Source organism: Oncorhynchus keta, chromosome 8, assembly GCF_023373465.1.
Source record: "Oncorhynchus keta strain PuntledgeMale-10-30-2019 chromosome 8, Oket_V2, whole genome shotgun sequence".
Lineage (NCBI taxonomy): Eukaryota > Metazoa > Chordata > Actinopteri > Salmoniformes > Salmonidae > Oncorhynchus > Oncorhynchus keta.
Window position 1 is genome coordinate 19,648,283 of NC_068428.1, and position 72,089 is coordinate 19,720,371.

The following is a 72,089-nucleotide window of genomic DNA, read 5'->3' on the forward strand; positions in this document are numbered from 1 at the left end:
GAAAGTCACCCAGTAAAATACTACATGAGTAAAAGTAAAAAAATATTTGGTTTTAAATATACTTAAGTATCAAAAGTAGAGGGCCTCCCGAGTGACACAGTGGTCTAAGGCACTGCATTGCAGTGTTAGAGGTGTCACTAAAGACCCAGGCTGTGTCACAACCGGGTGTGATCAGGTGTCCCATAGGGCGGTGCACAATTGGCCCAGCGTCGTCCGGGTTAGGAGAGTGTTTGGCTGGGGGGCTTTTCTCGGCTCTTCGCGCTCTAGTGACTCCTTGTGGCAGCCCGGGTGCTTGCAGGCTGACCTCGGTCATCAGTTGAACAGCGTTTCTTCCAACACATTGATGTGGTTGGCATCTGGGTTGAGCAGGCGGGTGTTAAGAAGCGCGGCTTGGCGGGTCATGTTTTGGAGGACGCATGACTCGTCCTTCACCTCCCGAGCTGGTTGGGGAGTTGGAGCGATGAGACAAGATCGAAAAGGGGCTAAAAATATATATCAAAAGTAAATGTAATTGCTGAAATACACTTAAGTATCAAAAGTAAAAATCTTTTCAAATGACTTTTATGTAGTTAACCAGATGGTGCCATTTTCTTGTTTTTTAAATTGACAGAAAGTCAAGGGCACTCTACAACACTCAGACATCATTTACAAACAAAGCATGTATGTTTAGTGAATCCACCAGATCAGAGGCAGTAGGGATGGCCAGGGATGTTCTTTTGATAAGCAAGTGAACTGGACCCTTTTCCTGTCCTGCTATGCATTCAAAATGTAACATGTTCTTTTGGCTGTCAGGGAAAATGTATGGAGTAAATTATTTTATTTAGGAATGTAGTGAAGTGAGAAAAAAGAAGAAACCCTTGCACTGCTCTTGATAGTATCAATATGCTCTTTAATAATCTTTACGTATCGGCCTCAAGGCCTTCATCAGAACTTTTGTTCTGTTCAGTTTGTTTTAGGAATGTAGTGAAGTAAAAGTAGTCAAATATATAAATCGTAAAGTACAGATACCAAAAAAGCCACTTAAGTAGTACTTTAAAGTATTTTTTACTTAAGTACTTTACAACACTGGTTTCATGATAATCATCCTTCATTAATCACCATGTTTCAACATTTTCTTGCAATGTCTGATTCCTTGAATGTGGTTTTGCAATCATTCTAAGCCTATAAAGCAACATCCTAAATTAAAATCACAGTTGTACAGTCAGTCAGAGCAATGTGTTGAAATTGAAGATTAATCAGAGCTTCGTATTGTGAGGATAACACCAGCTGGTTTGTAAAGTTGAAAGCAACCCTGCAAAAATATGTGAATGTGAAATTGATCTTATATAGACATTATTTGGTTGATAGAGGTATATCCCACTGGTTCTGAAGGGTTTCTTCTCATTTAGTTTCAGCTAGATGAAATAACAAGCACTATATGCCCTGGGCTTGAATTAGATTAAACATCTGCTCTGGTCTAGAATGCATGAGTACAATAGAAAGTTGGGAAATTATGTGTTGGTGACCTGTGCCATCTAATGCTAAGATCTTTCAACAGGTGTTTGTTTCATGAGTAACCAACAGCCTGTAACAAAGCTACCAGAGACATTTCTTTACAGATTTGGGGATTTTTAAATGTGGATTGTTATTGTTTAAACTCAAAATACTAATATGCTTTTATTTGTATTAAATACAACATGTATATGCTTTACAATTGACTACAAATCCAGAAAGTATGGTGTCGTAGTATTTTCCATGCATACATTATGCTGCTGTCATGAACAATTAATCTAATTAAACATGAGTTAATCTTTGTTGTAGTATAAATTATATCTCCCACAGATTAAAACAACTTCCTCCATTTTGTCCGGCGCTGGTAGACGTCTGACACCATAAACAAAGAAAACCGTAGGACACGCCGGTTACTACCAATCCGCACTCTGTTAAAATCCTCTGGCGACCAATTAGAAAATTAAATAATTTAAAAAGAATAGCGTTGTAGCCAATCAGTGTGCTTCGCGCCATCCTATTGAGTGGTGGGCTTGGCGGATAGAGGGAGGGAGAACTGGCTCGACATTTAGCTGCAGTTTTTGAACGTACGTTAGCGTGCGATTCACTTTCGTTCCAGGTTTTAAAGGGATATCTATGTTATTTTCCTCATTTGAGTTGTACGTGTTATCTGAGGGTAAGGGCGTTAATTAATTATATAATTGATTGTGCATGAATGTGGCCACTTTAAATGTCTTTCCTGAGATCTTGGCGGCTGAACGTTATGGTATTGACTGTGTTTTGGGCTGCGTGGGATCAGAATAGTAACACCTGCGCTGCAGCTGAGCAATTTCGCTAATAACCTAACTGCTTATAATGAATAGGCTAGCTAACTACCTATCTATTGTCTGCACATGTTAAAGCGTCGGTGCAATGATTACAATTGCAAAAATGTAAACATGCCCTGAAACGTTAGCTAGCTAACGTTATCTAACATACCCGACTTACCACTAAGCAGCCTGCTAGTTTACGTTGCGTAGCTAGCCAGCATTAGTGGGGATTTGAATGCATGGCATTTTCCCTCCACCCGCTGTCACTTGAAGCTATTACAATGAACTTTAACGGAGTAGAGACGGCTAACATTAACACGAATCTAGATCTAACGAACGTTAGCCAGCTAGCCGTCTTGCGAGCGGTTATTTATTTGAGCATTGCCTCATATTTTGGTATACTGTTAGTTGCAGTCCCGGTAGTTAGCTACAACCTGTAGCTACGGTTTGGGACTGCTCTTCCAACCCAACCGTGTTGCTAGGTAACGCTAGTTTTTTGTTACTCAAATCACTCTGGTGTGCTGGTTAATGTTATATATTCAACTGTCTGCATGTTTTCATTTAATTGTTATAATTTATGCTACATCTCCGGAATATGTTCACAACTGACTTGCGTGCACCATCATTTAGGGGGCTTTCACAAATCCCCTATGACCCCGTGTCCTGTAGTGTTTGGCACCCCGACGTCGGGCTATAAATCATGTGTGAAACGCAAAGAGATCCTGGAGCTGCGCGGGTCCAGGATCCACAACCACCGAGCACGGGGTTATTGTGACTCGGCAGCGCGAGTCGCGTGGAGCTTTTCTGCGGGTTGGACACAAGCGCGCTCGCTAACTTCAGGTAGAAGGCGACTTGCTAATCACGCTCTAAAACGGTGGTTTTCAGGTCTTGTGAAAGCTAAACGTATTCCGTCAAATTCTCCCAAACGCTCCAGGAAACCGAACCAGGGTACCGAATGTCATATGTGAAAACGCCCCTAACTGTTAGCTGACATTAAGATGGATGGCAACAAAAACAACTAATTGGACGGTTGAACCACAGACAAGTTTCTGGTTAAACTTCTCTAATGAACACCTGGCGGTGGTTTGGTGAACTTTCAATAAAACCAATTACAAACACCCATTGTAAACGATTAGCTAGGACTGTTTTAAGTTCTTCATAAAGTGATTGAAACGGCTTTAATTTAAAATGTATTTTAAAGGGCTGTGTCTGAGGTATGGCACAAAACAAAAGACGAGGGGCTGACTTTCGAATCTCCCACCACATCAAACCTGGCATCTTTCCTGAGTAGGGTGTCCTAGGATAGGATAAAGTAATCCTTCTCACCCCCTTAAAAGATTTAGATGCACTATTGTAAAATGGCTGTTCCACTGGATGTCATAAGGTGAATGCACCAATTTGTAAGTCGCTCTGGATAAGAGCGTCTGCTAAATTACTTAAATGTAATGTAAATGTAAATGTCCGCATCGTTTAGCTAGCTAGACCTTTAACCATATGGAGGAATTCAACAGGGACGCCAGGACAGCAGGGTGTGTCGGGTTTTGCATTCATTAAATTGTATATATTTCAGCAGCTGTGATGTAACGTACCATTTGGACTTTTATTTGATGAAAAACGACACATACCAGTGAATAGTTGCTTGTGGTCATTACAAGGACTGAGTTGTCTAAGTATATCAGGCACTTCAAGTCTACAGTTTTCCCCCTCTATTTAATATTTATAATCACAGGGACTATGTTTTCAAAGTGTGTATGTGTTTTAAATAGTCCGTGGCAAGAACAGTTGTATAACCAGAGCAGGCTTTCACTTTTGATTTGACATGGGTCGACATGGGAGCACAACCTCTGTTAAACTTCTAAAATGCAGTTTCTGATGTTACCTGAACATTACTGGAATTCTGTGTACAAAGGCTATTGAGAGAGTGATAAAGGGGACTGGAATGGCAATGCTACAGAGTTAACCCTAGTGGGGACGGGAACGTCAGCAATTCTGTGAGCTCTGCATCCCCTTCCATACCGCTGACCTCACTGCTCCATTGTGTCTAGTCTTGTGCTCTTCTGTCCCCCATTTGCATGTTCTTAATGCACACTGTGAATGTCTCATCTAGCCTAATCTGCCTAAATCTAGTGTGATTGGGGAAATGTCTGGAAGGAAAGTTGTCCCCGTCGTAGACCGTTTTGATATGCACACCCAATTCATCTGAAAAAGTGGATCATTGTAATTAGGGATGTTAACGTTTAGCTATTACATACATTTGACCGCGGTTGCTTATCAGTCTATGGGTTAATTTGCATAATTTGGTGGAATTAAATTGGCTCGTTTATTTTCCTTAGTCGTCATGTATCTTATTTATCACATGAGCACAGCATACAGATCCTAGTTTGAGGAGTGGAATAGCCTATCACCTGTCAGACAACACGAGAGCAGCTCCTCAGAAAGCTGTTACTGGAGTGAAACTTACTTTTATAAGCCCAGTCATGAAAACGGAAGTTTGAGCGAGACTGCCGTTTCAAAACCCTCTTGTAATTTCAAAGGGAGAGAGAAACATCCCTGATTTGAACCCATCCTGGCAGCGCTACATTATACATGTGGCAGTGGCTTAGACCACCCCCTGATACTCCCCTGGTTTTTAACATGCTCTCTCTCCGTCAGGTAAATGAGGATGCCGGGTACTAGGTTTCAGAGTGGGGACATGGTGATGGGCCGCTGGCCTGGTAGCAGCCTGTTCTACGAAGTCAAGGTGCTGAGCTACGATGCCAAGATTCAGCTCTACACAGTCGTCTACAAGGATGGCACTGAGCTGGAGCTCAGAGAGGCTGACATGAAGGTAGGAGCACTCTCTATCTCCATGGCAACCATGTCACTGATGACATGACAAAGATGGATGGAATTTCTCTATCTTGACAAGATTCAGGAATTTTGATCTGATTTTACTCAAATATTATCTTCTTATGATATGTTGATGGCGCCATTGGTGCTGACCTTTCTAAATTCAGCTATGTAATAACAAGTTTGTAATTTTGCTAAATGCGACATCTTATGTTCCAGAATCCAACTGGCTTTAAACCAAGCCGTCGTTCTCGCTCCCGCTCTCCGTCGCGGCGGCGCAGTCGTTCCCGTTCTCCAGCCAGGACCACACGGCGCTCCTCGTCTCGCACCACCAGTGGCACCTTCGCCACAGAGACGCCTGCTGCACGCAAGGAGCCCAAAATGAAAGAAGTGCTGGAGATCAGACTCAGCCCTGTGGTGAGGAACACATGTCTCACACACACTGCAGGGATTTAGAATGGCTTTTTGTTTTTGAGTGTTGCTCTGCTGCATGTGTGTTGTATTCAGAATGCACTGTAAAACGCATGACCTCAGAGATGGCATTATTTGATAGTAGATCAAGCATTGGCTAATAAAATGTAATAAATAATAAATATTTTAAAACTTTGTGTATGTGTGACCAGTGGGTCCATCTTTACATAGTGACACGTGTGCCTCTTTTTCCGTATTGTTTGTCATCGCGTTCCTTTTTCCTCATGTTGACGTTTTGCTTCCCTCACTCAATTTACCACAGGCTAGGCCAGTTGAGAACAATGGCCACAAGCATGAAAACAAAGAGAATGATACTGCTGACAAAGTCAATGAGGTGAGACTTTAGATAAAGTACTTTTTTATTTTATTTTTTTAACGTTTGCATCTATCCATGATGTCAATGCTCCTAGAACAAAATTAAATGTTTTTTGGGCTGTAAGCAAGTTTGGCATTAGACTTGTACCTAGGGACGCACGATATATCGAACATATCGTAATCGGACAATATTAGGTAAAAAAGCCAACATGGGTATCGGCCGATGTCTAGTTTGACACCGATGTGCAAAACCGATGTCAAAGCTGACGTTCATACCTATATAACGTAGGTACATGGCATTATGACGACGTGTAAAATTGTGCTATACGTGCAACACAGCATTCATATACTAGCCCATAATGTCTACTGTTTGGATCGAGCAACAAGTCAAGCAGTCATTTGAAAGAGTAACAAAATTTCAGCGAGACAACTCGAAGGAGAAATCCATTAAAGCCAAGATAATGGAATTTATTGCCCTTGACAATCAACCGTTCTCTGTCGTGGGTGATGTTGGCTTTCGCCAACTGGTTGAGCACCGGTTAACACTACCAAGAACGCTATTTTTCCAACGTTGCCCTACCGGAGTTACACAGTAATAGCGGCACTGCTATTAGCTTCATGACATACATACGAAGGCGTGCCGTTTTGGGGTCTTTGCGTGTCAAAAAAGATTTAGTAGCACTCAAAGCTGTACAAAAAAAGTCTGCAAACATCGGTCATGTGTTTACAGTACTGCATTGGTAATAAAGCATAATTAGTTCAAACTTAACTTCTGGGGTAGCTAGCTTTAGCTTGGTACCTAGCTTGCACCAATACAACCAGCCTGAAAACAATGACCAGTAGAAACTGCAGTCATTTTCATTATTCTTAGCAATTATTTAGGAATCCTTGTATTGTTGTTCGCCTATTGAAATTGAACTTTAGTTCATGAAAATAAATAGCAAGCCAGCTACTTAACCCTGTTGCCCAAAGCTAATGTTATAAGCAGCCAGCTAGCTTCATCTGGCTAGTGAGGCTTGATCTGACCGGGTTGTGTTGTGAAGCTAGCCACAATAAGGATTAGGCACAATGGTAGAATTTGCTGTTTGCCTTCAAAATAAAAGTATGTCATTGACAGTGATGCAAATAGTATAATTATGCTATACTTTTATTTTGAAGGCTAACCCAAAGTCCACAAAGTCCACTATTGTGGCTAATCCTTATTGTGGCTAGCTTCACATAGATGGGTCCGCCCATTAATCAAATAAGAACAGTCTTATAAATTAGCGTTATTTTAGATGACAGCTAGCTAACTATATAGCTAGTTAACTAGCTACTGAAACAGATTGTCGTTTTGCTGTTTTTGGGGAAGAACATTGCTTGCATCCATGAGTTAGCTAGCTTTTTTAAAATGACCGGCACTGTAGATGCTCGAGACAACTTCACCAGCATCATAGCATACGTATTGATGAATCATTGTGACATATGAGTGAGAGTGTAACCGATGTGTGATAACTATGTAAAAAAAAATGTATGAATGTGTTAAATGATTATGTGACGTGCAGTCATATTCAGGTCCTGATTGGTCAACAAGCTTATTTGACACGCAAAGACCCAAATGCCGTTTCATAAAAATCCTGGTTGAGAATGAAACGACTGAACAAATTATCAACTGAACAGCACAGCGAGTAAGTGAAATAAATAGGTTTTGATTAGGTTTTACTGGTAATGGGGACACAAAAATATATATATATTTTTTTTAAAGAAGGACAAAAGTTAAGACTGTAGATTCTCTCACTCTCAATGCTAACAAAATAACTTTTTGTGTGTGTGTAACCTTTATTTAACTAGGCTACTCAGTTTAGAACAAATTCTTATTTATTTAGCTTGTTTGTGAATGGGCTTTTATATGTAGGAATGTCATGATTCATGTTGTACCTCCTGTGTGTTGGGAGGACTCTGCATGGGAGACTCAACCTGTACCAAGCCCCAGCTGACTGAGCCACACACACACCACTTAGGGTCCTGCTAATGTTCCATAAGTCAGTCACATGCTGTTTGAACATGTGCTACCTCTTTTCTCTGCTCTATTCAGAGGCTCTGAGAACTTCTCATTGCAGTTTGCTCATAGTTTGTTAAATTAATACTTAGAATGCCCATATAACGCTGCCAACCTTGTAGTAAAAACAAACAATGGTTTATGGTGGTATTTTCTGCTATAACAAGTGTTCACTTTTCCTTTTTAAGAGATGCAAATCTACAGATAATTTGTGTGGCAAATAGAATGGATGTGCATTATGTTCCCTATGAGCTTAAGTCACTGAGGGTTAGCCATGTCTGTGTAAGTGAGTACCACCACTCAGCCTGACTGTCTAACCATGTCTACCTCCAGAAACCTGCAGAGGCGGAGCAAGAGAAGGTATTAGAGAGCCGCTACAACCTCAGACGCAGAAAGGATGACGGTGACGCCAAGCCAGCCGAGCAGACAGAGGAGGAAGCTGAGCCGAAGCCTGCAGCAGCCACAGCCCCCATCACTACTGAGCTGGAGTTTGGAGGGAGGCTAGGTGAGAGGAGGAACAGAAATGTGGCTGCTGTGCCTCTCCCAGCTTGTCATGTGCTGGATAGAGAATGTGAGGGGGGGGGGGTGCTAGTCTGCAAACTGTTATGCCAATCAAATTGCACTAGGATGCACATTGTTTGACAAGAATGCATTTCGGGAGGGACAGTAACTGGTTAAATAAAGAAGACAGACAGACTACCTTATGGCTCCAGTCAGTGTCTTTCCCCCCTGTGTTTGCAGGAGTGTCCTGCATGATGCTGTTCCTGCCTGTGGCTGTGTTGGGACTGATGGTGGTTTGCAGTCAGGAGGATGCTAGCCTGATGAGCCCCCCCTCTCTGCCTGCCCTGGACTCCCTGTTGGATCCACATGTGTTTGGCATGGTGGTCCTCTGGTTCCTCTTCCAGGCCCTGCTCTACGTGCTGCCTGTCGGAAAGGTAACGTGATCACCAATAACCTCACTGCTCTTCTGGCACACGTGTAGGATCAGCTTACTCTGTTCTAGTCATTGTGGAGAAAACACAGAACTGAACTATAGATGATTGTCTAGTGGGCCAACCATATTCTCAGAATTCTACTCCCACCATGATTGAAGACTACACACACACCAACCCCCCTAGAGTACAGGCCATACACATGACACCCATCCGTGACCTGGACAGAGCACATGACTGGCGCTCACGCCTTGTTTCTGCTCATTAGCCAGGGCAGAAATGAGAGGAATCAGCAGTAGTAGGCTACTGTCCACGCTGGAACACTACAGGGAAGAATGGGAGGTTTTGTTCAGTTTCCTCTCCTGCTCATCTGCCTTCTGAATACAGTTGAAACACATGTGCCTTTTTGAGAATGTAGGAAATGTTCATCACATGGCTCCCATGAAGTCCTGTTCTCTAGGTCTGGGGAGTGTTTACATTAGTGAAAGGGGATAAAGTAAGCTTTTAACATGTACAAAAAGTCCCCTGTCCTAGCTACATTATTCCTCTCAATGTATTTCCTGTAAGGTTGAATGATGGTCCAACCTGTGTTTATGTCCCCAGGTTGTAGAAGGAATCCCCCTGAAGAATGGAGAGTGGCTGAAGTACAGAATGAACAGTGAGACATTCTCCTGTGTTTCATGTCTTCTTGTTTGTTATTTTGAAGGAATTAACTGGTCAGTTACTCCCAGCACATTGAGATCTCTAGTAAAGCACTATGCCAATGTATTTCATTAACATATAAGTCATGTAAGGAAAGACACTTTGGTTGAAGAACTTCCTGTGTATTAACCCTGCATGTCTCCTCCGCCACCACCAGCCCTCCATGCCTTTGTGCTGACGTTAGCTGCCCTGGGGGCTGCAGTCCATCAGGGGGTGGACCTCGGCTACATCCACAGCCACTTCCTCCAGCTGGCTGTGTCTTCCCTGCTCTTCTCTGTCCTGCTCAGTGTCTATCTGTACGTCCGCTCTCGCTGGGCACCCCAGGACCAGCTGGCCCCTGGAGGAAACTCTGGTGAGTGGGTGTGTTTGTGTAGTTATCACTGGTAGAGAGAAGCTTCTACAATCTAGGCCTGATTTATTCCATGATATCGGTATATTATGGCATGGGTCAGCATAAGGTTAAGGGCAAAGATTACTGTACTGCCTATTGGCATGATGCCTCCCAAATGGGTAATGTAATATGATTAATCTGTTCTTCTCACCTCAGGGAGTGTGATTTATGACTTCTTCATGGGAAGTGAACTCAACCCCCGGATCAAGGGCTTTGATCTCAAATACTTCTGTGAGCTCCGCCCAGGATTGATGGGTTGGGTAAGTTTAGTGTACCTAAACATGTTCCCATTTAAAGTACTTTTCAGCTGTTTATTAGCCATTTAGTGTAGATTAAGCTGTTTTTATTTCCTCACACACAACTGCAAAAAAAAACAAGCTCAGTGTTCAGTTTCCCATTATGTGTTAAATGTGAACAACACAGAATAAATCCTACAATCATACTATAGTACATTTCAGCGCTAGTTTGTCTGTTTGAGGAGCACTATACATACACAAGTATGTGGATACCCCTTTAAATGAGGGGATTCTGCTATTTCAGCCACACCCGTTGCTGACAGGTACAGTACCAGTCAAAAGTTTGGACACCTACTCATTCAAGGGTTTTCCTATTTTTTTAAAAACCATTTACTACATTATATTATAACAATAATAATAATAGTGAAGACATTAAAACTATGAAACAACACAAACTATGTAGTAACCAAAAAAGTGTTAAACAAATCAAAATATATATTTGAGATTCTTCAAAGTAGCCACCCTTTGCCTTGATGACAGCTTTGCACACTCTTGGTGTTCTCTCAACCAGCTTCATGAAGTAGTCACCTGGAATGTAGAAAATAGTAAAAACAAAGAAACCCTTGAATGAGTTGGTGTGTCCAAACCTTTGACAGGTACTGTCTATAAAATTGAGCACAGCCATGCAATCTACATAGACAGACAAACATTGGCAGTAGAATCGCCTTACTGAAGATCTCAGTGACTTAACATGGCAGCGTCATAGGATGCCACCTTTCCAACAAGTCAGTCCGTCAAATGTCTGCCCTGCTAGCGATGCCCTGGTTAACTGTAAGTGCTGTTATTGATAAGTGGAAACGTCTAGGAGCAACAACGGCCACACAAGCTCACACACTACAGAAGCACACTGTAGTGTGTTAAACTGCCAGGCCTAATGGCCCAATATCAGTGCCTGACCTCACTAATGCTCTTGTTGCTGAATGGAAGCAAGTCCCCGCAGCAATGTTCCAACATCTAGTGGACAGCCTTCCCAGAAGAGCTGTTATAGCAGCAAAGGGGGACCAACTCCATATTAATGCCAATGATTTTGAAAAGTGATGTTCGATGAGCAGGTGTCCACATACCTTTGGTCATGTAGTGTATGGATTGTTTTGCTGTCTGTTTAATCAGGTTTGTGACATCTGTGTTCTGTCCAGCTGGTGATCAACGCTGCCATGGCTCTGGCTGAGATGAAACTCCATAACCTGGACTACCCTTCACCAGCCATGATCCTGGTCAACTGCTTCCACCTGTTCTATGTGCTTGATGCCTACTGGCATGAGGTACAGAAACGAATGTTTTATTTGGTCTCTATTTATTTGGTTGTAGGATGTAATCTAATGGTTGACTGTTACTCCCCAGGAGGCTGTCCTGGGCTATATGGATACAACCCATGCTGGATTTGGCTTTATGCTGGTGTTTGGAGACTTGATGTGGGTTCCCTTCACCTTCAGTCTCCAGTCCTACTACCTGGTTTACCACCCGAGCCACCTCTCTCTGCCCTGGATCGTAGGCATCGTTACTCTCAATGGTTAGTCAGTACCGGGATTTTTTTAATTTGGGCATTTGGCATACGTTTATATAAATCCTACATGTAATCTGTAATATACTTTGTTGTATGAGTAACAGTATGACGTTGTCTTCACGTGTTAGTCATTGGATTTAGCATCTTCCGTAAAGCAAACTCTCAGAAAAATGCCTTCAGAAGAAATCCTTCAGACCCTACATTATCCCGTAAGTCCTCAATCCCAGTACGTCTTATTCCTGTATAAACATTAGCAGGCCACCTGCCTTGATGAAGTTATTCTCTGTCATGTTGTTGGACTCGCTGTAACGCTGTGCTTTCCAGATCTGAAGACCATCCCTACTGCCACGGGGAAGAGTCTCCTGGTGTCTGGTCTGTGGGGGCTCGTCCGTCACCCCAACTACCTGGGTGACCTCATCATGGCTCTGGCATGGTCACTACCCTGTGGTGAGTGACGGCTACTTAGTTAGTCATAGCTGGTTAGTTACCAGGTGCTGGTTAATTTGTTTGATTTGTTTTTCTGAGCTGTGCTGACCATGCACCAGAAACAGACCAGTAAATCTACACGTCTTGATATGTGTGTAGTGATATGAGGAGACGCTGAAGTGTGTGTTGTCTGTGGTCATCCTGTAGGGTTCACCCACATCCTGCCATACTTCTATGTGATCTACCTAACCACCCTGCTGGTCCACCGGGAGGCCCGGGATGAGGCCCAGTGCAGGAGGAAGTACGGCTCGGCATGGGACGACTACTGCCGAGAGGTCCGCTACCGCATCATCCCCAGAGTCTACTGAAACCTTCTCCAACCAACTCCACGGCCTCCAATTCTGCAATCTCACAACTCAGCGCATGGCGACATGAGTTTGTAGAAACAACCAGTTGTTTGGAAATTAGAATTTAAAGACATTGGGAAACTTGAATTTCAAAAAGGGGGAAGCTTGATTCTTGGAAGTTCTGCAGGAGCAGCTTTCTTTGAAGTGTGATGGTTTTATGAAGGTACACTAATTAGCTGACTGAATTTGATTAATGCCCTTTAAGAGCGAAAAGGTTTCAAAATTGAAGAAAAAAGAACCCTCAGTCTGTGGAAGGGATGTATATATTTTTGTACATAATTATTTTTTATTTTTTTTAAACTTTAAGATGCCTGTTAACATTGCATATTTGATCTGTTTTTAAGTTTTCACTCCCATATCCAATTACAATATTTGCTTGGCATTAATTTTGAAGTATTTTGTAATGATACCTTTGGTATACATTGCTTTTTGTGTATATTGTCAATGATGGGATTTAAATGCTCTTTTATCTGTACAGTTAAAATGGGATTAACGATCTCCCTCAGGACTACAACATTCACAAAATAGCATTTAGACATATTTTTATATAGAGATGTAGCCTAGTGTTAACTGAGTGTAAAATAAAAAGTATTTGGTTGTTTTAAATGCACTATGAAAGATTGTATTTTATACCAAAAGTCTATGATTTGACTTTGCTTACTCCGGTTCACTGTCAAATTCCTCCCCAGTCTTCTGGATCGTAGTATTGTTTAGCTCCTGTTATAGTCAGTCCCCTTTCCAGAGGGAAGACAAATCCACAGTATCTTAAAACCATTACCATCTGCAAGGGCACTTAGACAGTATCCATGTTAAACACCTTAAGTTATTCAAGACCTTACTTTTCAAAGGCATCACAACCATATTTTTCATTTAGTGTTAAATTTTGAGTTTGTCACGGTGAAAACAGTCATACTTTCTGTACGTGCAATGAATGCTGTGTCGTGTGGGAACCACCTGGCAACTGTTTAATCCTGTGCAAGTATTTTCTGACCCAGCTGTAGATGAGCAGTATAGCAGCAATAGAATAACTAGAATAGGTGGCATTTTATGCAACTGAATGCAATGTAAATATTCAATTTTTTTGTGTTAAGTACAAAATGTACAAGTGATGTTAGATCTTGTTTTACAATAGATATTTAAAGTTGCATTTGATTTAAACTGTTAATTGCCTAAATTACCACTAGCCATTTTTGTTTACAGCTAGATCTGCTGTTCTCTAGACAATATTACCATGTAATCTTAGAACATAACTTGTGATTTGTCTTAACTATTTGTCATTGAGACCCATTCTGTACTCAACCTTTGTTTTGACTGATGGGACTGGCAACAATTTCCTGTTTGGGTCAGCTGGCTGTTTGTTGAAGCTAAAACAGTTGGATGTAACTAGGACAGTGGAAGAAGACCCAATGTTCATGTTTTGTTCAATGTCCGTCTCCAACGGAAAACGTGACAATGGCTGGAAATCTCGCCTTGTACAAACGTTTTGGCAAAAAAATAAAGTTTTACACTTACAGTATCCATGTTATTCAGACATGTCTAACGATTCAACACATAATGCACTGAGACTAGACTCCTAGAAAGAGAAGACAAGTGAAACAATGGAAGGTCAAACAATTCAACACTTCTGCGATGTAGCCAGAGGTCAGAGGATGGGGCTGCTGCAGATCTGAACAGGACCTGAGATCAGCCCCCTGCTGCAGACACAGAATCAATTTGAGATGCTCTAATTCATGTGACCCTCCGAACTGACTGCAGTGTGAAGGGTAGATCCCCAAAATAATAATGTGTCTGTTTTGCTCTCAGCACATGTCACCAGGGAGATGTAAAAGTCTTCTCTGCAGGTGTTTGGTAGCCTGGTCTAACGTCTCTTACTCTTGCCAACTCCATTGCTCATTGTCAAGCCAAACTTCACAAGGAGTTTGCATGATAGTAATCAGGATGGCACTCGGGCTAGGTTGTTTGGTTATACTGTACCTTATTTCTATTCTCGCGAGCAGATAATGTATTGCTGCAGCACTTCTACATAATACCTTTCAGTTTTTCCAATTTCCAAGTTTGAATATTGTATAACAATAGTCCAGTTACAGGTTTTGGAGCATCGTTATGAATCTGAGATATTAAAAGGTTTTCATTGAGACTATACATTGTATAATCCTGCCTGTGAGCATAGTCCTCCTCACCTTGCTCCCCAGCAGGGCTGAATCATCCCTTTGGTGAAGGGTACAAGCAGGCAACATTTGAACTCTTGCAGTAAAGCAACGGAATAGGAAGCAGTGGTGGTCTCAGAGGACTAAAGTTTAGCAGATCAGCTCCCCTACCCAGTAGTCTACCCTGCAGTCAGCCTCTGTCTCTACTCTAGGCTCTCTTCCACCCCTCACAGTTCTGCCACAGACACCATCCCAACATCTAGCTGAGGTCAAGAAACAAACAAGGTCACTGACATGGGGTAGCAAAGAGTTCAGGAAGTAACTGGAGAGATAAACATTTTGTACTTAGTTCATTTGCCGAAAACACCGGATTTACTTTTTGCTAGGGTTAATACTGTCTGCAATCTTTACTTTTTAGTTAGTGGTATATTTCCACACCAGATCCTAGGATTGTAGAGCGATCATTATGTTATGTTAATGAGCCTATAAATAATTTGGACAATTCTATTTGAATAATTGCATGAACGTAGAGAATGGGATGGTAATGGAATCACATAAACAACACTGGTAAACACCTGTAAAATACTATCCCCTTTTTAAACTTTAAACCTACCTTGCATTATGGTAAAGGATTTGTGCAGTCTTGCCATAAGGCCAATGCATGAGGAAGATGTGTGTATTGTCCTTCTGTAGCTCAGTTAGTAGAGCATGGCGCTTGTAACGCCAGGGTAGTGGGTTCGATCCCCGGGACCACCCATACGTAGAATGTATGCACACATGACTGTAAGTCGCTTTGGATAAAAGCGTCTGCTAAATGGCATATATTATTATTATTATTATTATCCTTCGAGTCCAAGTCGACCTGACCTGTACTCTTAGACGTAATTCTATTGCCAAAGCTAATTCCTATGGAATCCCATTCCCACCATCAATTTTATGTCAATACTATCTCAAAATGTTGAGATATGTAAGTCAAAAGATCATATAGGTTATGTTTCTTAATGTGTGGTGATTTCCATATATCCATGTTGCAGAGATCAATCAGCACAGCAGGGCCGCTGGAAAATGTGTGGCAAGCTGACATTTGCCTCAGCACTTTTTTCTTCTTTCATACCAAATACTGACACAAAAGCATGGAAAAGAGGGACAATACTGTTATTTTTATTGGTATTTACACATTACAGTGTAAACAATGGTTGAAATAATATATTGCAGTTCGTTTTATACTTAATTAGGCACGAGGGGGTGTGGTATATGTCCAATATACCATGGCTAAGGGCTGTGCTTATGCACACGCATTGCGGAGTGCTGGACACAGCCCTTAGCCGTGGTATATTGGCCATATGTCACAATCCCCCGAGGTTCCTTATTGCTATAATAAACTGGTTACCAATGTAACAAGAGCAGTAAAAATAAATGTTTTGTCATACCCGTGGTATACCACGGCTGTCAGCCAATCAGCATCCAGTTTATAAATTAAAATATAACATGGAAACATGTTTTTTAGAAGTAGGATTGTATAATGCCCATACACAAATATTAAATAATACTTTAATTTATCTACTTTTGTGAGTGTTTCATATTAACCTGACTTATAATTGTTCTATTCATTTAGAAGACTACCTGTGTTTTTGATTTACTTTGTTTTTAATGTATGTTTTGTTGAAATACAAAACTAGTACAGGCAGTTTACCGTGGAGTACGTTGAAATTGCAGTGTCTCTACGTAAGTAAACATTTGTCCGAAGAAGTATATTTTATCTTCTCTAATTTACTTAGTGTAAAACATCTTTAATCCACACAAAATGAGGAGAAGAGGGCATTTTCCACCGAAGTAAAATCAACCTTCTTGCCAACAAACTCAAAAAGGCTATAAAGTCAGATTTATAATTTCTCAGTATCAAAGTATCAGGTATTACCCCAAATAATGTTATGGCAGTAGGAACAAAAAGCGCCTGTGATACTTTAGATATGGTATAAAAAATGGCAGACCAATAGTTATGTAGAGGAGGGCAGGACCAAAACATATGTTTCAAATGAAGCAGGAACTTGCTGACTGACACCTGTCACTAACAGGGTCAACGTCAGGATAGATCTTAGAGAGTCTGAGTTTAGTCCAATGAGTGCGGTGGAGGATTTTGCATTGGATTAAACCATGTTTGGCACAAATGGAAGAGGAGTGGACACGGTGCAGAATATCTTCCCATGTGTCATCAGTAAACTCATCACCTAGACCTTAACATTGTAATAGCTGTGAATGAAGGATTGTGAAGAGAGTACGTTTGATCATAGCTATAAGAGATAATACCTTTTACAGTTGGGGATGGTGTCAAAAAGACATCAGTGGAAGGGCCCAAGGGAAGAGTGAGGAATTGAAAGGTCATGTCACGGACAAAGCTGCGCACTTGTAAATGTCTAAAGAAATTACTATTCAAAAGGTGGAATTTATCTGAGAGTTGTTGGGATAAGACTCCATCTACTAAGGAAGAGCTTTTCAAAGTGATGTCTAAACTGGTTCCAGGTCTTGAGAGTGTTTTTTAAGGGGATAAAGAATATGTACATAAGGATATATGAATGAGTGATGGTACAGAGCAGCATACAGTAGATGGTATCGAGTACAGTATATACATATGAGTTGAGTATGTAGACAAAGTAAACAAAGTGGCATAGTTAAAGTGGCTAGTGATACATGTATTACATAAGGATGCAGTCGATGATGTAGAGTACAGTATATACGTATGCATATGAGATGAATAATGTAGGGTAAGTAACATTATATAAGGTAGTATTGTTTAAAGTGGCTAGTGATATATTTACATCATTTCCCATCAATTCCCATTATTAAAGTGGCTGGAGTTGGGTCAGTGTCAATGACAGTGTGTTGGCAGCAGCCACTCAATGTTAGTGGTGGCTGTTTAACAGTCTGATGGCCTTGAGATAGAAGCTGTTTTTCAGTCTCTCGGTCCCAGCTTTGATGCACCTGTACTGACCTCGCCTTCTGGATGATAGCGGGGTGAACAGGCAGTGGTTCGGGTGGTTGAAGTCCTTGATGATCTTTATGGCCTTCCTGTAACATCAGGTGGTGTAGGTGTCCTGGAGGGCAGGTAGTTTGCCCCCGGTGATGCGTTGTGCAGACCTCACTACCCTCTGGAGAGCCTTACGGTTGAGGGCGGAGCAGTTGCCGTACCAGGCGGTGATACAGCCCGCCAGGATGCTCTCGATTGTGCATCTGTAGAAGTTTGTGAGTGCTTTTGGTGACAAGCCGAATTTCTTCAGCCTCCTGAGGTTGAAGAGGCGCTGCTGCGCCTTCTTCACGACGCTGTCAGTGTGAGTGGACCAATTCAGTTTGTCTGTGATGTGTATGCCGAGGAACTTAAAACTTGCTACCCTCTCCACTACTGTTCCATCGATGTGGATAGGGGGTGTTCCCTCTGCTGTTTCCTGAAGTCCACAATCATCTCCTTAGTTTTGTTGACGTTGAGTGTGAGGTTATTTTCCTGACACCACACTCCGAGGGCCCTCACCTCCTCCCTGTAGGCCGTCTCGTCGTTGTTGGTAATCAAGCCTACCACTGTTGTGTCGTCCGCAAACTTGATGATTGAGTTGGAGGCGTGCGTGGCCACGCAGTCGTGGGTGAACAGGGAGTACAGGAGAGGGCTCAGAACGCACCCTTGTGGGGCCCCCGTGTTGAGGATCAGCGGGGAGGAGATGTTGTTGCCTACCCTCACCACCTGGGGGCGGCCCGTCAGGAAGTCCAGTACCCAGTTGCACAGGGCGGGGTCGAGACCCAGGGTCTCGAGCTTGATGACGAGCTTGGAGGGTACTATGGTGTTGAATGCCGAGCTGTAGTCGATGAACAGCATTCTCACATAGGTATTCCTCTTGTCCAGGTGGGTTAGGGCAGTGTGCAGTGTGGTTGAGATTGCATCGTCTGTGGACCTATTTGGGCGGTAAGCGAATTGGAGTGGGTCTAGGGTGTCAGGTAGGGTGGAGGTGATATGGTCCTTGACTAGTCTCTCAAAGCACTTCATGATGACGGAAGTGAGGTCTACGGGGCGGTAGTCGTTTAGCTCAGTTACCTTAGCTTTCTTGGGAACAGGAACAATGGTAGCCCTCTTGAAGCATGTGGGAACAGCAGACTGGTATAGGGATTGATTGAATATGTCCGTAAACACACCGGCCAGCTGGTCTGCGCATGCTCTGAGGGCGCAGCTGGGGATGCCGTCTGGGCCTGCAGCCTTGCGAGGGTTAACACGTTTAAATGTCTTACTCACCTCGGCTGCAGTGAAGGAGAGACCGCATGTTTTCTTTGCAGGCCGTGTCAGTGGCACTGTATTGTCCTCAAAGCGGGCAAAAAAGTTATTTAGTCTGCCTGGGAGCAAGATGATTTGTTGTGTTACAGCCTGGATTTAAAATGTATTAAATTGAGATTTTTGGCACTGGCCTACACACAATACCCCATCGTATCAAAGTGGAAATATGTTTTTAGAATTTCTTGCAAATTCATAAAAAATGTAAAGGTGAAATGTCTTGAGTCAACAAGTATTCAACCCCTTTGTTATGGCAAGCTTAAATACATTCAGAAGTAAATATTTGCTTAACAAGTTACATATGTTGCATTCACATGATTTTTTAATGACTAACTCATCTCTGTACCCCACACATGCAATTATCTGTAAGGTTCCCCAGTCAAGCAGTGAATTTCAAACACAGATTCAACCACAAAGACCAGGGAGGTTTTCCAATTCCTTCCAAAGAAGGGCACCTATTGGTAAATGGATTAAAAAAACAGACATTGAACATCACTTTGAGCATGGTGAAGTTATTCAAATACACGTTGGATGGTGTATCAACACACCCAGTCACTACAAAAATACAGGCATCATTTCTAACTCATTTGCCGGACAGGAAGTAAACCCCTCAGGGATTTTACAATGAGGCCAATGGTTAGGCCTACTTGAAAATCTATGGCAAGACATACAAATGGTTGTCTAGCATTGATCAACAACCAATTTGAGATAGCTTGGAGGATTTTGGAAATAATATTGGGCAAAGGTTGCACAATTTAGCTCTGGAAAGCTCTTAAAGACTTAAAGACCCAGAAAGACTCACAGCGGTGGAGCTTCTACAAAGTATTGACTCAGTGGTGTGAATATTTATGGCCATTATATATTTCTGTATTTCAGTTTCAATACATTTGCAAAAATTCCTAAAAATTTTGTTTTCCCTTTGTCATTATTGGGCATTGTATGTAGATGGGTGAGAAAAATATATATTTCAGCAATTTTGAATTCAGGCTCTGACACAAGAAAATGTGAAATAAATGAAGGGGTAAGAATACTTTCTGAAGGCTCTGTATGTGAGGTATCTGCACAGATCCAGTACTGAGTTAAATGGAAGTTGGCAGCCCAATAATAGAACTGGAAATTAGGAGGCATTATCTCAGACTTTCAAATGAAGTCTGAGATAATCCCATCGAGTTTGAAGAAAAAAATATTTTGGAATAAAAATTTGTATACATTGAAAAAGGTAGGAGAATTTAGGAATGATATTCATTTTAATGGAGTTAATTTGACCAGCTAATGATAGCGGGAGTTGTGACCATCGTTCAAAATCTTGCTCCACCCTAGTAGGAGAGGTGTAAAATGAGCCTTTAAAAGGTTATCAAGTTTGTCTGTAACATGCACCCCCAAGTATGTACATTTGTTGAGAACTACTCTGAAAGGCTGCAGCATTTAAACGGGAAAGATAGCTCTTATTCAGATGTAACTTTTAACCAGAGACTAGATCAAATGCATTAAAGATAGCACAATGGGTAAAGATACATTAGGGTTTGAGAAATAGAGAAGCAAGTCATCAGCAAGTGAGACCCTTTGTTTGATGCCACCTTTGATCACTCCTTTTATATGTGGGTTGGATCGAAATGCAGCGAGGGGCTCTATAGCGATGGCAAAAAGGAAGGGAGGTATTGGACATCCCTGTATCGTGCATCTGAAGATGGAAATAGTCTGAGTGGGTGTTATTTGGTTTGACAGATGCAAGTGGAGAAGTGTAAAGTAACTTGATCCAAGCAATAGATTTTTTTTGCCAAAGCCAAATTTCTCTAAAGTATAAAAAAGTTAGCCCATCTCCACTATCAAAAGCCTTCTCAGCATCTAAAGAGATTATAATCTCTGGGAGCTTTGAGATAGAAGGATTATACATAACATTTGTCTGATATTTGAGAAAGAATGTCTATTTTTTTATAAAAACCTGTCTGGTCAAAGGAAATAACAGATGGTAAAACCGACTCCAAACGAATAGCCAATAGTTTAGCTAAAAGCTTAACATACACATTGAGCAGTGAGATTGGGCAATAGGACCCGCAGGAGAGAGGATCTTTATTATTTTTTAATATCAATGAGATGGAGGCCAAAGTACTGTTGTTTTGACTAATTTGCCAACTCGTGCACAATTAGTCTGTGTTTCTGTCTGATCAAGTGTAACCTACTGATTGACAAGCACAGCTGCAGGTAGCCTAGAGAAGTGCTCTGATCCTATCTGGGCCAGGGGAAATGAATCCTCATGTATTTAAAGCCTAAAATATGCCCAGTTATTTGTGCTAAGAGAAAATCAGAATGTGATCAAATTTGGTTTATATTCAAACTTCGGGTGGCTAGGCTACCTAGGCATTTTAATAAAATATTAATGACAGGAATGAATCAGTCAACACAATAGTGATGACATACTGTATGAGTCACTTTTTAATTCCAGATGCAGTCTGCTTTGAGTGTGTATAAGATTTTGAGAAGGGTTCAGATGATATACTTTGACTCCACCACTTTCCTGACAGTTTCTAGGCATACAGTAGGTCACAGATGTGTTGCATGCCGTCAGCAGCAGCGTTGCTGTAAAATCACTTGGGAAGACAAGCCAGGGGGAGAAAAGTCACATTACAACCCATGTCAAATCAAATGAAAGTTTGTCATGTGCCGAATACAACAGGTAGACCTTACAGTGAAATGCTTACTTACAGGCTTTAACCAATAGTGCAAAAAAAGGTGTTAGGTGAACAATAGGTAAGTAAAATAAATTAAACAACTATGTGTTGTGGTAATTGAGCTGCCTCCACTATTCCAGCACCATTTCCATGGTACTGATTTTGTGTGTGTACTGTATGCGCACGCATAAATGCAAGTAGAAAAAACACGTTGACTCTACTTGTAGAGAAACGCCAACGCCATCCTCATCTCTTTCATGTTGCTGAAACGGTCTATGACTCTGTCATACAGTACACACTTAGTTTCTACTGTCCCAGACTATCTGGCTAAAATGCTTGCTCACTAGCCTAACTTCCTTTCATGGGCAAAGATGGGCCAGGCCAGCTAGTCTACTACATCTAGTTACATATTTAACTTCCATCCTCTCAAGCCAGGATCACAACAAAATGTATGAATTTATGGTTGGATCAGAATCGCCTTTATAATCATTGGCCAGTACGGAGAATTAAGTAAAACTACAAGTCCAAATCCCTATCTCCATCCATGGCTAATTTAGGAAAGGGATGATTTTAGCTAGCTAGCTAGTCACCGGAGGACAACTGTCAGGGTTTTCCTGTGGTGAAGTAGAGGACCAAAACGCAGCGTGGTTATATTGACTCATGTTTAATAAAAACAGATAAACATGAACACTACAAAACAATAAACGTGGAAAACCAAAAACAGCCCTATCTAGTGCAAAACACAGAGACAGGAACAATCACCCACAAAACCCAACACAAAACAGGCTACCTAAATATGGTTCCCAATCAGAGACAATGACTAACACCTGCCTCTGATTGAGAACCACATCAGGCCAAACATAGAAATAGACAAACCAGACACACAACATAGAATGCCCACCCAGCTCACGTCCTGACCAACACTAAAACAAGGAAAACACATACGAACGATGGACAGAACGTGACAACAACAAGATGCAACAATGTTTTATTCTTCTGTAAATGATGCTCTGATTTTGATGTGATTGGTGTGAATCCAAATCCAAAGTTGCTTCCCTTGTGATTTTTTTTTGGTGCGCCGGGACCATTTACAGTTGAGCTCACTCAGTTTGGCTCAACACTGATTTCACTATTATTTTATTTAACAAACGTATCAAGGGAGGCCAAATGCTCACTGGCTTCCCTTGCATTCAATGCTACGGGCGGAAACAGTGTGATACTCTTTTTGTCCAGACAGCATCAGACAGATGGGATATATGTGGCTATATGTTGAGAAAGAGGGGAGCTGTTTCACTCGCTTGGATGCTTTCTCAAAGTACAGAGAGCTGAAATATACATTATTTATTTATTTTTTATTTTTTAATATCGGTCAATTTTTTTGTGAAGTCTGGCTTACCTTGGCATCCATCAGTACACACCACCGGCCACCAGTGAAACACCAGTAGTGAGGGAATGGGAGGCCCATAATAAACTGTCAATTTGTTCCTAAGGCGACACGTTTCCTGTGCATATATGGTCCCCAGACAAATCTAAAGTGTGCCGCATAGCAACAGAGATTTACTCACTTTTTTTAAATGACATATATTCAGTAAAAGGTCAGCCTCATTATGTTGCCCAATAGTATTTTATAACATCAAAGTAAAGCAGCACTGCTTTGCATTCAGCAGTGTTTACTCAGAATCACAACATGGAGGTCAAGGTTTGTGGAATACAGCAGGGAGAATCTTCCACTAGAACACAGAAAGGCTGTTATTTTGACAAGGCTAATTGCTTCTAAGAACACTTTGAAGTGAGAAGTAATGAATCATAGAACGCTCAGTGATTTTTTTCTCCTTCACGGTTTGATCTTCCCTTACATAAAATACATTTTCCCCCCTTTCCTGGCTGCTGCCAATTTACAGCAGAGCCAGCGCCTTCACGGGTGATTATAAAGAGTAAAACATGATATTATGAAAAGGACTGGAGTTGCTGTAATGTTTGTGGAATATATTTGAAAACTCTCTTGGGGAAAAACTATTGGTTGAAAAATATCACCTTTATAATAAAGTATTTGCAGGCTAAGAATAAAATACAATTCCTAATGTGATGAGTAGCCTAAGCATAGGATAAGATTCGGTAACAGTAGTCACTGCATCCTAAAGTAAATTGAAATAAATGTGCCTAAATGATATAATTACTCCTGTCTATACAGAAATAATCAGAGCATTCAAAATACTTCACCAGAGACCATGGCTTAGCCACAGAGAATCATTCGCTTATTGTAAAGCTGTGGATTGTTTCAAATCACAAGTGTGTAGACCTATAAGCCTATAGTTGGAAAGCTCACAATCTGGGCAGTGTTTGGCAATAAGCCTCGGTGATTATTCAGATGCATCTCTCAGTGAAAAGCAATGCATCTAAAATATGTGTGAACATAATGTATCTTCAGTATAATTGAACATGTTGAAACAAGAAGAATGGGAGAGGGGTGAAGATATGGACATATCTCTCTCCAGAATGTGCTAAGCAGCCTGTTTCCCACCAATTCAGGTGAAATTAAAATAAATAAATAAAATACATTCTTGCACATTCACTGTTTATTGTGTTAATTGTTTGACCTTTTATTTGTTTGTATATATTTTTAGCAATTCCTTATTACGTGTCACCAGTAGTAAATGTTTATCCCCTTCATTTGGTTACATTCATTTCTGTTAATGCATGGGTTAATTAGGCCTACATTGAAGTTTACTGTGAAGCCGGAGTGGAGCAGCAAAAGGGGGACCAACTCCATATTAATTAATATTAATATTAATATTAATATTAATGTTTGGAGCAGGTGTCCACATACTTTTGGTAATGTAAGTGTACATGTTTGACATGGGCAGGAGCAGGCCTTCGAGTCGAGGGCGAGAGAAAGCCATGTTCCTTATTTGATATTGTTCCCATTCCCTTGTCGCCAAGTTTAGAATTGTAAACTAATATAAAATATAAGTGAAGTAATTGCGAGCACTGCTCCACATCACTTGATATCAACCACAAGTGGGAGAAAGGGGAAAGAGAGGGGAGAGGGACAGAGAGGGGGAGAGACCCAACTTAACCAAACGAAACTCTCTGTTGTACAACAGAGCGTGTACGACTCCAAACCCCCACAGCTGAATAGATAAGAACTGAATAGATAAGAGCACACTGCTTACAAAACAGAGCTGAGAGCTCTCCATGTAAAATGGGCTCCATATATAAATATCTCATGTTTTTCTCTCTCTCCTACCCCTACACCAATCCCATTATCATTTATATGAAAAAAATGCTCAAGAAAAAGTGTTTTACAGTTTGTTATTGCAACAACACAAATTCTTACAGTTTTACCATCTCACCAGAAGAGTGTACTGCAGGACCTTAAGCACTCGTACTTCCAACGGCTATGACCTATGGTGTGATATGTGGCGCTATCATCCCCCCAAAAAGCAAATAGAATATTAATGATAGATTAAAGTGTTGAAATAATTAATATTTCAGGCTTTAGTGGCGAATGTCTCTTTGTAGTCTGTTTGTTTCAAGTCACCCAAATCCGCTTTCAATTAATCTAGACCATCTCCCTGTTGAAGTAATTGACAATTGAGTGTTCCATTACTCCTGACCTAGTATAATGTTTGGAAGTGGCCTGTTTTAAGCAATTCTTATAAACGCATAGATTGTGTTAGAATAGGCTCAGATGATGACGAGAGAAAAGAAAGAAAGCAAGAGATAGAGAGCGACCACAAGCTGCGAGTCTTTTAAATTCACTCCAAACGCCAAACAGACTTCTGCTACTGAGCAGGGTCAGAAATACTTAAACAACCAGCTATGTATCTATTAACAGCAGGAAGCTTAATCCAAACAAGGTCAAGAATACAGTTCTCTAGGAGGGAATTATAGGTAGGGCCAGGCGATTTTTAAAAAGGATTTGATATATTTATATATATATATACAAAATAAATTACAAAAAAATACCTGCATTTTGATTATCCGACCTCAAGAGGTCGATATATAGGACCTTCTCACACCACATGTGAATTGTCACTTGTGCATATCATGACCATCTAACATAATTATCTAATTAGCCCAAAATAAATTCCCAACCTTGTGGATTGACGTTAAATTAAATATTTATCTTAAGGACATTATCAACACAAATATTTAACTTATTGTCTGTAATCAACATTATATGGGACTAATATGCATTTTATCTAAGAAAATGTAGTCTATTTATTAACAAAGTAGACATTTTCATTCGCTATAGAAATACATGTAAAAACGTAAATGCTGAGGATATGGCTTTTGCAAGCGCCAACAACAACACCTCTCGAAAAAGTTGACAAACCCCAAAATGCGCGCATTCCTTAAAACACGTCCAAAATATTTGAGGCAGTCTGTTTAAAAAAACTGAAAGTATTTCCATAATAACGGACGAATCCAGTGACACACAAGACCAATAGACTATTCTCCATCTTTGTAGGAGAGCTGGGTGAAGACGTTAAAGTTGTTCTGGTTGATACAGTGCATTTACAAGCATTGAATTATTCAACAGTCTCAGATTATCATTCCAAGTACCTGCGTTTTGTGGAGGCGGAGAAGCGCATCTCTCCAAATACTGCGTTTTTATAACAGAGTTGAAGGAGTAGTTGGGTTGGTTTTTCTATAGAAAATGAAAATAGGCATTTATGTTCTGAAAATAGTCTACATTTCCCTCTACATTTTCTGATATAAAAAGGACTATCATACTCATATTTTAAGAACAGACGAATACGTTGTGAAATATTTGTGTTGGTTGATCAAATCAAATCAAATTTATTTATATAGCCCTTCGTACATCAGCTGATATCTCAAAGTGCTGTACAGAAACCCAGCCTAAAACCCCAAACAGCAAGCAATGCAGGTGTAGTCATTCAACTGAGACTGCTCTTCTCTGTATCACGGAGGCGCTCCGCACTGCTAAAGCTAACTCTCTCTCTCTCCTCTGCTCTCATCCTTCTAGACCTATCGGCTGCCTTCGATACTGTGAACCATCAGATCCTCCTCTCCACCCTCTCCGAGTTGGGCATCTCCGGCGCAGCCCACGCTTGGATTGCGTCCTACCTGACAGGTCGCTCCTACCAGGTGGCGTGGCGAGAATCTGTCTCCTCACCACGCGCTCTCACCACTGGTGTCCCACAGGGCTCTGTTCTAGGCCCTCTCCTATTCTCGCTATACACCAAGTCACTTGGCTCTGTCATAACCTCACATGGTCTCTCCTATCATTGCTATGCAGACGACACACAATTAATCTTCTCCTTTCCCCCTTCTGATGACCAGGTGGCAAATCGCATCTCTGCATGTCTGGCAGACATATCAGTGTGGATGACGGATCACCACCTCAAGCTGAACCTCGGCAAGACGGAGCTGCTCTTCCTCCCGGGGAAGGACTGCCCGTTCCATGATCTCGCCATCACGGTTGACAACTCCATTGTGTTCTCCTCCCAGAGCGCTAAGAACCTTGGCGTGATCCTGGACAACAACCCTGTCGTTCTCAACTAACATCAAGGCGGTGGCCCGTTCCTGTAGGTTCATGCTCTACAACATCCGCAGAGTACGACCCTGCCTCACACAGGAAGCGGCGCAGGTCCTAATCCAGGCACTTGTCATCTCCCGTCTGGATTACTGCAACTCGCTGTTGGCTGGGCTCCCTGCCTGTGCCATTAAACCCCTACAACTCACCCAGAACGCCGCAGCCCGTCTGGTGTTCAACCTTCCCAAGTTCTCTCACGTCACCCCGCTCCTCCGCTCTCTCCACTGGCTTCCAGTTGAAGCTCGCATCCGCTACAAGACCATGGTGCTTGCCTACGGAGCTGTGAGGGGAACGGCACCTCAGTACCTCCAGGCTCTGATCAGGCCCTACACCCAAACAAGGGCACTGCGTTCATCCACCTCTGGCCTGCTCGCCTCCCTACCACTGAGGAAGTACAGTTCCCGCTCAGCCCAGTCAAAACTGTTCGCTGCTCTGGCCCCCCAATGGTGGAACAAACTCCCTCACGACGCCAGGACAGCGGAGTCAATCACCACCTTCCGGAGACACCTGAAACCCCACCTCTTTGAGGAATACCTAGGAATACCCCCCCCTTAAAATATTTAGATGCACTATTGTAAAGTGGCTGTTCCACTGGATGTCATAAGGTGAATGCACCAATTTGTAAGTCACTCTGGATAAGAGCGTCTGCTAAATGACTTAAATGTAAATGTAAATGACTTAAATGTGTAGAAGCACGGTGGCTAGGAAAAACTCCCTAGAAAGGACAAAACCTAGGAAGAAACCTAGAGAGGAACCAGGCTATGTGGGGTGGCCAGTCCTCTTCTGGCTGTGCCGGGTGGAGATTATAACAGAACATGGCCAAGATGTTCAAATGTTCATAAATGACCAGCATGGTCGAATAATAACAAGGCAGAACAGTTGAAACTGGAGCAGCAGCACAGTCAGGTGGACCGGGGACAGCAAGGAGTCATCATGTCAGGTAGTCCTGGGGCACGGTCCTAGGGCTCAGGTCCTCCGAGAGAGAGAAAGAAAGAGAGAATTAGAGAGAGCATATGTGGGGTGGCCCGTCCTCTTCTGGCTGTGCCGGGTGGAGATTATAACATAACATGGCCAAGATGTTCAAATGTTCATAAATGACCAGCATGTTCGAATAATAGTAAGGCAGAACAGTTGAAACTGGAGCAGCAGCATGGCCAGGTGGACTGGGGACAGCAAGGAGTCATCATGTCAGGTAGTCCTGGGGCATGGTCCTAGGGCTCAGGTCCTCCGAGAGAGAGAAAGAAAGAAGGAGAGAATTAGAGAACGCACACTTAGATTCACGCAGGACACCGAATAGGACAGGAGAAGTACTCCAGATATAACAAACTGACCCTAGCCCCCCGACACAAACTACTGCAGCATAAATACTGGAGGCTGAGACAGGAGGGGACAGGAGACACTGTGGCCCCATCCGAGGACACCCACCGGACAGGGCCAAACAGGAAGGGTATAACCCCACCCACTTTGCCAAAGCACAGCCCCCACACCACTAGTGACACACAATGATGTCTTGTTATGTAAAGATGAGACTATAGCTTCCACAACATAATGTGTTTTTTTAAATGTATTTCAGATGGCTGTCTAACCTGTATCCGTTTATAATCTAAATGCTAAACTGCATTTTTTGTATATTCTCTGCAAAGAGCGACCCAGTGGGTATTGTCACGCTCTTTTTTAAGCCATAGCCTATTTAGATTTGGAATTGTTTATATTTTCTGGTTGGATTCATAGTCTCTCCTTTTTAACGGTCCTTATTGCCCCATTTGTATAACCTCCAATGATAAGGAATTGAGTCTGTTGAGCCTTGTTCACACTGCAGGTCTTAATGATCAAAACAGTTTTGTTTTTCATATCCTTTGGAATAGGGCTACTGACTGTCCAAACAACACGTTACAAGTGACCAAATCGGATTTGTGTGTGTCAGACTGCGGTCATTTGCTGACATGGCTATGCTAATTATCATAGTCATGATGGGTGTGTGCACAATGGTGCAGGCTAGGGTTTCCCAAACTCGGCCCTGGGTCCCCATTTTGTTTTTTGCCCTAGCACGTCACATTTGATTCAAATAATCAAAACTTGATGATGGTTATTTGAATCAGCTGTGTAGTGCTAGGGCAAAAAAACAAAACGTGCACCTGGGGTGCCCAAGACAGAGTTTGCTAAACCCTGGTGTAGGATGATTGGTGGTGCAGACTGTCACTCGGAAGTTATGTAGCAAGTGACAACAACGCCTGCCATGGACGTTTCCCAGTTCCTTTGAATGTTCGACATCGGTGTAAGAACAGTTCTAAAGCCCCAAAGGCGATCCAACTCTCAAAACAAATCCTTTTTTTGGCTAGCCTAAGGCAGTCAACTAGCTAGCTAGCCAACCTAAGGCAGTCAACTAGCTAGCTAGCCAGCCTAAGGCAGTCAACTAGCTAGCTAGCCAGCCTAAGGCAGTCAACTAGCTATCTAGCCAGCCTAAGGCAGTCAACTAGCTATCTAGCCAGCCTAAGGCAGTCAACTAGCTATCTAGCCAGCCTAAGGCAGTCAACTAGCTATCTAGCCAGCCTAAGGCAGTCAACTACCTATCTAGCCAGCCTAAGGCAGTCAACTAGCTATCTTAACCATTTAGTCACATGGTCAGGTATCAGATTTGTATCTGACTTGAAATATCCAATTACATGTGCTTTTTGGCTGTTCAGACTGCAGGAAAAGAACAGATTTAAAACAGAATTGCATTTTTTTTTTGAGTCACTGCCAATGTGGAGAGGATCAGGTTGAGCAAAGTGAGGTGCCCCCCTTAATTGCCCAAATAGCAATATATACTGTAGGGTATAGGACGGTTCTGAGTGACTGGGTTAATATAATGTTATAGTGATAATACACTTAGCCACCAGATGATGCAAGTGAGCCACAATCACTCCTGAGCTGCAGATGCTTATATTGCCATGGTAATTGTATTCAATAGGGGTCCTATGTCAGATCCAGGGGACTCAAATTGTAGAGCGAAATATAATTTGAACTTGAGTGTGAGAGTAGTAAGGAGGATAATGAGGAAGATCCATTAGTGATAGCAGCGCTTGATTTCTCTGTTAAGTAGACAACGGTTGACTCTCTCAGCCATCTAAATGTCGTACATAGGGAATAAGGGCTGCCACGCTTAAGTGAGTATCATTAGACACAACAGCTGTCCACTGAGAACCTAAATAGCTGTCATTAGGAAAGTTATCTCACGTCTTCTAATTTGAGAACCAAGGCTTTTGTCTTTCAAGCATCAATAGGAAGAATAGAACAATGAAGAACTCAGATGTATCACACCTCACTTTTAGCACAATGAATATTTCATGCAAATACTGAGAATGGTCCAATGGTCTCTGAGACTCCTACTTCTCTGACTCCTACTGCTATGTCAGGTGAAATAAAAATGAAGTGTTTGACAGTGAAGAGTGGTTTGGAGCATGTTGCTGAGACAATGTTCTTTATTATGTATTGCGTTTTGTGACAAACCACTTTTCACTGTAGTTTGTAAGAGAGCAGAGCTCTCTCAGAGATAGTGTGAAGGATGGCATTACCTTAGAGACACAAAGGGGTTTAGGGCAATCTATAATAAAACCATGAACAAACAATGATTTATTTTACAAAGTAAAACTTGAACAGAACCTTAAGGGCACTGCGACAAAGTCATGAGCAAGATGACAAAGACAAATGTTTTAAGAATTGCTATTGTGAAATCTGGTTGGTTAAACCCTCAAGCTGAAGCCAGCAGTGAAAACAATCATTTTCTGAGATGTTTGAAGTGTGGCTGTATCCACACAGAAGGCATTATTATGTGTGCATTAGAGCCTACAGGTGTGCAGTGGAGAAGAAATATAGTCAGAGTACTTGATACTTTATATGGAGCTGGCTATTAGAGCAACGAAGAAATGGGAGAGAAATCAATGCCACTCCATTAATTGGATGTAAAGACAGCTAGCTTTCAGTTCAATAGAGACTTCTCACATCTACGCTTTTACAAGACGTTACACATGGCTGTTAACATCTTACTCCTATCAGTATGCACTAGAAACAGAGGCGGACCACTTAATAGAAACAGCATTTGATCAGAATTGGCTGTGATTGGGATACTTCAGGCGTTGATTTCAGCCATGCCAAGTGATTGCCCAGCCCACCACATTGAGTTGAGTAGAGTTTGTGAATGACATCATATTGCAGTAAAAGTTATTGTGTGTTCCGCAAAACTCAGTGTGTTAGCTGGGCTTCTCTCTCTCCTCCAGTGAAGAAGAGCTGAGTGGTGTGACTGCTTATCTGAGCCTTCAGTCAGAACAAAATAATTATGCTGCCGCAGATGGCTTGTGTTGTTGTTGGCCAGGCTTGAAAAGAGCTTCATCCTTATCATACAATAATATCGTCTCAGTCAGCAGACATGTCAATCTGAAGCTTTTCTTAACATGTGTCTCTGTAATCCCTCATCACTACTGAGGGAGCTTGGCCTCTCTCTCTCTCTCTCTCTCTCTCTCTCTCTCTCTCTCTCAGGGTTTCCCAAACTCGGGCCTGATTCCCTCATGAGCCATCACCCATGTCACTCTCTGATACACAGGTCCCAGTGCTGAGGGAGGGGGGAGCACCCCCCCCCCCGGGTGCATGTTTAGTTTTTTGCCCTTGCACTACACAGCTGATTAAGCTGCTCTACTGCTGCTCCCCCCCCCCCTCTCTATCAGCACTGGGCCCTATGTATCAGAGAGTGACATAGGTGATGGCTCCTATCCTCTCTCCCCTCATAAGGAATTACAGTTGAGAGAGTGACTCATTTTCTGTTTGTGTGATGCTGCTGGGCTCCTCACGAGTCACATAACCTCAGTATAATCTCCATGACGCTGTCAGGGTGGCGGGGAGCCATGCCTTCTGAGATACCCACCATCCTCTCTCTATGTCTTTGACACCCCAGAAGCTCCATGACATCACTCTGTGCGTATTTTGTATATCACTCCTCTTGGCTCCCAGGCCAAGTCAAACACACTTTACGCTAGGCCCATGACTCTTCTCAAACACACACACCCACGCACAAATGCAAACATGCACACAAATACAAATGCACTGGCACACACACTCACTGGCACATAGTGACTGGGATGTATGTTTTCTCACACGCCCCCATGCACTCCTCTGGGCCATGGGGGAGTTCACTTGGCGGAGACATCTCCGTTTGTGTGAGGTGGCTCACATCCATAATCTGTGAATGCCATTTTTCTCCAGGGACTGTGACATTGTAGATGTGCTGAGTTGGTAGGTTTACAGGCTGGCTGCTGGGCAGACGTCTGGGCTAATTCACTCTGACTAGCAGGTAGTTACACGACAGCCGAACAGCCAGCTTAAGAAAATCTGACACTCACTTTGAGAGGCAAAACAAAGTAGACGTCTTAAAGAAGCGGTTTATACTCCAACAAGTTGCACCAACTGTTCAGGTATGTGCTGATGAGAAAATATTGATCGGTCTCTTCTAGGTAACATAAACTGTAGGTGTGTAGCCGTTCACTCTGCACTTGGATATTTTTTAGAGCGTGTCTGCAAGATGTTCATTCTTAAAACTATCGTCTAATTTCAATGGGATTATCTTAAATTGAATTTCTAATCATCCTTCCAACACAAACTAAATCTTCAAACTTAATCACTCTGCAAGTGCTGAATACTTTCTTTTCCCTGTGGGGGTAGTAGGCATGCAGCTGGTAGCCTGCTTAGCGGTGCTGGTGCTCTGTGTGGCAGAGGCTGTAGAGAATTGTCCCGATGTATGTAAATGCACCAAGCAAACCAGCCCTGAAAGGTCAGAGGTCAACTGCCACAAGAAGGGGATGAGGAAGTTCCCCTCCAAACTGCCCCCGGATTCCTGGATTCTTAAAATGGGTGAGTCCATTGTTTGCAATTGTGGGAAAAACCCCTTCCCGCAATCTTTGTTGAAAATAGCCTCAAGGATTAAACTGAATCTTTCATTGAAATGTAGAACTTTGTGATCAATATGCCCCCTGATGGTGTTTTGCCAATATTCTGGAACTAAATATAAACTTTTTAAAGTATGTGCCAGCTGTCTGTCTCGGAATCGATAGGCTCTTTTATTGACATAACCATAAGAAATAGGCTGGTCTTACCATTTTCTGTTGTGATTTCTTTCTCATACTATTTCTGTGGTCGATGTCCCAGGCGAGAACAGAATGGTAGACCTCCCGCCAAACGTTCTGAAACCCATCCCCAAGATCGAAAGCATCAACTTGGAACGCAACGTCATCAAATCAATACACCCCCAGGCCTTCTCTGGAGCCCGGAGGCTGATGCTGCTCAACCTGTATGGGAATCAGATCAACAAACTCCCCCTGAAGGGCTTCCAGGACCTGCTCAACCTCCGCTTCCTCATGCTGGGCCAGAACCAGATTTCCAGTGTCAAACCAGACATGTTCACTGGCATGAGGAACCTCTCAGACCTGGACCTGCCTCTCAACTCTCTGACTGCCCTTCCTTCCAATGCCTTCAAGCCTCTGATCGCCCTCAAGGTCCTGGACCTGGCCCTCAACCGCATCCAGAGAATCTCCACAAAGGGCTTTGTGGGCTTGACGGAGTTGCTGTTCCTCAACCTGGACAACAACAGCCTAAAGAGTATCCCGGCTGGGGCCTTCAAACCTCTGGCCTCCTTGGAGATGCTGGTGCTGGATAACAACCTGCTGTCCACGCTGACCTCAGCCACTCTGGAGGGCTTGTCCAACCTGCAGGAGCTCTACCTCAGGAACAATGAGCTGGAGAGGCTGCCCCAGGACCTGTTCAGACACACACCCAAGCTTTCCCAGCTGGCCCTCAGTGGGAACAGGCTGAAGACTGTGGATGGAAGCATGTTCACCCAGCTGTCTGGTAAGAGACTGACTGTTCACCAAACTATTCTATGCCTTTTTTAAATTTGTGAAATAAATATGATTTGTCATGTGTTCTTCATGTGTACCATAGATAGACAAAGGTACAATGCACCCATTTTTATCTCAATATCAAACCATATCTGGGTAACAATAAAGTAGCTTACTGTCATTGTTTTCAATTAAAAGGGTAAAAAAGAAACAAAAATAGCTTCTCAAGCAATAATTTTGCTAAGAGTGGTCTGAGTGCTGGAGGTGAAACCTGAAAAAAATGTGCTGTCATTAGCAGAGAGGTTTGGAACTCTCTTTCTTATTGGTCTATTAACTCCTTTAGTGCATGGTGATGTCATCATGGAAGACCAAAACTCCATCCCACCAAAACAGGCTGAAACAGCTCTTACAATAAAAGGGCATTATGATCATTTTCACAATTTCATAGTATTGTTCCTACCTCATAGTGTGGAAATATACAGGCAACTGCCAAAATAAAGGAAACACAAACATAAAGTGTCTTAATAGGGTGTTGAGTCAGAACAGCTTCAATGCACCTTGGCATTGATTGTATAAGTGTCTACAACTCTATTGGAGGGATGCAACACCATTTTTTCACGAGAAATTCCATAATTTGGTGTTTGTTGATGGTGGTGGAAAATGCAGTCTCAGGCACTATTCCACAATCTCCCAAGTGTTCAATTGGGTTGAGATGTGGTGACTGAGACGGCCATGGCATATGATCTACATCGTTTTCATGCTCATCAAACTATTCATTGACCATTCGTGCCCTGTGGATGGGGGAATTGTCATCCTTTGGGGGCATAGGATGGTAGCCAAAATAATGGCCTGCCCAGCATTTTTATACATAACCCTAAGCATGATGGGATGTTAATTGCTTAATTAACTCAGGAACCACACCTGTGTGTGGACACACTTACTCAAGTGTGTCCATCATTTTGTTACCAGTATATAAAACGCAGACACATTAAGTTTCTGACTGCACTGGGCCTTTAAGTTACATTTGGTAATGCAACGTCATATCCATTTGGATAATGCAGAAAGATGAAAGATCATCTAATCTGACTGTGATTCTGCTCTACCTCCTACCAGGCCTGAAGGAGGTGTATCTCCATGACAACCCCTGGACGTGTGACTGCAACATCAACAACCTGGTGCGCTGGATGTCCCAGACCAAGGCCAACCTCTCCCCTTTGGAGTCCCTGAGGTGTGTTGCCCCAGCAGGTTACCGTGACAAAGCCCTCAATAGCCTCAAAGACCAGAATCTGCGCTGCCGGGCCTAGACTGAAGACACGCCAACCCTTACAACGTGCTGCCAAGACTGAAGCCAAACCAACCTTTACTCTACTCCAGCATCCTGCATTAGCCACGGTCCTGCTACAGAGTCACCTGTTATACAACAGTTACCCATTTCATTTCTGTATAACACCTAAACTCTTAGAAAAAAAGGTTCCAAAAGGGTTATTTGTGAAGACAATGGTTCTTTGTGAGGCAAAGGGTTCTACCTAGAACCTTTAAAAGCATAATAATAACTGTTTTTGGAAGAAAGGGTTATTTGATTATTCTTTGGAAGGCAGTTATACATAGAATCATATACTGTATCATATATCCCACCATTCTCTATTGCAGGGGGATTTTCAGTATTGTTTTTTTAATATCTGTGTTTTTGCATGTGCATTGATTGATTGATATATTTGATGCTACACATTTTTCTAAACAAATCCAATCTGTCTGTAGTTATTTATTTCACCTGTTACTGAGATGGTTGTTCCAGTTTAGATGATTGAGGTGGTCTCAGTATTCTATCTTCGCTACCCTGGCAGTCAGTCATTTTAAATGCTGGTTGAGGGTGATAAAGAATTCCACTTGTTGTTTATCCTAACTCTGGCTGGATTCCAATAGGAATTAAACATCACTTTGCAAGCCAGCATAATGTGACTTGCAGGCCTGGTGTTGCCTGTAAACTAGGAGTTTCCTAACACAATTGTGTTAGGGTATAACTCTGAAAGAAAGGCTATATGATATTTGTAATGTATTGTCATAAATAATACAATTTTGAAGGCTAATAAGGCTGGTGGGACCATTTGTAGAGGGTTCTAGGAAGAACCCTCCAAAGATAAAAGGATTCTCTGTAGAACTCTTCAAAGAGGGTTCTAGGAAGAACCTTTAGATGATAAAGTGGTTATTGGTAGAACCATTCATAGAGGGTTGTAGGCAGAACCTTTCATATAGGGTTCAAGGTAAAACCAAACAGGGGGATCTATGAAGAACCCTACATAAAGGGCTATACAGGGAGAACCCTCACCAAAAAGAGTTCCCTTATGGGGACAAACTGAAGAACCCTACATGGTTCTACTTAGCACCATTTTTTCAAAGAGTGTACTGCAACCATCGTCCAACAACACTGTTACCTATTACTGTGTAACACCCACACTAGCCATGGCCCAGCCACAGAATGACCTGTCATTGTGCAACACCCACACTAGCCATGGCCCAGCCACAGAATGACCTGCCATTGTGCAACACCCACACTAGCCATGGCCCAGCCACAGAATGACCTGCCATTGTGCAACACCCACACTAGCCATGGCCCAGCCACAGAATGACCTGTCATTGTGCAACACCCACACCATGGCCCAGCCAGCCATGGCCCAGCCACAGAATGACCTGCCATTGTGCAACACCCACACTAGCCATGGCCCAGCCACAGAATGACCTGCCATTGTGCAACACCCACACTAGCCATGGCCCAGCCACAGAATGACCTGACCTGTCATTGTGCAACACCCACACTCCCAGCCACAGAATGACCTGTCATTGTGCAACACCCACACTAGCCATGGCCCAGCCACAGAATGACCTGCCATTGTGCAACACCCACACTAGCCATGGCCCAGCCACAGAATGACCTGTCATTGTGCAACACCCACACTAGCCATGGCCCAGCCACAGAATGATCTGTCATTGTGCAACACCCACACTAGCCATGGCCCAGCCACAGAATGACCTGCCATTGTGCAACACCCACACTAGCCATGGCCCAGCCACAGAATGACCTGTCATTGTGCAACACCCACAGCCATGGCCCAGCCATGACCTGTCATTGCCCACCCACACTAGCCACAGAATGACCTGTCATTGTGCAACACCCACACTAGCCATGGCCCAGCCACAGAATGACCTGTCATTGTGCAACACCCACACTAGCCATGGCCCAGCCACAGAATGATCTGTCATTGTGCAACACCCCATGGCCCACACAGAATGACCTGTCATTGTGCAGCCATGGCCCAGCCACAGAATGATCTGTCATTGTGCAACACCCACACTAGCCATGGCCCAGCCACAGAATGACCTGTCATTGTGCAACACCCACACTAGCCATGGCCCAGCCACAGAATGACCTGCCATTGTGCAACACCCACACTAGCCATGGCCCAGCCACAGAATGACCTGTCATTGTGCAACACCCACACTAGCCATGACAACTGACAACTGTACAGTTAGCTATTACATTCCAACCATAAGCCAGAGATATTATAACAGTATCACAGAAAGAGAAAGAAGAGGGATATATAAAAAAGGGATATTTAATAGCTTGCCCTGAGCTTTCTGTAATTGTGGTGTTCTACTTTCCATCAACCCCAAACATACAATTGACATCTTCGTTAAACTTGCTATTATTGAGGCGCGCTGAGAAACATGCTTCTGTAATATCCTCTGTAATAGCTCATTCATCTGTGCTCCTGTTTTAGTTTCTTAATCTTGTGTATTTTATATTATCTGAAGTAAATGTATTTCTAGCTTTTCTTTACAGTAATATCCTATGCTGATAAACCTATAACATAAGCTTATTTTCATGACACAATATGTACAGTATATAAGGCAATTATATTATTCAACAGATATGCAATCATTTTATGCTTATTAGTGTGATATCTTTGACGATTTGCCTATGTTTCTGAGCTTGTCACTGTAGATTGTTGTCAGTTGATCTCCTAATCTAAATATACAATATCTCATTGTTTCCATTGAGTGAAACATATGCTATTGCACTCGTACAATCCTAAAACAGCATTAACTCAGTCTGTAGTCTAATTGATTACAGACTGTACATTCATTTTGAAATAAAGGCAACTGTGTAATGAACAGCATGTCATCACTCACAGTGACTGTACTGCAGTGGTTCTTGTTTATACACATTATTTCACACGTCATGAGTTATTCAAGCCTTTCTTCCAATTGCAACATTTTTCAGAAGTTCTGAAAAGGCCTCTATTTTCCGCTCCATCCATTTTTATGGAGAGCAGTGCTGCTTCAAAGAGGGAAAGTAGGTTAAAACGTCCTCGTTGCAACTCCCATCACCACCTGAGAAGGAATTCCTCATTGGATTGTTACAGCTGAATAAGCTTCCATAGAAATCATCGTTCCACCTCCACATTCCAGAGTCAGACAGGCTGCTGAGGCAGCACAGACCTGAGCGTCCAGGCAGGCCCTCCGCCATGGCACAGTTCTGTTTCAAACTGAGCTAAACAGCTTTACCTTTAAATGGCTGCCTTTATGTATTAGCAGCAACAACATAAGGTAGTGGTACAGCAGCCCTATAGTACATTGTGAAAATAGGCTATTATGTAACTGGCATTCTACAGCTCAGAATTATACTGTTCATCAAAGTATTTTTGCATCACCTGCATTGGTATAGAAAATGACAACCAAAAACAGACAAATTATGAACAGTGATGCATAAGAAATGAGAAATAAATGTAATTAACTAGCTTCAAATGCATCTATGGCTGAATCCTGGTTGTTCATCATCTCACAATGCTGATAGAGTAAACCAGCAGATGGTGTTGGAAGGAACAGTTGGAAAACCCTGCTAGCCAGGAGCCAACAGGTAAGCTGACTATTGATGCATACTCACCTGACCAATTCAAACCACATGCTCCACATTTTGGCATAGGATATAATCGGTAACATAATCAAGAGCAGAAATACAGTGCCTTGCAAAAGTATTCATCCCCCTTAGTGTTTTTCCTATTTTGTTGCATTACATCCTGAAATGTAAATAGATTTTTATTTGGAATTCAGGTAATGGACATACAAAATAGTCTAAATTGTTGAAGTGAAATGAAAAAAAATGACTTGTTTAAAAAAAATAATAATAAAAAAAATGGAAGAGTGGTGTGTGCATATGTATTCACCCCCTTTGCTACGAAGCCCCTAAATAAGATCTGGTGCAACCAATTACCTTCAGAAATCACATAATTAGTTAAATAAAGTCCACATGTGTGCAATCTAAGTGTTACATGATCTGTCACATGATCTCAGTATATATACACCTGTTCTGAAAGGCCCCAGAGTCTCCAACACCACTAAACAAAGGCCACCATCAATCAAGCGGCACCATGAAGACCAAGGAGCTCTCCAAACAGGTCAGGGACAAAGTTGTGGGGAAGTACAGGTCAGGGTTGGGTTATAAAAAATATCAGAAACTTTGAACATCCCACGGAGCACCATTCTAAAAGAATGGAAAGAATATGGCACCACAACAAACCTGCCAAGAGAGAGCCGCCCACCAAAACTCAGGGACCAGGCAAGGAGGGCATTAATCAGAGAGGCAACAAAGAGACCAAAGATAACCCTGAAGGAGCTGCAAAGCTCCACAGCGGTGATTGGCGTATCTGTCCATAGGACCACTAAGCCGTACACTCCACAGAGCTGGGCTTTAAGGAAGAGTGTCCAGAAAAAAGCCATTGCTTAAAATAAATAAATAAGCAAACACGTTTGGTGTTCGTCAAAAGGCATGTGGGAGACTCCCCAAACATATGGAAGATCTTGTCAGATGAGACAAATGTTTAATTTCTTTTAAAATTCACTCAACAGGAGGCCAGTCTTACCATGCTCGGTGGAACAAAAGCAATAAGAAAAAGAAAGGGGGTGTTATAATGATATTAAGGTTTTAACAAGGAAAATGCTATGTCTGGTGCAAACCCAACACTGGTCATCACCCCGAGAATATCATCCCTACAGTGAAGCATAGTGGTGGCAGCATCATGCTGTGAGGATGTTTTTCATCCTGGGAAACTGGTCAGAATCGAAGGAATCATGCGCTAAATACAGGGAAATGTTTGAGGAAACCTGTTTCAGTCTTCCACAGATTTGAGACTGGGACGGAGTTTCACCTTCCAGCAGGACAATGACCCTAAGCATACTGCTAAAGCAACACTCGAGTGGTTTGAGGGGAAACATTTAAATGTCTTGGAATGGCCTAGTCAAAGCCCAGACCTCAATCCAATTGAGAATATGTGGTATGACTTAAAGATTGCTGTACACCAGCGGAACCCATCCAACTTGAAGGAGCTGGAGCAGTTTTGCCCAGTGGCTAGATGTGGTATATTGACCATATACCACAAACCCCCGAGATGCCTTATTGCTATTATAAACTGGTTAACAACATAATTAGAGCAGTAAAAATAAATGTTTTGTCATACCTGTGGTATACGGTCTGATATATCACAGCTGTCAGCCAATCAGCATTCAGGGCTCGAACCACCCAGTTTATAATCACCAATATATGGTGCAGTAGAGTAAATATTTCATACGTGTAGATGGCTATGGCCACTGGTTATATAAGTCTTTCGAAAAAAATACAAAGGGGTTTGATCAGAAGTCAGACAAACGATCCACTATTTTTGAAATTACAGCTTGTTTAAAGTGGATCTGACAGCGTTTTAACTACTTTGAACTTACAGCTTGTTTAGTGTGGATCTGACAGGCGTTTTAACTACTTTGCAGATATGAAACAAACAGACAATCATAAAATCAGTAAAATATATAACATTCCCAGTTTATGCTTCAAAACCAATTTTATAAGAGGTTTGCTTTAAAAATAGGTTCTATTTGACTCAACGTTCCATGACGTACAGTAGCACATTGCTGACAGAATAGATGGATGCAGTTCAATGTATGAATAATATAATTCACCAATACATTTCTTGGTAGTCCAACAAATATTGCTATCAGATTGTAAATCACAGCTGACCTGGCACACTGCTTGCTGCCTCCACCCATTCGGGATGCGCTGTTTCAGTTTCAATGACTCAATATTTTTTACAAAAATGGATGAACTAGCGAGGGCAATAAGTCAGTCATAATGTGACTAATAGGCTAGCGCACATATGCCAAACACAAGGCCCGTGGGCCGAATAGGTTACACAAGCAAGTATAAATAAGTCAACAGTTGAGTCATTAACTTATGAAATTACAGCTTGATGATTTTCCATCGATGAATTCAACTACAATTGCACTGCTTTGTGGGTCTTGTTTATAGCATGCAGCAGAGGGAAAGTGTACAAATGCCACAGTTCTAGCTACACTACTAAAATGTTGCAGTCCGGCTTCGGTTTTTAAATATTGACAATGAATAACCAAAAAACATCTACTTTGTACATGACACAAGTAATATTTCCAACAATTGTTTACAGACAGATTATTTCACTTATAACTCACTGTATCACAATTCCAGTGGGTCAGAAGTTTACATACACAAAGTTGACTATGCCTTTAAACAGCTTGGAAGATTCCAGAAAATTATGTCATGGCTTTTGAAGTTTCTGATAGGCTAATTGACATTTGAGTCAATTGGAGGTGTACCTGTGGATATATTTCAATACCTACCTTCACACTCAGTGCCTTTTTGCTTGACATCATGGGAAAATCCAAATAAATCAGCCAAAACCTCAGAAAAAAATAGTAGACCTCCACAAGTCTGGTTCATCCTTGGGAGCAATTTCCAAACGTCTGAAGGTGCCACGTTCATCTGTACAAACAATAGTACGCAAGTATAACCACCATGGGACAACGCAGCCGCTGAGGAAGGAGATAAGTTCTGTCTCCTAGAGATGAACGTACTTTGGTGCTAAAGGTGCAAATCAATCCCAGAACAACAGCAAAGGACCACAGTAAAACAAGTCCTATATTGACATAACCTGAAAGGCCACTCAGCAAGGAAGAAGCCACTTCACCAAAACTGCAATAAAAAAGCCAGACTAAGAATTGCACCTGCACATGGGGACAAAGATCACACTTTTTGGAGAATTGTCCTCTGGTCTGATGAAGCAAAAATATAACTGTTTGGCCATAATGACCATCTTTATGTTTGTAGGAAAAAGGGGGAGGCTTGCAAGTCGAAGAACACCATCCCAACCGTGAAGCATGGGGGTGTCAGCATCATGTTGTGGGGGTGCTCTTCTACAGGAGGGACTGGTGCACTTCACAAAATAGATGGCATCATGAGGGATGAAAATTATGTGGATATATTGAAGCAACATCTCAAGACATCAGTCAGGAAGTTAAAGCTTGGTCGCAAATGGGTCTTCCAAATGGACAATGAACCCAAGCATACTTCCAAAGTTGTGGCAAAATGGCTTAAGGACAACAAAGTCAAAGTATTGGAGTGGCCATCACAAAGCCTTGACCTCAATCCCATAGAAAATATGTGGCAAAACTGAAAAAGCGTGTGCGAGCAAGGAGGCCTACAAATCTGACTCAGTTACACCAGCTCTGTCAGGAGGAATTGTCCAAAATTCACCCAATTTATTGTGGGAAGCTTGTGGAAGGCTACCCAAAATATTTTGACCCAAGTTAAACAATATAAAAGCAATGTTACTAAATACTAATTGAGTGTATGTAAACTTCTGACCCACTTGGAATGTGATGAAAGAAATAAAAGCTGAAATAAATCATTCTCTCTACTATTATTCTGACATTTCACATTTTTAAAATGAAGTGGTGATCCTAACTGACCTAAGACAGGGAATTTTTACTAGGATGAAATGTCAGGAATTGTGAAAACCTGAGATTAAACGTACTTGGCTAAGGTGTATGTAAACTTCCGATTTCAACTGTTTATGTTACAACAACCTATAGCTACATTTTTCTTATTTGGAGTTCTTAAATACCTTAGGGTCACTGTATATTATTGATCTCTTCTTACGTTTTAATATGTTAAAATACTGCATACAGCATCAGTGGACATCAGTGGACATTATAACGGGTGATATTTCTTCTAACAGAACAATGGCCTGTTTGGGTCACAGTTTCACCTAAAAAATAATAATAATATGTCTGTCCTGCAAATTTGTTGTGTTTTTTCAATATGGCCCATGCACTGATTGATTTTGACACTCCTGGGCTAGCATATCCATTTATGTAGCTAGCTATTTATTTTGCAGAATTTTCACAAATTGCTTACTATACGCCATTCCCAAACATTCCATGAATATATGAAAATGTGAAAATGACCATGTCTAAGTGCTCGCTTGTCAGAAAATGTAAAGTTTCACATTCTTCCTGGGGATGCATATGAACAGATTTGAATAAGATTTCATGTTGCTAAAAAGCTGTCAGTTCCACTTTAAATCCAAAGGAGCTACTGCTCCAAATCACTGTGACACATTGAATCTAGAACATAAAGCTTTATGAGGTGGTTTACTCTCAACCCCATAACAAACTAGAGGTGTCAAACAGAATCTGGTGTTGTCACATTGTAGCCAAAGGCGCACTTGCATTCAAAGCTGTACATTTCTTCACCCAAGAACACAAGAGACACATCACACTGTGCTGCAAATCCTTCTGTACAAGATGCTTCTGTTGCATCCCATTTTCCACATTGTTACCATGGAAACCCTTACGTATGGTTGCGACTCCAATGGCAGGGTTGCTTTTTTATGCTTCTCCTGCATAGCTGGCTGTCAGTTGTTTAACCTTCCTTCAACTACCTCTAATAAATATGTACATGCATTGGATAATCATTGTCAAAATCAAAATCATTGTTGAAGTGGTGGGACATACAACACTATAATATGAAGTCAAATAAACCAGTCAACTGTGGTGAGGAAACATGTTTAACATCAAAAGGGTTTGTGAGGTCATTTCAAACCTTTATAGGACAAACACGGTTGAATAACATGCTTATCTGACATGCTTATCTATTGTTTAGAGGTCCCCTCTACACTCTTAGAAAAAAATGGATCCAAAAGTGTTATTTCGCTGTCCCATAAGAGAACCCTTTTTGGTTCCAGGTATAACCCTTTTTGGATTCCATGTAGAACCCTCTGTGGACAGTGTTCTGCATGGATCTCAAAAGGGTTCTACCTGGAACCAAAAAGGGTTCTTCAAATGGTTCTCCTATGGAGACAGCTGAAGAATCCTTTTAGGTTCTAGATAGCACCTTTTTAAGAGTGTACTGTACGTAGAATTGGGCTGCAGGCCACAGCCATTGGTCCATGTTGTAATATCTGTTGTCTGATATGCTTCACGACCCACTCTCACATTACCATCATGTGATGGGAAACATTAAAAACTTTGAACATTAAAAACGCTGAATTTAACGAGCTTGATGATGAAATGTTGACTGGTGAGTACAGAGAGTTTGTTTAACTACCAGCAAACACTCTGATAGTTCAAGGGTATACCAGGACACTTCCCTCTTTGTACATTTTGTCTATTTAAGCTAGAATCAACTCCTATGGAGGAGTGTTCTGGCTCACACTTCAATGCTTTCATGAATTTAAAACATGCTGATAGCCCCCGTTGTGGGATTCTGAGTGAATTAAATGTATACTTTTCTAAATAGTCGAAAGTTGATAGTTGAATGTTACCACATACCGCTCATCAGTACGTACCTGTACGCCAGTAGGTTGATCTGCTTCAGTGTAGGCTAAAAATGCAACTTTTTAGTAATTAATTTAGGCCTGTAAATGTGAGAGACATGAGTTTAAGGAAAGGATGTTGAGGGTTGCTTAAGTTCTTCTTGTGCAAAAACCTCAACCCAAATGTACAGGAGGAGACATCAAGCTTGTCATATTGATTTGAGACACACATTCATCTGACATGCTTATTACTGATTTAACACGACTACATAATGCAGGAGAACACAACACAACACGTCAACTGGGGATGCTCAGGACTGGGAAGCACAGTATTTAGGAAGTCTTCATGGCCACACATAAAGTATTAAGCTACTAATAACGCAATGGTGTCTTGAAAATGTGCATTATTAAATGAGTTTGTCCTTACACAATAAACCGCTTTTAGCGTGATTATTTTTGGTCTCACTTGACTTTATTGCGTGATAAAAGGGTTTGGAAAACACAGTAAAAGTCGACAAATTGTGGAGATATCGCCCCTTGATGCCAGATTACGTTAAAGTTATATCTACATCTCACTGTGAGATGAATTATGAAGCTTTTCAGTCCCACACAAATTTATTGACTATGAAATAAACATGAAAGAATGGGATTGCAAGGGTTGGCACACCCACAACAGGGACACACTTATGACCAGGGCATCTCACCATGAGGTAAGAGATTGTAGAAAAGCAGAGACAAAACAACAAGAAATGTTCAAGTGGAAAAAGGTGTCTACCGCTACATCCTATCGCCTAGGTCTAGGAAGTCTAGAGTTATCTTAGGAAACAGGTCATGTTCAGCTTCATTTCAGTTCTCTCCGAGCAAAAGTCTCAGTCTGGCAACAAGGATTACACCAAGGCCAGTTTCGGCCTTGTTCAACCCCAGAATGTTTTGTCCAAGGACTTTCTCTCAGACTTTCCCATGGATAGAGTGGCTCCTCTCCAATGGCCATTAGGTCAGGGAATCTAGATCACCGCATCTCAGACCATTAGATCTGGCCTTAGATGTAGTTGAACTAATTCTCCAGCTAATACATTGAGCTCCAGTACTGAAGCCAAGTTGTTTCTGGCTGGAGTACTGATAAAGAGCGTCTCTGTTGTCTCTAAAGTATGAGAATTGCACTTTTTGAACACAAACTACTCGAAAAGTCAATGTTTTTAGTGAATTAGTCATGCTCCTAATATATTTATAGAGGCATCTGTGTATTCAACAATGATTGACATGGATTACATTCATTTAGAGTGATTAGATAGTTTGATAACCTCTGCAGATTTATTCCTTAAAATGCTATGAAAAATGAATGAACAATGATGAAAGAATTGCATTTATGCCAATCATAACTGTCACCGTAAATGATTAATAACCGCATTGTTACTCCCAAGATAAAGTTTCTATGATGATGCCTGTTACCTGCTAAGTGATTAATATTCATACACAGATGAATAATATTGTCTTTGCCCCACCTATGACAACATCACACATTTCTCCCTTGTATTGCCTGTATCACGTGCTGATATTTAATTGAGGAAATGATTTCATCAAACCGTGCTTTCTGAGAAAACTGGAGCCTAATAATAATGAACTGGGACCCTTTTGGTCTCTTCGCTAACTATTAAACATATCTGCATGTGTCAGCAATTTATTACAATCTCCTTCTGCTATTCTGACACTCACACTAAAGTAATGAATGGAATCAGGAGGCGGTCAAGGGAGGAAATCTACAGACAAAAGGACTGAGCCAAAACACAGGGAGGAGGAGGTCAATCGGGAAGTTGGTTAGTGACCTCTACAACAGAGTCATTCCTGTCCATTAGGCTAGTCCACTTTAACATACTTAACTTCTCATTCTTATGATTTAGCGTAGGGCTCATTTCAGTTCATGGTGAGATCTCCTCAATACTCAGAATGGGATGGAGAGATTGGAGAAGATTGATTGATGGAGAGATTGTGGAGAAGGCTGTTAACACTGTTTGTCTTCAGCACTAGAAGGCAATTCTTGTCTGCTCTGGTAGCACTTTTTTTTTTTAGCTTGAAATCACAAAAATAATCACTTTGTGCTGTGAGGGATAAACCATGTTAATGGCCTGTTGTTCTTTCATTGCTGGGTTTTAGCTACCTTGCGAGCTGGCAGTCACACCCGTGGGATTTCTCACATTGAAAAGCCATTGCAAAAAGATGTCAGTCAGCTTTTTTTTCTCCCAGCAGGTGCAGCAGATAATATATCCAGGAAGAGAATGGGAGCTGATGTAGCAGCAGAAGAAAGAGAGGCTGTCTCAGAACGGTTTCCCATAATGAATCCAGTGGGTGGTGATTACAGAGCAGAAAATACGTTTCCTATGCACTGCCTCTCCTCAACTGTTTGCTACTGCTACTGGGAGATCTGCCTCTAATAACATGGTTTGCCTTATAGGCAGGCGTGGGGAGTGATATGCTGGAGACGTGTCCCACACACACTGTCATATTGGCATGCTGACCTGGAGTTCACAGTCAAGTGAAGATAATGCCATTTGAGTGGTATTTGGCGGTCAGGGTAGACTCATTTTGTACAATGATGCCAGAGCCTCATTAAATTAATGGTTGCTTTTTCAACACCCACACGGAATATGCACAGTCATTCATACAGAGCACGGCGTGTGTGAAAATAAGGGGCTTGTTTTTGTGTGCGATATTCCCAAGCTTGACATCTTGACAACCATTTCTATTTTTGTGCGGTCTTATGAATATGCTTACAGAAGCATCAACAAGCGGTCTTACTGAGCAATGCAATAGTGTTAAAGACAGGGAGAAATCAAGAGAGAGGAGGAGAATAAGAGACAGGGAGAGGGAGAAGGAGAGAGGGAGTGAGAGAGAAAGAGAGAGAGAGAGAGAGAGAGAGAGAGAGAGGGCAGCAAGAGAGAGAGAGAAAAATCAGGAGAGAGAGAGAGAGAAAATCAGGGGAGAGGGGAAGAGAGAAAGAGAAAGAGGAGAGAAAAGGAGAGAGAGGAGCGAGAGAGGAGAGAGAGCTTGCTCCTTCTGAGCCATTTTATTAAATGGGGGGGGTATTGTAGAATCTATGACAGATGGCTGGATGACTTAAACCTTACTCTGGTATTACATAAGCCGTTATCTCCTTAAGAGGACCTGACAGCTTTAACTCAGTGGTTTTCATTTCATCTCATTCTGGCAGCATGCCCAGTGTCACATAAAAGTGGATATCAAAGCAGTTATCAGGGAATGGGGTCTGGAGATCCACTAACGCATTGCCAATGTGCACCCCCTAATTCATTGACATGGTTATCACACAGTGCCCCCCTCTCCAGGTGTTCCACAGATAGTACAGTAATCCTGTATGGGTAATGGTTGATGGCTGGCTGTCTGGCTGGTTGTCTGGCTGGCTATTTGTCTGTCTGGCTGGTTGTCTGACTTGCCGGTGGTCTGGCTGGTTGTCTGGCGGCTGGTTGTAAAGCTCCCACAGTCTGAACGCAGGCAGGCAGCTCCTCTGAGATGAGGCGTGTATGTGTGGATAAGCCAACAGAATCACACATCGCTGAGGTTACTCTAGAACCATGCTGTACTGTAAGGCTGTACTGTATAAACAAAGACGTGGACTTCTGGGTTAATAAAAAAATATATAATGTACCTCCGTTGTCTAGTTTTTTATGACGCTGAGATGGTGGTCTACTCATGTACTTTGGATTCAGTATGTTACGTATTTGTCGTTGATGACGAATATAACATTTACATAGCATTAACTTTTTTGTTATTGTCATTCATGTTATCAATTTGATTTTGAAGATATTCAATAAAGATCAAAGCTTTGTCTCTGTTCATATTGACAGACTTGTGTGTCTTAGATCGCTACAAGCTTGGCACAGCTGTATAAGGGGGAGTTTCTCCCATTATTCTCTGCAAATCCTCTCAAGCTCTGTCAGGTTGGATGGGGAGCATTGCTGCACAGCTATTTTCAGGTCTTTCCAGATATGTTAGATTGGCTTCAAGTCCGGGCTCTGGCTGGGCCACTCAAGGACAATCATAGACTTGTGCCAAAGCCACTCCTGCATTGTCTTGGCTGTTTTTATTTTAATTTAAATTGTATTTATTTTTGCTTAGGGTCGTTGTCCTGTTGGAAGGTGAACCTTTGCCTCACTCTGAGGTCCTGAGTGCTCTGGAGCGGGTTTTCATCTAAGATCTCTCTGTACTTTGCTCCGTTCATCTTTGCCTCAATCCTGACTAGTCTCCTCGTCTCTGCCGCTGAAAAACATTCCCACAGCATGATTCTGCCACCACCATGCTTTACCGTAGAGATGGTGCCAGGTTTCCTCCAGACGTGACGATTGGCAAAAGAGTTCATTCTTGGTTTCATCAGACCAGAGAATCTTGTTCAGGTGCCTTTTGACAAACTCCAAGTGGGCTGTCATGTGCATTTTACTGAGGAGTGGCTTCTGTCTGGCAACTCTACCATAAAAACCTGATTGGTGGAGTGCTACAGAGATGGTTGTCCTTATGGAAGGTTCTCCCATCTCCACAGAGGAACTCTAGAGCTCTGTCAGAGTGTCCATTGGGTTCTTGGTTACCTCCCTGACCAAGGCCCTTCTTTCCCGATTGCTCAGTTTGGCTGGGCGGCCAGCTTTAGGAAGAGTCTTGGTGGTTCCAAACTTCCTCCATTTAAACATAATCAAGGCCAATGTGTTCTTGGGGACCTTCAATGCTGCAGACATTTTTTGGTACCCTTCCCCAGATCTGTGCCTTGACACAATCCTGTCTCAGCACTCTAAGGACAAATCCTTCGACCTCATGCCTTAGTTTTAGCTCTGACATACGCTGTCAACTGTGGGACCTTATATAGACAGGTGTGTGCCTTTCCAAATCATGTCCAATCAATTGAATTTACCACAGGTGGACTCCAATCAAGTTAAAAAGGTCAAAAAGGAGGATCAATGGAAACAGGATGCATCTGAGCTCAATTTCGAGTCTCATATTAAAGGGTCCAAATACTTATGTAAATAAGGTATTTTTGTTTTTATTTGTACCTGTTTTCGCTTTGTCATTATGGGGTATTAATGGATTAAACTATTTAATCCATTTTAGAATAAGGCTGTAACGTACCAAAATGTGAAAAAAGTCAAGGGTTCTGAATACTTTTCGAAGGCACTGTATATATTGTTCAGCTTTTAAACACTAGTGTTAACTAGTCCCGTTTGGAGTCCATTTAGTCATTAGAAACTGATGTGACTTTCCATGCCTTTTATTCAGATCACTTTTAGGATTGTGTCACCTTAACACAATTTTAGCACAACCATACAGGACATTTGGTTCAAGAAATATGTTCAATCACGTGGTGTTGTTATTACTCAAATGTGTTGAGTTTGTTTCAGTTAACTCCATCAGATTGGAAAATATGTGGGAGGGGCCTCATTATAATATTTCCCAGCATGCTTTGTTGCAGGTCGTGTGTTTTTAATATATATGTTTCCGTGTGCACATAGATTGATTAATCTTATACTATACAAAGATATAGTACAGTTTTCTAAACTAATACAATCTGTAATCATCCGTTACTGAGATGGTTGTTCCAGTTTACATGGATTAGACAGTCTTGTTTGTTAAATTCTAAACCATAGCAAACGTTGCATGTTGTGGGTGATAAACTGTTGAATGATGTTGAAGACATCTAGGCCATAACTAATGGTGTTAAGAAATGTATAATATGCAGTCACTTTTAATTGAAATACATTCACTTAGACTATTTCTTGGCAGAGGCCTCTGGAATCAAACTGATTGAATGCCACAACTATCTCTCTGTCACTAACAAACACAATCATGGGTGGGTATCTCTCACCTTCACGCAAAAGGAATACTGGGAAGTATGCTAATATGGCTTTACACCTTACAGTATTAAAACAACACCCCCAGTGTTTAGTGTTTAAAACCCAAATGCCCTGTGCTGAATAAATGTCTTGTGTTTAAAAGTGTTCCAGCGAATAAACATGTTCTGGTGTTTACAATCTAAACACTGTTTTTACCTCAATTCTAAATGCCTTGACACATTTCAAAAGTGTTGCAGAAAATTGTTTAGTTAGGCGTTCAGATACTTAACACTTAGTTTTACAGTGTGGTGATTGTTTTGTGGACCAGATAGAGGGGTTCTGTCCTCTTTATCTCTTCTTCCCTTTTTACTCCCTCCGTGTTTCCCTTTCTCTGCTCATTTCTCCTCTCTCAGCGAGCTCTGGCTCAACCCTGTGGCCACGTCTTTGATGGGGCTGATATCAAACGCTTCAAATGGAGCCTGCTTCTGCTGTGGAGCTGTAATGTGTTTCCTTGCCATAGAGCCTATACCCTTATATGTGCCCTTACAACAGCTAATTATATGGTGTTCATATCCACTACTGTACCCATATAACACTCTTCTTCTGTCCTCTCACTCTATAGCTGACTGAGTGTGATGGAGGATATTCATAAAATCTTTATGCATGCAATGCATACTGTTAACTCAAACAAGAACAAAAGTATGTTTCACATCATACATTGCTGTGATGCTTGCCTCTCTATGCCTGTTGGTCTTTTTTTTAACCCGGTCTCCCCTGCCTCTACCTGTTTCGTTCCCCTCACAGGTACTGTCACGCCTGTCAATCACTGCCCAGTGGGACATGTCAATGACAAGAATCACATTTCACACAAGGACAAGTAATGCTTGGGAAATGTCTCCCTGTATTAATTGTTTTCCCTAATTCATTCTGTTCTCCATTTCTCTGCTTCGCCCCCCTTCCTGTCACCACCCTTCTCTGTTTCTCTCTCTGTTTCTCTCTCTCTTTCACTCTATTTCTCATTGCCACTCTCTCTTTATCTCTCTGCTTTTCTCTCTCTTTTTATCTATCTGCTTTTCTCGCGCTCTCTTTATCTCTCTTTATCTCTCTTTATCTTTCTCTCTCTCTCTCTCTCTCTCTCTCTCTCTCTCTCTCTCTCTCTCTGTCTCTCTCTCTCTCTCTCTCTCTCTCTCTCTCTCTCTCTCTCTCTCTCTCTCTCTCTCTCTCTCTCTCTCTCTCTCTCTCTCTCTCTCTCTCTCTCTCTCTCTCTCTCTCTCTCTCTCTCTCTCTCTCTCTCTCTCTCTCTCTCTCTCTCTCTCTTTCAAATCACAATTTCCCCCCTCTTTCTTTCTCTCTGCATATCAGATTCTATCTCTCTCTCTCTCCTGCTCTCTCTGCCTCTCGATCTCCCTCTTCCTCTCTCCTTCCTCTCTCCTTCTCTCTGACTCAGACCCAGCTGGGAGGCTTGGAGGCTCAAACATGCTCTTTTTGAATTGTATATGAGGATTATACTCAGGGTTCAGTTCCCCTCTTCCTCCACAGACAACGGCTGCCCATTTAAGTCAGCTACTACCTAAACCATACAGACACCATATACCAACTAATAAAGACAACTCACATTTAAAAGGATTTAATACATTTTGGAGACAAAAATGTACATGTCTAATGATGTCTGTAGATAATAATTGACAAAAAAAGCATCTACTTGTGTTTGTTGCCAGATTATACTGGTCATTATCATGTTGTGACTCTGGGCATGGCTTGTGTAATGCCCACACATTTATGTTTCTCTTTCTCACTGTGTGTGTGTGTGTGTGTGTGTGTGTGTGTGTGTGTGTGTGTGTACCAGCAGGTCTCTCCTAGCTAGCTAAGTCTGAGCCCCTGGTTTGCTTCTGTCAGATTGTCAGTGTGATCCTGCCTCCTGAGGTGCTCTACGCCACTCCAACAGCCTCCCAGCTCTGTCCCAGTCCCCGTCCAACACACCCCCAGTGTGGACACTTTGTTACAGAGGGCCTCGGGGAGCGGGCATGTCTTTTGTAATGCTGACTATTCTTGTCTTGCTCATCGTTTACAGTGGAATTATAGTTCTGACAGCTTTGAGTGATATGAGTCTCATGATATCCTGAAGCAATTCAACGTTTCTGCGACCTATGTTCCATCAGGACATTTACATATTTAAATAAATAAATATGTTTTTCATGTCCCATTGCATTTTGTCCATTAAATGTTGTTTTCCACCCCTTCAAAATCCTCCTCCGATTTGAACTTTCCCGTTTGTAGATTCCCACAGAGTCAAGGTGACCTTTCTATAGCCTCGTTTATACCTGGTGCTAACATGGGTCCTTTGTCCTGATCTTGTCTACATTCTGATTGTACCCATATTTCCAGAAATGTTGCAACACATGGTATTAAAATGTGTTTGTTATCCAACAGATTTTCCAGTCCCTTCCTTCATGCAAATATTTTCAAAGCTGTTCATTCAAAATACTACTTATGCATTTAATGTAAGACACACATTGATGTAATCAGTCAGCGTGGTCACCTGTCAATTATTTTAGGGGGCAGACAAATTATAATTTAAATAGTTTCACTGTCCAGATCTTGAGTGTCTGACTATCTCCAGAAGTGGGCAGGATGATCTGATCACAATGTGTATTTTGATTGTCCCAACCTGTCTAAAAATGTGGACACAATCAGGACAAAGAACGCAAGTTAGAACCAGGTATAAATGAGGCCTAACTCTCAATTACACAGCCACCAGCTGTTTGCCCGCATTCTATGGAGCAAGGTTCTGTTTCTGTCCCCAAGGACGGCAGACCTGAATACTGTTATTATATATAAAAGATTGATACAGCATTTGACAAAAATGGGGGGAATTATCACTCTGCAGCAGGCAAGCACAATCTATCGCTTACAGCTAAAGACAGAAACACAAAGCTCAGTGAAATTGCCAGCCATGGAGCTAGTCACCAGTTTTGTGGTATTGTTAAGGAGTAAGTGTTGAGGACATGAGTGGTGGTATGGATGTGTATGGGGGCTGTCCCTGTTTTACAATAGCTGTAGTGGATTAGGGGAAGGTCAAGTAGTATGACGGAGTAATATCTCAGTGTTAGAGAAACACAGTGTAATCCCTGTCCTACACTGACACCAATCATTACCCTCACAACTAGCCCATAGAGATCCTCGCTCTCACAAAGGACCAAAGCCTAATTAATCCCTCGACAGCCTTCACACTCCTCTCATCCTCCACCCGTTCTCATCTTTAACCCCCCTTCTTGCCACTTTAACCCCTGAAATACAGATTCTGGAACATTGTCAGATATATATGTACTTCTTCTATCCCTGAGTATTGTGAAATAACTAAACAAGAGCAACCGGAGAACCTGTAGTAACTCTACTCACATGCCTTCAGAAAGTATTCACACCCCTCGACTTACTCCACATTTTGTTGTGTTACAGGCTGAATTACAAATGTATTAAATATGTCTTTTTTTCTCCCCATAATGACGAAGGGAAGAACCGTTTTTAGAAATCTTTGCTAATTTATTGAAAATGAAAAACAGAAATATCTCATTTACATAAGTATTTACACCCCTGAGTCAATACATGTTAGTATCATCTTTGGCAGCGATTACAGCTGTGAGTCTTTATGGGTAAGTCTCTTAGAGCTTTGCACACCTGGATTGCACAATATTTGCGCATTCTTCTTTTCAAAATTGTTATTTATTTATTTATTGTTTTTGTTCACAGTGGTTTTTATTATTAAACAGCACCGTTGTAACACAGTCTTTTCTCTCCTGCGCCAGACTTCTCTGCCGCCAGTAAGCACGCATTACACTTACAGACAATTGTGTGTGTGGGGTACAGAGGTGGCCATTTAAAAATCATGTTAAACAATATTATTGCACACAGAGTGAGTCCATGCAACTTATTATGTAATATGTTAAGCACATTTTTACTCCTGAACTTTTTTTTCCATGCCATAAGAAAGGGGTTGAATTGACTCTAGACATTTCAGCTTTTCATTTTTAATTCATTTGTGTGGAGTATTGTGTTTAGGTCCGTATAAAAAAAAATCTAAATTCAATCAATTTTAAATTCAGGCTGTAACACAGCAAAATGTGGAACAAGTCACATGGTCTGACTACTTTCTGAAGGCACTTTAATTGATAGATGTTCTGTTTGAAACAGGCGGTGAGACCCACAGATGAAGCTATGTGTTAGAGAGGAAGCAGGGGAAAGGGAGAAGGTCACCAGAGAGCAGAGAACCCCCTCCCGAGACAGTTTAGACCTCATGGTATCAGGACTCATTTTGGGATATTCAGAGGTGTTCCTTGCTATTCCCAACTATTCAGTTTACAAGAGTCTGCTACTATACAAAACAACGATTTTCTAACAACTTGAGTTGACTCAGTGTGATTAAGTTTGATGACTGTGGAAAGACCAAAGCTTTAAGACAACTCAAGTTCACAGCTGAGAGTGCATTTCATTGACAAATGGTATACTTGGTATACAAGATTGCAGCGCAAGAGCTGATTTATGGCCCACTTCATAGTATACAGTATGTCATTGCTGAAGCACCTTTATCAAGAGTGTGGATAAGCCTACAGTCTAAATGAAACACTTTTCCTTGATTTTCTGATAAAAGAGATATTTGACCTTACTTTGATCTGCTGAAGGTCAGTGATTGTTTGAAGCTGGTACATTTAACGTTAAAGCAGCTATGGAGTTCATGTATAGAGCATTCTGTGTAGAGCTGAAAACTCTGATTATCTGATCTGGTCAAGGCTGATCAGGCTATTCAGTCCAGGGAAAGCATTATTAGATTAGCTCATTAGAACGTAACGTTATGACTAAAATGACTTTTCCCTGAAGGAGGAAAACGTGGTACAACATACTATGGGGAGTCGCACCCTCACAACTTCAGTTGAAAGATGTACAATCACGCTTGACGAGGCCAATGAAGTCCAAGCCTCGTGGGAAGTCACGCCTGCCACAGGTGGTAAGCGCGAGGCTCGGATTCGTTCCTTCAATTTAATACCGCTCTTCCTTGAGCCCAGGAACGGGCGGTGCAGGGCCAAACAGGTGTTGTATCTCGTTTCCCTCCTTCAGGAAACAGTAGTTATAGTCATAACGTTACTTTCCTTTTCAGCCAGTCAACTTCTGTACAACATACTATGGGGAAATATAATCAAGCCCCAAGCCAACCCCCATGGCTACTAAATGAAACAGCCCATGGCAGACCACCTAGACCTGACCCTGCCAGATGCGGTAGCCTGGGTATTGGGCACACGGCGCACTGTCTAGTGACTTTCCCCTAAGCAACTGTATGTGTGGGTTGTGTGGGCTACATTGTATGTGTGGGTTACACTGGGAATAATGACATCCAAGGGATAAAACCTCATAAAAGTGTGTGGTGATGCCAGACTTGCTGCAGCACAAATATCTCCTGTAGTCAACTCTTGAATACTTATTGACTCAACACATTTAATTTTTAATTAATTTGTAAAAATGTCGAAAATCATAATTCTACTTTGACATTACGGGCTATTGTGTCTCGGCCAGAGACAGCACATCTAAATGTAATCAATTTGAAATTCAGGCTGTAGCACAACAAAATGTGGAAAAAGTCAAGGGCCGTGAATACTTTCTGAAGGCGCTGGAATTGACAGATGTTCTGTTTGACCCAGGTGGAGAGACCCACAGATGTAGCTATGTGTTAGAGAGGAAGCAGGGGAAAGGGAGAAGGTCACCAGAGAGCAGAGAACCCCCCCCCAGAGACAGTTTAGACCTCATGGGATCAGAATTCTACTCATTCCTGGGAAATTCAGAGGTATGCCTTGGTATTCCTAACTATTTAGTCTGCTACTATACAAAACAACGACTCTCTAACAACTTGGGTTGACTCGGTGTGATTAAGTTGGATGACTGTGGAAAGGTCAACTCAAGACAACTCAAGTTGAGAGTGCATTTTGTTGACAAAATGGTATACAAGATTGCAGCGCAAGAGCTGATTTATGGCCCACTTCATAGTATACAGTATGTCATTGCTGAAGCACCTTTAACACTTCATGGAGTTGACTCAGAGCGTAGATAAGCCTACAGTATAATTTAAAAATTGTCATCGATTTTCTGATAAAATAGATATTTGACCTTACTTTAATCTGCTGAAGGTCAGTGATTGTTTGAAGCTGGTACATTTAACTTGTAAAGCATCTATGGAGCTCATGTGTAGGGCATTCTTTGTAGAGCTGAAAACCTGATCTTCGTCGAGGCTATTCAGGCTATTCCTATTCCTATTCTCGCTATACACCAAGTCACTTGGCTCTGTCATAACCTCACATGGTCTCTCCTATCATTGCTATGCAGATGACACACAATTAATCTTCTCCTTTCCCCCTTCTGATGACCAGGTGGCGAATCGCATCTCTGCATGTCTGGCAGACATATCAGTGTGGATGACGGATCACCACCTCAAGCTGAACCTCAGCAAGACGGAGCTCCTCTTCCTCCCGGGGAAGGACTGCCCGTTCCATGATCTCGCCATCACGGTTGACAACTCCATTGTGTCCTCCTCCCAGAGCGCTAAGAACCTTGGCGTGATCCTGGACAACACCCTGTCGTTCTCAACTAACATCAAGGCGGTGTCCCGTTCCTGTAGGTTCATGCTCTACAACATCCGCAGAGTACGACCCTGCCTCACACAGGAAGCGGCGCAGGTCCTAATCCAGGCACTTGTCATCTCCCCTAATCCAGGCCCTACACCCAAACAAGGGCACTGCGTTCATCCACCTCTGGCCTGCTCGCCTCCCTACCACTGAGGAAGTACAGTTCCCGCTCAGCCCAGTCAAAACTGTTCGCTGCTCTGGCCCCCCAATGGTGGAACAAACTCCCTCACGACGCCAGGACAGCGGAGTCAATCACCACCTTCCGGAGACACCTGAAACCCCACCTCTTTAAGGAATACCTAGGATAGGATAAGTAATCCTTCTCACCCCCCCCCCTAAAAAGATTTAGATGCACTATTGTAAAGTGGCTGTTCCACTGGATGTCATAAGGTGTATGCACCAATTTGTAAGTCGCTCTGGATAAGAGTGTCTGCTAAATGACTTAAATGTAATGTAAATGTATTCAGTCAAGGGAAAGCATTAGTGGAATAGTTCATTAGAACGTAATGTTATGAGTAGACCTACTGTTCCCTGAAGGAGTGAAACAAGGTCAAACATACTATGGGGAGTCACACTATCACGACTTCGGTTGAAGGAAATACAATCACCCCCTAGAAGCTGCTGGACCCCTGGGGGAGTGGGGGCGTGGGGGAGTGGGGGCGTGCACCGCTAGTTAACCCTTGTCCCTTGCTGCTATATGCCAGGGAGAGACGCTGGGAGAGACGCTGCTGGGAAAGACGCTGCTTAGAGAAGGCCCTGTCGCCAGCTGGATTTGCAAAACAGATCAAAAGCTGGTAACATAACCGGATATGTTTGTTCAATGTGCGTGTGTCAATCTCACAACGGACGCAGGCCATGTAACCTCTATTGCTCTTCAGAAGCAAACGGAGGATGCGAAAAGGGGAAAAGCTAAAAAGCTAAGGATCTGTAGGACATACAGTAGTTATGACTTTCGGGGGCAAAGGTTGTATTTAGACGCAACATCACCTTAGAGTCTCCCGGGATGAACTGAGTACAGGAAGGATGTACGTATAATGTGTAGAGGTCCCCAACACGTTCAGCAGAGGTACCTCTTCTGTGGTAACAGACAGGGGCAATTCGTAATTGAATCTAATTCCAAGGACCGAAAAGTGTTGAGTTGGAGACAGACAGTTAATTTCGGGGGCTCAAATGAACCACAGAGACTGTGTGTGGGATAATAGAGTGGTCATGTCCCTGCTCACTCACTCCGCTACCAACAACTAATCACCTATAGAGCCCATAACCTGTATCAATAAACACCTTATAGGGATAGTGAGCTATAGAGCAGGGATCATCAATACATCTCAGTAATAATCCACCTATGGGGGGATGGGAGGGGCGCCCCCTTGTGAACAGAGACCTGACTTATCACTCTCACCCCGGGAGATTAATATACTCATTGAACCTTGCGAACGCTACGGAATGAGTGGTAACAGATTGGGCAGTATTTAAACACGGACGAGATTCCAACATACTGTATGTTGTATAACCTGCATGAAGCCCGGCCCCTTTAAGGGCACAGGGGGCTCTGGCAATGTCTTACCTAGTAACCCATTTAGCGAAATGTGGGGGCACTGTTGTCACAGTAATGTTTTTGCGGAGGGGCTACTGGTCACTCAGATCTGTGCCAAGGCCTCTCGCTCCAGGGTTACCCCAGCCAAGTGTTCAGGGCGCTGCTTCCTCATAGAAGGTGAACATTACCCCGACCCCATCCAACTCCAGTAATTGAAAATACTCTACCACAGTATGAGTCATGATACCCTATAAAACCTAGCGTCAAACACGGAAATGGTTCCAATCATTTTCCCACCATGAGCTTGGAACAAACACTTATACACACTCCAACGCATGCTCCACTTTCAAGTTGAACTTGAACTTGTTGATCCCATGGCAGCAGCTACTAAGAAGAAAGGAGCAGCTGCGAACCAGAAGACTGCAGCCAAGGCAGCACTGGTCCACACCAGTGGCGTGTATTCATTGCTGCCAAGGGAAGCCAGGCTTCCCCCAAAAATTGACCAAGTAAAAAATAAAAAAAACTCGCAAATCTCTCTGAGTTTTCAGAATTTCCCTTCAATTCGCAATAGGCTGAACGTATCTAACCGGAAAAAGCGTGCGAGCGAAACAGCGCCCCTTCGTTTCTGTATGTGTAGGCCATCTATCTGATTCTGTCTGGTCATAAAGAGTATAACATTGTTGCCCCCCTGTAGCTTTTGGCCTCCCTTGTTAAAAAAAGTTTGAAATAATAATCAATCAGCGTTGAGCTAAATTTAGTGAGTTAAACTGATAATGGAACTGGCGCACCAAAGAAAAGTGTCAGGTGAAGACAGTTTGTATTTGGTTTACTCCTATCACATCGCATCAAGAGAAATATGTCTCTGACAGAAACAACTTGAATTGTTGCATTTCGTTGTGTTGTTGTCGTCCGGTGGCTAGCTAGTTAGCTAAAATGGACCCTTTCCAAAAATTAGCCATTGATTGAGATAGAGATTTGGACTTGTAGTTTTACTTAATTTTCCGTACTGGCCAATGATTATAATGGCGATTATGATCCAACCATAAATGTGTACATCGTGCCCCTGGACTGAAAGGATGTAAATTCAATATGTAGTTAGATGTAGAAGGCTAATGTTAACTAGCTAACGTTGCCCACGAAAGGAAGTTAGGCTAGCGGGCATGCATTTTAGCCAGGTAGCCTAGGACAACAAAAAATAGTAGCGTGTAGCGTTTTGTCAACATGAAAGAGAGGAGGATGGCATTGGCATCCTCACCAAGTAGATCATATAATTGTTTGTTACATGCAACATGCTTTGTGGACTTCACCGGACAGAGATTGCTCTCCGTTTTTGTGATGAAACAAAGATGTGGTTGAATTTATTCTGCCACTGTGTCTTCTTACTGTCTGGTTCACACCGAGGTGAAGAGCAGAATAATTTAAGGAAAGAATCCGAGCCTTAGCCTATCACCTGTGGAAGGTGGGACTTCCAGCAAGGAATGGATTTCATTGGCCTTGTCAGGTGTCACTAGAAGAGAATAAAAGAGAGAGAGAGAGAGAGAGAGAGAGAGAGAGAGAGAGAGAGAGAGAGAGAGAGAGAGAGAGAGAGAGAGAGAGAGAGAGAGAGAGAGAGAGAGAGAGAGAGAGAGAGAGAGAGAGAGAGAGAGAGAGAGAGAGAGAGAGAGAGTAAATTATGTATCAAAAGTACATCACTGAAATAGCATGGATGGGCTATGCTCCACAGCACCATTCACCAAAATGTAATGAATGTCCCGAAAAATAAATACAAGATCTGTGATACTGCTCAAGACTCAAACATCTTTGTTTCAGTGTCATCTGGCTCTTTCAATTTTAATGACAAGATATTGAAATTTGGTCAGTTCTAAAAATGAACAAACATCCATGTGATGTCAAAGGAATGTGTACTTAGGTTGAACTCTGGAACTATAGCAGTATAGCTGCATGATGAAAACCAATGAGCATTTCCTCATCTACAGTTTTCTCATTAACAGTTTTCACATCATCTACATATTTTCATATAGAAAGGTCAAATGATGAAGCTAAGCATTTTTCTCCAGCATTTGTATACTTTAGCACCAAGAGGCATCAATTAACATGAAATGCATTAAGGAGAAATGTAGTAACTTAGATCTAAAGTAATGACTCAGATCCAGATGCAAAGTTCTTCAGAAAAATAAAATGGTTTAAGTGAACAGTATAGGACCACTGTAGGTACAGTAGGTCTGTGTTCATCCATGGATTATCCCAACATAACGATACTTTTACATATCTAAAATACATTTGGTAATAAAAAATAGTCCCAGAACCAGAACCCAATACTCAGCATTAATCCTTTACATACTGATAAGATGATGCTTTAAGGCAACATGCTTGGGGGAACTGGAGTGGTGTGATAGTGATGTGAAGACATAAATATAAAACCTGAACTACACTAGAATCACTGCTTCATTGTTGGTGAGGTGTTTAAACATGTAGCAAGGTCAACCCACTCCATCCCACAATGCCCCAGTGGACCACATCCCCTCCCGTGTAGGCACTAATGTAGATCCAATGTTAGCATAACATAGGTTAGCAGTATGGCAAAAGCTCCATCATGCCTTCTGCAAGGTAGTTAGGGTTAGGGTTAAGGCTAGGGCTAGTGTTAGGGCTTGATCCCTTTTTGTATGTTTAAATTATCATTAAACCAAGAGATTTCGGAGAGATGTAAATCCCCCTTACCTAAAACATTCAATCCAATGTCAGAAGCCTCCTCCAATCCGTCCCTGTAATTCCAGGTGACTGAGATCACAGATGCATAGAAATCTGTTTTTTTGGCTGAAAACTCTTCTTTGGATTAAGGGTTTCAGTCCTGGTGGGTTTTGGACTGTACAATCCTGTTATCTCCAAAAGGCAGAAAATTCCCATGATGGTTTCATAACTCCATCTGTGGTTTATGCCTCGCTGTATGTTGATTTCAGTATAATTAAAAACATAAATCTTCATTGAAACTTTCTGGCGGAAATATCAAACTACAATTAACTGCCAGAACAAAAGGTTTAATATTCTTAGGAAACAGTTTTTTGTCATACCTCAATGCTAATTGGAATAGATAGAGCCCTTGGTTCACTCCAGACCTGTCTGCCCTTGACCAGCACAACAACATCCTGTGGTGTTCTCCATTAGCATCGAATAGCCCCCGTGATATGCAACTTTTCAGGGAAGTTAGGAACCAATATACACAGGCAGTTAGGAAAGCTAAGGCTAGCATTTTTCAACAGAAATTTGCATCCTGCAGTACAAACTCAATAAAGTTCTGGGACACTGTAAAGTCCATGGAGAATAAGAGCACCTCATCCCAGCTACCCACTGGTTCTGAGGCTAGAAAACACTGTTACAACCGACAAATCCACTATAAATGAGAATTTCAATAAGCATTTCTCTACGGCTGGCCATGCATTCCACCTGGCTACCCCTACCCCGGTCAACTGCACCCTCCACAGCAACTCGGCCCAAGCCCCCACTATTTCTCCTTCACCCAAATCCAGATAGCTAATGTTCTGAAAGAGCTGCAAAATCTAGACCCCTACAAATCAGCTGGGTTAGACAATTTGGACCCTCTTTCTTAAATTGTCTGCCGAAATTGTTGCAACCCCTATTACTAGCCTGTTCAACCTCTCCTTCGTATCGTCTGAGATTCCCAAAGATTGGAAAGCTGCCACGGTCATCCCCCTCTTCAAAGGGGGAGACACTCTAGACCCAAACTGCTACAGACCTATATCTATCCTACCCTGCATCTCTAAGGTCTTTGAAAGCCAAGTTAACAGATTACTGACCATTTTGAATCACATCGTACCTTCTCCGCTATGAAATCTGGTTTCCGGGCTGGTCATGGGTGCACCTCAGCCACGCTCAAGGTCCTTAACGATATCATAACCGCCATCGATAAGAGACATTACTGTGGAGCTGTATTCATCGACCTGGCCAAGGCTTTCGACTCTGACAATCACCACATTCTTATTGGCAGACTCAACAGCCTTGGTTTCTCAAATGATTGCCTCGCCTGGTTCACCAACTATTTCTCTGATAGAGCTCAGTGTGTCAAATCGGAGGGCCTGTTGTCCGGACCTCTGGCAGTCTCTATGCGGGTGCCACAGGGTTCAATTCTCGGGCCGACTCTCTTCTCTGTATACATCAATGATGTCGCTCTTGCTGCTGGTGATTCTATAATCCACCTCTACGCAGACGACACCATTCTGTAATCTTCTGGCCCTTCTTTGGACACTGTGTTAACTAACCTCCAGACGAGCTTCAATGCCATACAACTCTCCTTCCGTGGCCTCCAAATGCTCTTAAATGCAAATAAAACGAAATGCATGCTATTCAACCAATCATTGCCCGCACCTGCCCGCCCATCCAGCATCACTACTCTGGACGGCTCTGACTTAGAATACGTGGATAACTACAAATACCTAGGTGTCTGGCTAGACTGTAAACTCTCCTTCCAGACTCACATTAAGCATCTCCAATCAAAAATTAAATCCAGAATCAGCTTCCTATTTCGCAACAAAGCTTCCTTCACTCATGCTGCCAAACATACCCTCGTAAAACTGACCATCCTACCGATCCTTGACTTCGGCGATGTCATCTATAAAATAGCCTCCAACACTCTACTCAGCAAACTGGATGTAGTCTATCATAGTGCCATCTGTTTTGTCACCAAAGCCCCATATACTACCCACCACTGCGACCTGTATGCTCTCGTTGGCTGGCCCTCGGTTCATACTCGTCGCCAAACCCACTGGCTACAGGTTATCTACAAGTCTCTGCTAGGTAAAGCCCCGCCCTATCTCAGCTCGCTGGTCACAATAGCAGCACCCACTCGTAGCACACGCTCCAGCAGGTATTTCTCACTGGTCACCCCCAAAGCCAATTCCTCCTTTGGTCGCCTTTCCTTCCAGTTCTCTGCTGCCACTGACTGGAACAAACTGCAAAAATCACTGAAGCTGGAGATTCCCATCTCCCTCACTAGCTTTAAGAACCAGCTGTCAGAGCAGCTCACAGATCACTGCACCTATTCATAGCCCATCTGTATACAGCCCATGTATCTACCTCATCCCCATACCTATTTATTGCCTTCACTCCCTTATTTGACCTTATTTACACTCACTGTATGTTTTGTTCATTCCATATGTAACTCTGTGTTGTTGTATGTGTCGAACTGCTATGCTTTATCATGGCCAGGTCGCAGTTGCAAATGAGAACTTGTTCTCAACTAGCTTACCTGGTTAAATAAAGGTGAACAAAAACAAAATCACTACATTGATTTGGCTGTCATTGTTTAAAATGTGTCTGAATATACAGTATACAATACTGTATACAGTGCCATCAGAAAGTATACCAAGCCCCTGACTTATTCCGCATTTTGGTATGTTATAGCTTCATGCTCTGTCAAGTTGATTGTTGATCTTTGCTCGACAGCTATTTTCAAGTCTTGCCATAGATTTTCATACCGATTTAAGTTAACTCAATATTAGGAATGTGTTCCTAATATTTGGTGTACTCAGTGTATACATCACAGAAGACTGAAATATAACAAAACTGTTTGACATAGAAACACTGGATTTTCGACAGGTGTTTCCACCCATGAGGCCACTAGAGAGTGATATGGTCATTTGATTGCAGGAAAGAGCTACATAATATTGTGTGTAGACCAGTTACAAAAAATGTGAATGTAATCATTTATAAATTCAGGTGTCACGCCTTGACCATAGAGAGCTTTTTACTCTCTATGTTGGTTAGGTCGGGGTGTGACTAGGGTGGGTCATCTAGGTAATTATATTTCTATGTTGGCCTGGTATGGTCCCCAATCAGAGGCAGCTGTTTATTGTTGTCTCTGATTGGGGATTATATTTAGGCAGCCATTTCCCCTTTGTGCTTTGTGGGATCTTGACTATGTATAGTTGCCTGTGAGCACTATTGTTGCGTCACGTTTCGTTTTGCGATTTATTGTTTCCTTTGAGTTTCACTTCCTAATAAAGAGAATGGAACCATACCACGCTGCATCTTGGTCCACCCATTATAACGATCGTGACATCAGACTGTAACACAACACAATGTATAAACATACAAGCGGTGTGAATACGTTCTGTAAACAGGGAAATTGATTAAATATTTTTTTCTTTAAATATATTCCTGCACTTTTGACTTCTGTGTCCTCATGTGACAGTGTGTCATCAGATCATGTGTTGTATCACTAATGGTTACTCACACAAGTTTGAAACAAAGTAATAACTCCACTGAGTGTCATTTGCCCTGGATTATGGTCGTGAGAGAAGAGAAGAGGGATGATTAGCACATTCTGAGGAAGGAGTGGGTCTACATTCCCGTGGGAGTGCTTGGCTAACAGCTAACAGTGACAGAGTGTGACTGACCTCTTCCTCAGCACCATCTACATTCCTCTGAGAACTAACACGTACAGTACAGTACATCTGCCAACGGCACCTCAGCCTCTTTCCTTCTTCCTAGAAGTCACCCAGGGAGGTATTGATGAAACCATGTGCACTGTATTCTGTTCCAAGTGCCCTGAAATCATGCACCCCTGCACTCAGCTTTCTGATAACACAGCCCTTTGATAACACAGACCCCACCTGCCTAGTGCCTATGACCAGGGTTATGAGGAGATACAGTGCCTTCGGAAAGTATTCACACTCCTTGACTTTCTCCACATTTGATTGTGTCACTGACCTACACTCACTTCCCCCTAATGTCATAGCGGATTCATGGTAAGCCTAAATAAGTTCAGGATTTTGCTTAACAAGTCACATAATAAGTTGCATGGACTCACTCTGTGTGCAATAATAGTGTTTAAGACGACCTCATTTCTTTATCCCACACACACAATTATCTGTAAGGTCCCTCTGTCGTGCATTGAATTTCAACCACAGATTCAACCACACAGACCAGGGAGGTGTTCAACAAAGACCAGGGTGGGCACCTGTTGGTAGATGGATATAAATAAAAAAGCAGACATTGAATATCCCTTTGATCCTGGTGAAGTTATTAATTACACTTTGGATGGTGTATCAATACACCCAGTAACTACAAAGATACAAACGTCCTTCCTAACTCAGTTTCATGGAGAGGAAGGAAACCGCTCAGGGATTTCACCATGAGGCCAATGGTGACTTTAAAATAGTGACAGAGTTTAATGGCTGTGACAGGAGAAAACTGATGGATCAACAACATTGTAGTTACTCCACAATACTAACCTAATTGACAGAGTGAAAAGAAGGAAGCCTATACAGAATAAAAATATTCCAAAACATGCATCCTGTTTGCAGTAAGGCACTAAAGTAATACTGCAAAAATGTGGCAAAGTAATTAACATTATGTCCTAAATACAAAGCGTTATGTTTGGGGTGAATCCAACCCAACACATCACTGAGTACCACTATTCATATTTTCAAGCATGGTGGTGGCTGCATCATGTTATGGGTATGGTTATCATCTGCAAGGACTAGGGAGTTTTTTGGGGATAAAAAGAAACGGAATAGAGCTAAGCAGGCAAAATCCTAAAGGAAAACAGGGTTCAGTCTGCTTTCCAACAGACACTGGGAGACAAATTCACCTTTCAGCAGGACAATAACCTAAAACACAAGGCCACATCTACACTGGAGTTACTTACCAAGATGACATTCAATGTTCCTGAGTGGCCTAGTTACAGTTTTTACTTAAACCGGCGAGAAAATCTATGGCAAGAAAATGGCTGTCTAGCAAGCAATGATCAACAACCGTCTTGACAGAGCTTGAAGAATAAAAAAATAATATTGTGCAAATATTGTACAATCCAGGTGTGGAAAGCTTTTAGAGACTTACCCAGAAAGACTCACAGCTGTAATCACTGCCAATGGGGATTCTAAACTGTATTGACTGAGGGGTGTGATTACTTATGTAAATGTGATATTTCTGTATTTAATTTTAAATCCATTTTGAATTCAGGCTGTAAATAAGTCAGGCGGTATGAATACTTTCTGAAGGTGCTGTACATCGTCCAGTGATTCAACACAATACAATTACATTGAATTAAATGCATTTCACTGACCAAGTCAAAGAATAATGTCATCATTTTGAACAGATTAAAATCGCCTGTACATCAAGACGGGTCTCCTGGATGAGAGTTTGTCCAGTCCAGTACACAGCTGTGAATTTCCCCCTGCGGCAAGCCAGGACCCTATACCCAAGTGTGTGATTGGCATATTGGTAGAGTCTGACTAACAAGGGCCTGCTCTCCAGCCCAACAGAATAACAATGACTCCTAGCATGTTCTCAGGGGGAAGCTCATAGCATGTTTCAAGGATGTTTGCATGTTTATCTTAATTGTATCACAGACAATGGCCTACTCAACACTAACTGTGAACAAATTGGAAGTAGGCTATGATGCTGTACCACTGTACGTTACTGCACAGTTCTCTGTTTGTTGTTTGAAGAGCTCAATTTCAAGTGAGAGATATCAAGTGCCTGAAGGTTCATGTCTTCATATCGGGATAATAAGTCATGCGTTTACATACGTATGGAGACAGTGGAGCGTAATGGTTATTGTGGAGAGGAAAATATGTCTGGGGAATTTGTAACTTTCATGTGAGGTGATTAGTGCGATTACATCTCAGTTAATCACAGCTTTCTTAATTGCCATGTATAAAGTAGCCGATCTCAAGGAGGCCAAAGCAATCGGCGCAGTCAACAGTTCAATGATGCATGTCTCGCACCAGATGTTAGCCACAGGGAGAGTCGACCAGTCAGTCACAGCCTGATTTCATTTCATTTCATTTCATTCTTCTTTCTTGTGCGGGAAGCAATAAACATTACTGATATTTGGAGACTCACAATTTCCCTCTCTCTCTCAGGGTTTGATCCAGAGCTGAAAACGATCATATTAGTGGGTAGCGCTATGAGTAGTAAAACCCTGTTAACTAGGTTCAGAAGGCTTCTCTTCCTGCCGTGTGCAGCCAGTCCGAGAGAGTTTCATATGGTTACATCACTTTCTAAGCAGCGCTCACAACAGCCACCTCAAAGCAGTTCCAGCCACGTCACGGCAGTAACTGAGTCCGGAGGCATCAGTCATATCCTTTGGATATAGGCCTTTAAAGTACAGAATGTGTGGGTTTATCACCGACCAGTACTCCTTCATTTTGACAGGTCAAACTCTCTCCACAGTCAGCAGACTTTCTGGGCTAAAGTAAATCTCTCAGCAGAACAACATGCCGGTAGAATGCAATTGAACACGTTGTCTGAAGGATCAGTGTGTTTGATCATGGTGCTGGCAACACCAAGGATGTGTGTTTGATCATGGTGCTGGCAACACCAAGGATGTGGGTTTGATCATGGTGCTGGCAACACCAAGGATGTGTGTTTGATCATGGTGCTGGCAACACCAAGGATGTGGGTTTGATCATGGTGCTGGCAACACCAAGGATGTGGGTTTGATCATGGTGCTGGCAACAACAAGGATGTGGGTTTGATCATGGTGCTGGCAACACCAGGGGTGTGGGTTTGATCATGGTGGCAACACCAGGGGTGTGGGTTTGATCATGCTGGCAACACCAGGGGTGTGGGTTTGATCATGCTGGCAACACCAGGGGTGTGGGTTTGATCATGCTGGCAACACCAGGGGTGTGGGTTTGATCATGCTGGCAACACCAGGGGTGTGGGTTTGATCATGCTGGCAACACCAGGGGTGTGGGTTTGATCATGCTGGCAAATCAGGGTTGTGGGTTTGATCATGGTGCTGGCAACACTAGGGATGTGGGTTTGATCATGCTGGCAACACCAGGGGTGTGGGTTTGATCATGCTGGCAACACCAGGGGTGTGGGTTTGATCATGCTGGCAACACCAGGGGTGTGGGTTTGATCATGCTGGCAACACCAGGGGTGTGGGTTTGATCATGCTGGAAATCAGGGTTGTGGGTTTGATCATGGTGCTGGCAACACTAGGGATGTGGGTTTGATCATGGTGCTGGCAACACTAGGGATGTGGGTTTGATCATGGTGCTGGCAACACTAGGGATGTGGGTTTGATCATGGTGCTGGCAACACTAGGGATGTGGGTTTGATCATGGTGCTGGCAACACCAGGGGTGTGGGTTTGATTATGGTGCTGTCAACACCAGGGGTGTGGGTTTGATCATGGTGCTGGCAACACCAGGGGTGTGGGTTTGATCAGGGTGCTGGCAACACCAGGGATGTGTGTTAGATTCCTTCTGGATCCATTATAATATGAATATATAATACCTTTGTATAAAAATTTCTGCTAAATGTATATACTTCATCTAGCCATCATAGAAACTCGAATAGTTTTGGTCCATGTCAGGACAACAACATTTCTGGGTCTTTAGATCAATTCGGTGCCTTTTGAGACTTGGTCCAAAAAAACATTTGATTTCACCTCATTTTAACATTCTGTCATAAAGAGCACAAGTTTAACTTAATAAAAAACATGTTTTCCCTTCTCAAGATCTTATAGTAAGTGCTTATTAAGTGCCAAATAAAGTAACAGGGTTGACTGTAACGGGGTTGACGATTTCATCTTAAATCAGCCATAAATCCCCTTGTGACAGGGGCAATATAAGCTTGTTGTGTGCAACAGGGAGTGGCCAATTGAAAATGTAATCGTTAAAAACATTTCTAGCCTGTGTATCTCTGGGTAACAGGATTACTGTGTTACGCTCAACCTGCTCAGTTTTCCACCACACCAACACCAGAAAATGACCAGCTCACCTGCTTTTATACTGTGATTTGAGTATTAGATGTTCAATGTTTCTTTTGAAAAACATATTTTTAAAGGAGTAGTTTCACCATATTAAAACGAGAGTTTAGTTCATGTAACAGTGTTGACCTTAAAATGAGAGACAGACGTAAATGAATCACTAATCACATTAAATAAATAAGAATCTTTGGAAGTGACTTCATCTAAGACTTTACAATGATGGTGGAACTTAGAAACATTTTGGGATGAGATGGGTTGGAATCTTCTTAGAAGTGACACAGGGTCGAGTTTGGGTACTTTAGTATGTCTTTATTCATATACAAAATCAGATGTATTTGAATTCTCCACGTGGTCTATATTAAAGGGCACTTCATTTAATATAACATACTTTTAAAATTCAACATTGGTGCACAACTTCTACTTAAAATATCAAAGGCCCTTTTTTTTGTGGGTTGACCCATCTGTCAACAAACAGAACATCCAGTAATGAATTGTAAGTAAAACCACTTTGACATGAGTGCTTCATACACCCACACGTGCTGACGGTGACATTACACTACTGTGCACTCGCTGAAATGAATATAGCTGTTGTGGTACAGTTGTACGGATCTTTTAGACTTGGAACTTTTGACCAGTTACTGAAAAATACGATCATGATCATACATACTGTATCCCCCCCTAAAGCTGGATAGCACTGTTAAAATTCCTTTCAGTTTGTAAAACTATTGGAACTCCCTTAATGGCATCATTATTATATGGAAGTGCAATCCTGTTGTTGAATTCCTTACTCGTCCATGACACATTCATCCAAGTTCAAAGGTATTTTAGCTTTAATCTCATACCTAATCTCATTCACTTCACATCATTCACACCTACGTTCACACTTCTTGTGTCGAAAAAAGACCCCATATTTTCTTCCATTATTTGACCTCAAATAGGTGAGAATAACAGCTGAGAAGGGAGGACTGAGCTTGACCTAATAATACATACAGGCACATTGTGTACATATCCAGTGTTGAGGGGGATTGACACCACAAACAGGCCTGGCCAGCTGTTCGCCTTGGACTTGTCCCTTAAAACCTCTCTTCCTGCTCCTCATGAACATAATGTTTAATAAAGCACTAATAGTACATGTGGAAACAGAAGGCCTTGAGAGGGAGCTAACGAGAGAGAGAGAGTCTGCTCATGAATCCTAATGCTACTGCTGCTGCGTGCCTCCGGGGGTGAGAAGTAAAAAAATAAAATTGAGGGAGTTACTGGACCGACTTGAAAGTCCTAAGGCTCAGCTGCCGCCACAATTCATCCCTGCAGATAACCATGACGTTGAGATGGCTGTGATCAAACTTTGTATTTAACTTAAATCCTTGTCCCCCTCCCTCCTCCTTCTACTCCACCCCCCGAAACGTTCTAATGTCTTCAGGTTGCATAGGGAGTTTGACAGCTATTCAAGTGGGAGGCAGGATGCACCAACGTCGCTGTGGAGAGCTGTCCGTCTGAGGAGGAGCAAAGCAGTGAGGAGAAGTGGGAACTAGCTGATGAAACCAGGATTATGCAGCTTTAAAACACTTCATTTGCATTCAGGATATTAATGACCTAAATTGACATGCCGCCTTTGACTTTCACTTCATATCTCAGAGCAGAGTAAGAGACTGTGTAACAATGATAACAGGTGTGGAAAAAAGGTTTGTAGCTTTTCCTATATCGATCCACCTCATATACCCCGACCCAATTAAAGCATTCCAACATTGATCAGTCAACTCTCTTTCAATTTACTCTCTCTCAATTCACCTGTGCACCCTACCTGTAACTATTTTAACATTACCAATTTCACCTTTCTTTCATTTCTTATTTCTCAGACACTAGTCGATGCTACTATTTCGGCCTAATTGTGCAGAATAATTTCTGGGCAATGTTTCCGTGTTTAACTCCATAGTTCATGAAACCAACTAAGCATTCATTCCCCTTTTTACTCTACTCAGTAACAGTTATCTACCCATTCTGTGTCACTCCTATCTTGCTCATTTCCTGGCCCCCCTTCTCCTCCCGGCTCTCAAACCTTTCACGGTCTCAGCAGTGCGAGGAGGGCTACTCCGTCTGCCTTTTCCGCTATCTGTCTGTAGCTCTTCTTCTCATAACAGTCAGTAACAATTATGTGTTGTTTCCAAATATTAAAGCCAAACAGTGAGACATTTAGTTATCTAAACTCATGGATTTTTTTGGAAAAACATGTACATGGTGGCAATTTCTAAAGTCCTTGCATAGGTTAATTAAGGTTCTCGATCCTATCAATAACCCTGAATCACCACAGATGTCATATATCCCTGTCCACTTTATACTATTTACATAAAAAATCTTCTAATGATCAAAGGAAACCAAAACGAATCCTAACCATATCACATGCTGTCTGTACTAATGAAATCTCTCCTTCGGGAGTCCACTGTGTTTTATCAAACAATAACATGGGTTAACCTTCAAATCAGCCTCATCAATAAT

The 72,089-nt window shown here is 42.2% G+C and overlaps 2 protein-coding genes and 1 long non-coding RNA gene across 16 annotated transcripts; 2 read left to right on the forward strand and 1 right to left on the reverse strand.

The window, feature by feature from the left end:
* The first annotated feature begins 1,999 nt into the window (after positions 1–1,999).
* LOC118386957 (delta(14)-sterol reductase LBR-like) lies at positions 2,000–14,124 on the forward strand. 2 transcript variants are annotated; one of them, XM_035774997.2, is made up of 14 exons: positions 2,000–2,164; positions 4,950–5,124; positions 5,346–5,543; positions 5,860–5,931; positions 8,284–8,455; positions 8,692–8,885; positions 9,486–9,540; positions 9,742–9,936; positions 10,132–10,235; positions 11,408–11,533; positions 11,613–11,781; positions 11,904–11,984; positions 12,100–12,222; positions 12,409–14,124. In XM_035774997.2, the coding sequence occupies exons 2-14, from the start codon at positions 4,954–4,956 to the stop codon at positions 12,567–12,569; spliced, it is 1,821 nt and encodes a 606-aa protein (XP_035630890.1). In that variant the 5' UTR covers positions 2,000–2,164; positions 4,950–4,953; the 3' UTR covers positions 12,570–14,124. The 2 variants fall into 2 exon arrangements, with proteins under 2 accessions (XP_035630890.1, XP_035630891.1); XM_035774998.2 differs by lacking the exon at positions 2,000–2,164 and adding an exon at positions 2,613–2,779.
* Positions 14,125–32,571: 18,447 nt separating this feature from the next.
* LOC118386609 (leucine-rich repeat-containing protein 15-like) lies at positions 32,572–35,472 on the forward strand. Of its 2 annotated transcripts, none has more exons than XM_052523758.1 (4): positions 32,572–32,740; positions 32,988–33,176; positions 33,471–34,169; positions 35,273–35,472. In XM_052523758.1, the coding sequence occupies exons 2-4, from the start codon at positions 32,993–32,995 to the stop codon at positions 35,461–35,463; spliced, it is 1,074 nt and encodes a 357-aa protein (XP_052379718.1). In that variant the 5' UTR covers positions 32,572–32,740; positions 32,988–32,992; the 3' UTR covers positions 35,464–35,472. The 2 variants fall into 2 exon arrangements, with proteins under 2 accessions (XP_052379718.1, XP_035630190.1); XM_035774297.2 differs by having other exon boundaries at positions 32,991–33,176.
* Positions 35,473–36,212: 740 nt separating this feature from the next.
* Positions 36,213–38,316, reverse strand: LOC127931360 (uncharacterized). Of its 12 annotated transcripts, none has more exons than XR_008140809.1 (5): positions 37,585–38,316; positions 37,313–37,410; positions 36,992–37,187; positions 36,848–36,945; positions 36,642–36,787 (listed from the first exon to the last, which is right to left on the reverse strand). It is a non-coding gene; the product is annotated as an uncharacterized LOC127931360 (long non-coding RNA). The 12 variants fall into 12 exon arrangements; XR_008140808.1 differs by having other exon boundaries at positions 36,992–37,236; XR_008140806.1 differs by having other exon boundaries at positions 36,992–37,236; positions 37,362–37,410; positions 37,536–38,316.
* Between the last annotated feature and the right edge of the window lie 33,773 nt (positions 38,317–72,089).

Coding starts and splice junctions, on each gene's coding strand:
- LOC118386957 (XM_035774997.2), top strand. CDS start 4,954: ATGAGGATGCCGGGTACTAGGTTTCAGAGTGGGGACATGGTGATGGGC. Junction 5,125..5,345: donor TCAGAGAGGCTGACATGAAG/GTAGGAGCACTC, acceptor CTTATGTTCCAG/AATCCAACTGGCTTTAAACC. Junction 10,236..11,407: donor GCCCAGGATTGATGGGTTGG/GTAAGTTTAGTG, acceptor TGTTCTGTCCAG/CTGGTGATCAACGCTGCCAT.
- LOC118386609 (XM_052523758.1), top strand. CDS start 32,993: ATGCAGCTGGTAGCCTGCTTAGCGGTGCTGGTGCTCTGTGTGGCAGAG. Junction 33,177..33,470: donor TTCCTGGATTCTTAAAATGG/GTGAGTCCATTG, acceptor TCGATGTCCCAG/GCGAGAACAGAATGGTAGAC. Junction 34,170..35,272: donor CATGTTCACCCAGCTGTCTG/GTAAGAGACTGA, acceptor ACCTCCTACCAG/GCCTGAAGGAGGTGTATCTC.